Source organism: Dermacentor variabilis, chromosome 2, assembly GCF_050947875.1.
Source record: "Dermacentor variabilis isolate Ectoservices chromosome 2, ASM5094787v1, whole genome shotgun sequence".
NCBI lineage: Eukaryota > Metazoa > Arthropoda > Arachnida > Ixodida > Ixodidae > Dermacentor > Dermacentor variabilis.
Genome location: NC_134569.1, coordinates 137538812 through 137610900, shown reverse-complemented (window position 1 = coordinate 137610900; position 72089 = coordinate 137538812). Strand labels below are relative to the sequence as shown.

At 48.7% G+C, this 72089-nt stretch overlaps 2 protein-coding genes across 2 annotated transcripts in view; both read right to left on the bottom strand.

Annotated features, from left to right (window-relative positions):
- Nucleotides 1-4101, bottom strand: part of LOC142570991 (NPC intracellular cholesterol transporter 2 homolog a-like) — an 11400-nt gene extending 7299 nt beyond the window's left edge. The window contains exon 1 of the mRNA XM_075679286.1: nt 3826-4101. Coding sequence (XP_075535401.1) covers nt 3826-3937 — 112 coding nt within the window. The 5' untranslated portion in view covers nt 3938-4101. The remainder of the gene's footprint in view (nt 1-3825) is intronic.
- Nucleotides 4102-18984: 14883 nt separating this feature from the next.
- On the bottom strand, nt 18985-56447 carry LOC142570459 (uncharacterized). Its single transcript, XM_075678843.1, has 6 exons — nt 56427-56447; nt 52510-52986; nt 46642-46869; nt 41959-42333; nt 28452-28744; nt 18985-19135 (listed from the first exon to the last, which is right to left on the bottom strand). The coding sequence occupies exons 1-6, from the start codon at nt 56445-56447 to the stop codon at nt 18985-18987; spliced, it is 1545 nt and encodes a 514-aa protein (XP_075534958.1).
- Between the last annotated feature and the right edge of the window lie 15642 nt (nt 56448-72089).

The window sequence follows — 72089 nt, the reverse complement described above, 5'->3', positions numbered from 1 at the left end:
GTGCCAGTGAGTCGCCGAAGTAAGTTTATTACATTTTTGGTCTGCTGCTTTTTCAATTGCGTGGATGTGTGATGCCCATGTCAACTGGCGGTCACGAATAGCGCCAAGAAGGTTATGTTCTCTCACGAACATCAAAGCTTGCCCTTCAAGCCCCAAGTTGGAAATTATTCAGCTGTCGTCTAGTGAAAGGAAGCACGGGTGTTTTTGCGTATGAGAGACTCATGCCTCTTTCTTTTAAAAAGTTTATTTAACGTGCACCAAATGCACGTCACATGCGCGTTCTTGCATTTCGGCCCCGTCGCATTGCGGCCGCCGCGACTGGTTGTTTGATCCCGCGACGCCATGTTTAGCAGCGCAACGCCATGGCCGCTAAACCACCGAGGGGAATGATAGGTTACTCGAGCCGACGACAACGTAAAAAAAAAAAAAATTACGCAGACCTCAGGCTCTGTGGGAACCAATGTCAGGCGAAGCATTTTGCTGGTAGCTGGCTATCCACCATCGTTTGGGGTTCCTCAAGAGGTACCAGATGGACCAAGGTGTAAAGCACGCAATTGTGCACGTATGTCGCTCGAGTATGTGTGTGACGACAGAGGCAAGACGAAGACGATATGTGACAACGACGGCGTTACTGTAATTATTGTTATTATTAAAACGACAGCCTCATATATCTCATTAGGCAGTCGACCTTGAGCGAAAACGAGTCGCGTCGACGACGCGAAAGGTACAAAATGGCTGCGAATCCTCGACCTTTGGTGGGAATCGAACCCACGACATTTCGTGTTAATGAATGCGAAGTTAATTAAGGTACAGTTAATTGAGATAGAGTTAATTAAGGCACTCGAACCCACGACCTTTGAAATCATGGGGGATGACTAAGCGGAGTACACTAAGCGAATTAAGAGGGATGACTAAGCGAAGTAGACTAAGCGAATTAAAGGGGGATATGTACATCCTGTGTCCGTCTTTGAAGGGACACTAAAGTGAAAAATGATTTCTTCTGCACCAGTAAATTACCGTTCTACAACACCAAAAACACCATTCTTACAACGATAAGACGTTTGGTAAGCCAGAAAAAGCGCAAGAAAGAAATACGGGTGGCGACGCCTACTTAAGTTCCCGCACCTGGGGGCTGTGACGTCTTGAATTTTGATGGCATCTTCTAGGGCCTACCAATTATATATAGCGGTACAGATTGACTACATTGTGTTTTGAAGAAACCAAATATCAAACATGGCAAGTTTCGGGAACCTTTTTTCAGACAACGCGGCCCAAATCCAAAAACATTCTTTGGAATCCCTGACGTCACGCTGACGTACCGGCTCTAGGGTTTCGGCGCGAAATTCAAACACTGATACTTGGACCTTCATTTTATGATGTAATAATTGAACTATTTTTTTGAAATGACTGCCTGTAGGGTTCTCAAACAATGCTTCATTAGTCTAAACTAATTGATTGTTTCGCTTTAGTGTCCCTTTAATGCATCGGCACTTGGGCTTTCGCCTTTAAGTCGTCTTAAGGATAACATAAGAGACTCTGTGAATTTTTCGTTGTCACCAAAGAAACCTTACAACTTGTTCCGTTACGACCTGGATCTACCCGTCTGAAAGAGCTAGTTGACGTTGGCACGAGAGAAACATGCGTGCAGTCGTAGCCTTATGGTTGAAGCGTTGGGCTGCTTATGATGTTAGAGCGAGAGGTTCGATCCCATCATCGCGGGCGCTTGAATATTCCTTTTATTGAAACGAAGCGAGGCAGGAAGCTACCTACCTAACTACTGCAAAGTGCGTGGAAGTAAGCTCACGAATCCATTGTTCGCATTGAAAAGCAGGAGATGTTACGTATAAGGAGTAGGTGACTCCCGCCTAAATAATATTGACTTCCTCGGTGAGGTATCGAAGAGACGAATCTAAATGAAATGTGAATAGTGGTCCAGTCTCAAGAAGCAATGAACCAGTGTTTAACGGGGTGGTTCCATTTAGCCTGAAATGCGGCTATTGTATGTCTTTTTTTCTTTTTTTTGCAATACTAATGATGCCTATCATCACTAGTCACAGATGCGGATAGCATGTGATAGAGGGCTTTTGAAACGTGGCAACAACCTCGTGCAGTTCCGACGCCACAGTCAATACGCGCAGTCAGCGACTCGCGAATGTGACGAGTACAACACAGAGACATGCAACAGTTTGACATGTTTAATTAATTTTAGTGATATAAACGTGACTGCGTCGGACAAGAGAAGAAGAGTATGCGAAATTCCATTGTTTCGCCCTACGCCCTCTGCGATTGCTTGAAAGATTTGAAAGATTTTGACAGGTTTGTTTTCCTCATGTCTGAGCTGGTTTTATCTTTCCCACCACATCCTCGCACTACGAGTCACCAGGAAAGGTGCAATGAAAAATCCATTATCGCCTCACTTTGCTGTCCACGTAAACGATCTTGCTCACGAAAACAGTGGGCGCCAAATATTTTGCTCGCGTGTGCGGCGCCGAGAGCGGTTGCCGATGTAAGTAGATGCGCATTGCCTTACACGGGACATTGATTGTTCTGCATGACTGGGAGTCAGCTGCTGGAATCACTGGGAACGAGCGCTGCTTTTGGAAGCAATCAATATGTGAATATTTTATTGGGTGTCTGCTCTCGGTGCGCCAACTAGCAGACGTCAAGGATCGGGCGGCCCGTTCCACAGAACCGTCGCACATATGTGGCGCGCAGACGACCTTAACTGCACTGGTTGCACAACATGGTCTGGCAGCGTAAGTGAGTTGTGACAACACAGCACGCATGTTTAGGGGTAGTTGGCAAGAGCTAAGTAAACGTATGCGCGCACTTGTTAGCACCAGATGCATAAAAGGGAGGCCGGCAGTAAGCAGTAGTAATAATGGCTAGGCATCGCGCCGGTGTAGGAGGCACATCTTACAGAAGGCTTACGCGAGCCCTCTTGGCAACGTCTTTAGACCGTTTAAGAAACGTCAGTTCGTTCAGTTGTACCAGTGATGCAACTTGGAAACAGGTGCGGCCTCTCTCTTCGCTGACCTTCTCCCGTATTTCTTCCTCGACCTGCGGAGTTTCCTATCATCAAATTGCACTCGTACTCTGAAACTGCCTCAGCCCTTGTTCGATGGAGAGGAGTGAGGAAATGGCGAAGTTAATAACTGCGGACATTGGTTACGGCCCCTTGATCACAGGGTGCGGCATCAGCGTGTGACGCCACGTCTATCGTTATTTCGGGGCGCATTGATTGATTTGAATGATCTATTTGGAGCCGAGAAAGAAGTAAGAAAGAAGCTAGGGAGGTTAGCCACGATATCTTCCGTGTTGCTACCGTACGCTGAGGGTACGAAGGTGAGTTTTCGCTTACTTAAGAAAACAGCGCGGTTAATTTTGTTACAAACAACAGTCACACGTAGCCTCAGCAAGACGGACGTTGCCGCACTCTGTGATGTTCCAGGGAGCTGGCGCAAGGATTTGAAAGTGGCATCGTCGCCACCGCTTACTCGCCATAGGACCATAGTTTGACATATATTTATTTTTTTGCAACAGGTATACCTATTTGCAATTCCGTAATTGCAACACACCAATATAGCGCGGTAGCTTCGGCCGTCCCCTTGTCTCGGCGACACCCCGCATCGGAATCACAAGTGCTCCTCTAAAAATGTAGCCCTTACTCAGGGTGTCCAGAGATATAGCGTTCAAGGGGAATGCTACATACTAGCTACGTATTAAAATATCGGATCCGAACGCGCACACACACATCACCGAGTAATCGTCGCTTACAAGCGGATACCCTGACCTCTATCAAATTCCTCGCGTTTGTGCACCCACCGCAGGATGTGAATTCCACGGTGCTGAAGCTGGCCCCCGCCAGCGATGCCGTGAGCAGGACGGATAACGCCGCCAAAATCGTCGGCGTCCACGTCGAGTTCCGATCGGCCATCGCAGCACGTCGAGACGCGCACGCACGATGGGACTCGAGAGCCCGGTTTAGGGGGAGCAGCGTGCTTGAAGGAGTTACGCGTGCCTCATGCTCGCGCTTTTTGAAGGCGGCGGCCGTAATCGGAACCCCGCCGCAGCGGAGTCACTGCGGGCAGCGCGTGAGTAACCCGAGGGCCGCGGCGGCTGTCGTCAGCGGCGGCGTTCCTCCTTGTCGACGCTCTTGCGCGGAGAGAGAGAGATGATGATGAAGTGAGAACGCAGAAGGTTACTTTATGCAGCGAGCACACGGCACGTGGACTCCGGATCGCAAACTTTGGGATCGGATAGATGAACCGGGCGGCGAGCCTTTCGCCTCGAGTGTCACGTGACAGTGGCTTACGCATTGGAATTTAGTTGTCACGCTTTTGGCGCGGAAGGAAGCAGGATATGCGTTGTTTACCTAGATTGGAAAGAAGACGTGATACGCAGTTTTCATTGCGAACCGAATTTTCTTTCCTCTTTATTCAGCGATGCGAACAGGAATTGAACTGAATTCTTGGGTTTTGCGTGTCGAAACCACGATTTGATCATGAGGCGCGCCGTAGTGGGGGTGTCTGCAGATAAATTTCGTACACCTGGGGTTGTTTAACGTGCCTCCAACTCGGCGGGACACGAGCGTTTTTGCATTTCGCCCCCATCGAAATGCGGCCGCCGCGGCCCAGATTTTATCACGCGACCTCGTGCTTAACAGCGCAGCAGCATTAGCCACGAAGCCACCGCTGCGGGTGATGCAAAACAGGAGCGGCGAACAGTCGGGTCAGGGAAACCTACTCGCAGTTCCGCGAATTGTAACATACCAACCCATTGTGACAGTTTTCATTGTCTCTTCGAGTGGCGCGCGAATGCGGCTTACGCATCTGATTTGATCAGGCTGTAGGTGCACGATCAAGCAACAGCTACGGTATACTTAGTTGGATCGGAAATGGACCGTCACGTGCGTTCTAATTCTGAATGGAATTGGTTGACTTTCATCGTCATTGCCAGACGCTGACTGAAAACACCGAAGTACACCTGCTTTCACGAACATTCATACACTGCGAGCGCTCCAATTTTCTCCTCTGAATGTAACCAAAGCTTTAATTTCCAGATGTAAATGCAACTGTTACTGCGCGATTTCGCAATTGAGGTTGCTTTGTCTGTCCCGACCTTTCCGCTATACTGTGTGTCCCAGCTAATGTTAGCCAAGCTGCTAAGCGGAAAAAAGAATAATAATAAAGAAAGAAACACTGCTAGATACAATTATAAGATAAGCGGTGTTCGATCATAAGAGGCCTAACGACCCAATACCGTTTGTCTTAAAATTGTGTCGTGCGCCGAGTCATATAAATCTTGTTTTCTTTTTCTCCTTTTTTTGTTATCAGCTTGGCTGCTCCACACCAATGGGGCTAGGGGTCCTTTGTTCGAATCCTGTGGTCAGACAAATTTCATTTACCTTTAGCTATTAAAGACAAAGTCTTTCTCAGCGACTTACCACCATTTTTCTGTGACGGGTATGCTTCAGACCCCTTTTGTGGGCCAATCCCGGAGATAGCGAAGCCTAAAACCTTCTTCGTGGTCCGATACCGCAGATTGTGAAGACTCCGATCCCGGAAATAGTGCAGGCTATTAACACGCACATATTATTATGTGAATATTTGGTATGAAAACACACGTACACAATGGACAGTTGGGAAAATAGCGAGGGATCAGGCTGGCAACAGCCACCGGGAATGACACAACACCTGCTTGCATTTAGGAAGAAAGATATAGAAGCGTAAATCCGTTGATCACCATGCTCGTGCAATAAAGTGTGATATGAACAGCCGTACTACACTTTCTAAATAGTTTCGCGGCAGTATATACTATAGCGAAGGCATAGGTGAACGCTTCTGTCTACACACTACCGGCCCTTTTATCTCACTTTTGAGCCTCATGTTATCATTGAAGTGTACATTTATGGAACTCCAGCCAATAAATTTGGCACGAATGTAAATTTAAATATGCTGGTCTATTGGCTTCCAGCAATACGATAATAGACGGCTACTATAAGCGTCTTTCATTAAACAGAAACTGGTGACCCAAAGGCTAACGCCCTTGCGTATACGTATTTTCATACGGAACATGCCATTTTTATTGCTTTGTTAGGCTTCATTATAACAGTGTCAGTTTTTCAGCCGACAATTTGGGCATTCTTGTTTCGAAATATAGGCTAATTTGGACTCCGTCTGCTTTTGTTTCAGCACAGTACATGTACAACGTAGGCAATGCAGTTTTTTTTTCGTCAAATTGGAATAGCATCTGCTTGTTCACGTGAATTCGGGGGCAACCCACTTAGTGCTCGAAAAAAACATATAAAAGGCTGCGAACATGATGGTTGACCCACTTAACGTGTGAAAATAGCATTCAAAAGGAAAATTCATTGAGCGAATACAATTTTCTGCGTTCTGTTTCCTTTTTCACATCCCTCACACCAATCGAGAAAACTTGTAGGATCCGCGTAGGCTTAAGGTATTCATCTAGGAACAATGGACACTTGAAAGTCTAAATTAGTTGGACTACGACAAGATATTCAACTCGCTTGAACAAATAACGAAGAAAAATAATGAAAACCAGGAGCGATTGCACTATGCCTTAACACACAAACAAAATTGTGAATTAACGTTCCAGTATTTATTTGCTACCACTTTTGTTAAGTTCTCTAAGACCATTGGGAAAATTTATTCGATTGTTGTTTTTTCCATTAATATTATCACGCGCAGGCAGCGTAAGCGACACATCAATGACCTCTGTCGAAAATTGACATATTTTTGTGCAGAGACGAAATATTGCAGACGACTCTCCCTCTAGGCACGTCTTCTGCTCTTCAAGAATGTAACCAGTTGTACCGAAACTCCTCTCATTGATTCGTCTCGTGATCGCTATTTGAAGACAGTCTAGTGAATATATTTGCAGCGAGTCTCGCACCAATCAAATAGTTTGCAATCTCTCTAAAGCGATTGTCACGCAAATATCTTTTCTAACTCTTCGGCATTTCAATTCGACTCTGTGATGCTTAGCAACCCTTGAAGTTTGCCTCGTAACTCGTACTGTCAAAACTTTGCCTTCGCATCGCACATAACGCGCCTTTTTACCTCTAAATGCCACATATAAATTTCTGTAGGACATCTTAACCGCATATTTCCGGAATTATACCCTGATGCCAAATGTAAATTATGTGATCATAAAGGAGCCACCTTAGGGCATATACTCTGGAATTGTGCAATAGTTCAGAGGAGAATTGCGGTATCCCCAGATGAACTAGAGGCGCGGTGGAGAGCCGCACTGACTAGCTCAGATCTTCAGGACCAGCTTTGGGCAATCCAGAAAGCCTGGGAAGCTACCGAGAAGACACAGGGTCTCTCTGTTAACCCCGGCGCGGCCTATACCCGGGCCATCAATTTTTAGGATATTTAATAAAGTTGTCACACACAGGCACAGGATAAACATTTTACGCAGTTTTTAAAAAAAACGTTTCTAACGCTCTTCAAGGCTTGCGTAAGCAAATTGCTTAAGAGGCTGCAATTAACCTGCACACTCAAATGTTTGACCGTACATGATTGTTAATATGTGCCACGTTCAAATGCAAATTGAATCTAGGCACCACTTGTAGTTCTTCTGAGACATCAGGCGAACAAATTACGCGGTTTATGCGTGACCCCTGAAGGAGAAGAATTTAGGAGCATTGACGTGGCATGGCTGGACGTGGCACAGCTGGTATACAGCAGCAAAGTCTTAACAGCGCGACCAAAAGAACAAGTAAGAACACAAGTGACGCAGCGATTCGTGCTTCGTATTCTTACTTGACCCGTCTTTCTCGCAGTTTAACGCTCTAGAAGAAATTAATTAGTTAGTAATTAATTGGCTTTTTTTTAAATAAACCTGCAAATGTAATAATTTTCTTTCACATCGCCTATAACACGCCTTCACTCGTCTCCAAATATGTAGATGCTGCGGCATTTGGTTCTCCCAAGATTCCGGAGGAGCTTTCTACGCGTTTCATATGCGCCTCTAAACGAGTATGGCACATGTGAAAAGCAGTTTTCATCTAGTCCCCAATTTACCCACACGCTTCAAGTCCCTAATTAACCCACGCACATTTGCTAACACATAAGAATGGCCTCCTTCCCTCCAGTCGCTTCGAATTTTAGCAAGGTGCCTCATATATTGTTCTCCCAGGACATCAGGAAAAGGCGCATATGAAGGTCTTAATTAAGCGATTTTAGTTGCAATAGCATCCTTCACTGTAAAACAAAAAAAATACCCAACCCTCAACTTTCCTTTCACACATCGCAAAATGATCCCGCTCACCCTTGCTGTATTTAGTGCGTTGTTAGTACGTCTTTACAGATTGTTTTGTAGAGCGAAGCCAGAGGCAAGGCCTCATATACCTCACAGTAATGTGTTTTACTATACATGTTTATGGCACCGCTGCGAACTCATACTGTGAACTTCGCGGACAGTATCAATGCGCCGCTCGGAAATGGTCTCTACGTCATGACGGCACTGCAAGGACATCTGAAGATAACACGGTACGTCCGATGCACAGTTCTGCCCCGCCTAATGTGTGCTCTGCATTCGTCGCCGCCAATTAGTAGACAGGGAAAACTCAATAAAGAGTCCCCACTGATTACATCAGTTGCGTGCAGTTCAACGCTGCGACATGTATGTTGCCATAGGCGTCGACGGCAGAGTTAGTCGCAGCAGTGGTCGAACAGTCATTTACATAGGAGCGGCAGGGGGTGCACACCATCCGCACGAAACCGCCGAAGCGGTCATATCCGCTTGCATTTATTACGATAGCGTCGGGGGGGGGGGGGGGGGTTCACCTAGAGTTGGGGGAGGTCACCGGCAATGGCAACCAAGAGGAAAGCCACTCATTAGGCGTTTGGAGACGAGAAGAGAAAAAATGAATGCAGCGGGAGTGTAAACCAGAAGCTGGTTTGGCTTAGTGTTTAACTGCTAACCATTCAAAACTAGGGTATACTAAGAACAAAGCCAGTGATAAAATCTCTCGGGTTTATGCGCAGAATTAGAGATCCGTGCACCTCTAAAATGTAAGACCTCCGGGATGGTCAATAAAGCTTTCGCTGCCACGGCTGAACTCGAAGATCACGCTTGGTTTCGCAATGCCATCCACAAGGCCTCGTCGTTGCCCAGCCGTTCGTGTGACGAAAGCAAATGTCCTTCCTACGCGGAAGGCCGACTGTTTAGTCGTTTTCGTTCAGTTAACCACGCAACTAGCAACAGGGTACGAAGTTGAGACAGCTCGCACACGACCGCACAAAAAAAATAGTAATAATGATAAACATTGGGAAAGCACAAAAAGCATAGACGTAAAGACAGATATTGAATATAATATATATGTCCCACGATTTTCTTCTCATTCCTTTGAGTGTGTGTGCGTTCGTTGGTGATCCCGCGTCAATCTTTACGTCGTCCAGCAATGATTTCCTAAGTCATACTCCTAATTAAAAAAAATCTAACATGAATATACATATATTGATTTTCCGGGGCCTGACAACGAACAAGAGCTCTTCCACGTCACAGGCAGGATATAGAATGCAGTATTAGCACTGTATTATATATAGGCAGACTTCACTACACAACACGGCGCTACGGCCTCACGCAGTAGCTGTTGCGATTTCTCTCAATACACGGTCCTTCAATGGCAGACACGGCGTTGTTTGCATTTATGAAAGAGCATCGCTGCCTTAAGAGTCAAAAGTGCACACACACACACAGCTTGAACTGTAGCGCGGGAGAGCAAAGAGCAATTCCTCTTCTCCAAACTTCTAGCAGCGCACTCAGACATCCCCTTTGCGTTGTTCTCTCGTATCTCCGTCCCAGGTCATACCCCAATACCCTACTCTTATTATACACATTGTTAAACTATTAGGAAGCCACGGAGTTATATAAACAATCGATTGTGAATTATATATACAGCATCGAACTGCGCTACCCCTGTGTTTTTTGTTCGTTTTGGTTTTTCGCTTGGAGTCCGCTATCTTATCTACGCATGGTGTTCCAACAAAACCCGGCAGACTGTGTACCTGCCCTGCAGTTGCTACGAGAATCGCCCGAAAGCTGTTGACATGATGGTTGAACTGACGCCACGTAGCTGCTCGGAAGGCACAGGAACTCGAGCTCATCTTTGAATTCGCTGACACACAATGCGACCGAAGCTAAGGAATTGTTTACGGGACGCGTCACTGAGATGAAACCTCGTTCGGAGTTTTTATAGGTGTTACACGACGCGGTTCCTCGAATGCACCGCTTGAGTCACATGCCGCTGATTTGCCTTCCGCAAGGAAACCTCGCCCCGTAGCTGGCTTGCTATTGAATAAGAATTACCTTTCTCTCTCAAAAACGAACAAGGCGACCAAGAACGTGGCACCGGTGTTTTGTAATTCTTTAAAGGCCTCATGCGTTGCGTCGAGAATGCGTTCGTTGCCACAAAATGGTATGTTGTTGTTGTTGTTGTTGTTGTTGTTGTTGTTGTTGTTGTTGTTGTTGTTGTTGTTGTTGTTGTTGTTGTTGTTGTTGTTGTTGTTGTAGCCAGTTAAACTTGTGGCTCCTACCTACGATGGGGGATTGGCGAAGAAACTGGTGGATTATTCCAAATTAATGTGGACCATAAATTTCCTAATATCTATGGGAATGGCATTGAATAGTGTAGAATTACCTGTTCAGATAAAATCAGGAAGGTCATATTGAATGAGTAATAATTAATTTAAACGTAAAAACAAAAAATAAAGAATTTAGCAGGGCATTCGTTTAGATTCTATAAGAAATGTTTGGACAGCGAAGCGTGCATCCCTGTGGCTGAATCCCAAAGTGGACGTCCCGAACGAAAGAATTGCAGGTTCTTTCAAGTCCAGGCCAATTCTTCGAAATCTTATCTCCAACAATCTTTTTCTTAACGCAGTAAAGCGGCGACAAGATAGAAGAAAATGCTATATCGTCTCCTCCTCATTACACAAAGAACAGAGGAGGGAAGGAACCAAACCCGACCTGTGTAAATAGAAATTTAGGGAGGGAATGCAGCAGCGTAACAGGATTCGCTATGCCAGGGAAATGCCAGGTGCTTATACTCTGGAGAAGCAGTCAAACGTGGGCTTGATAAGGCTAATCTAATCGATCGCATCCGAAATCTTGCCGCCGTGATCTGTGCTGTTGCTGCTGTCGTCGTCGTCTTCGTCGTCGTTGTCGTCTTATCTTTCAAGGCCTTCTCGAAGCCACATAGAACGGTGATCTTTGTCCCTGTAAGCCATGACTGTGTAAAACTATATATTCGTAACAGCCATGAATATTAACGCTACTTAGAATTAGGGACTTAAATCATGAGCCATTCCACTCTGTGAAGGCGAATGACCATCGAAGCTGTGTAGCACACGATAAAGAGGCGACGCAGAATTTCGAACAAAGATGCGAGCACATTCATTGTCTTGATCGGTGGTCATCGTGACGAAAGGTACGCACACACATTTATATTTATGTATTCGTGTTCATTCGTGTTATTATTCGTTATACACATTCGTTGCGCACATTCGTGTTTTCATTTCGCGATATACTGAGGCAAGAATTTGGGACCCAAGTCACCTAACCCACTGGCAGTGGGCCAGTGCCGTCAACGCCTTCGCAGAGGGAGGGGCAGTATGGCAACGCTGGCATGATGAGCGGCAACGGAGCCAGCTGTGGGAGGAGACGACGAATGCGCGAGCAGTGGCCCGATCCATTGCTGATGATGATAGTTTTCACTCGCACGCATGCCAGTTTCACGAAACCCTAGCCATAAACAGCTTCGCTGTAAATAATGTGTTTCTTTAACTGCCGGAGGCACGAATGTTCTTTCGTAGGCATTGCATTTATCTGTGATGTTTCGGCGACCCGTAAACCTTATTTGGAAGTTGGCGTGCAGTACGCGAGCTGCTGCGCACTGTGAATCGGTCGTCGCAATTAAGTGCTTGCTTAATTAATAATGAGCGTTGCGCACATATTAAACGAGAAAGGCAATCCGCTGAAACGTCCGCTCTCCGAGGCCCTTTAAGGTTACGAGCGGTTTTTATGTAACGCTTTAAGAACGGGACTTTGGTGTTTTGTGGCTGCAGCGTTAGTCTCAGCCCTTGGTCTTTAAAGATTTAGCATCTGATATCACTTTCTTTTCTTTTACTTTCACTAGATATATATATATATATATATATATATATATATATATATATATATATATATATCAGCAGCAGTCACGCGCAGCAGCGCTTATAGTCGGCTATAGTCGGAGTCACAGAAAAAGAAAGAAACGAGCGAGAGTGCAGTTTCGCCGGAAACGCGAAGCAGTATTAGTGGTAGTGAAGTATACGACAATTGCACGAAGGAAGGTTACACCACCGAGAGACGCCAGATTCTTGGTGTTGAGCGAGGACCCAGGCTGTGAAATTTAACTGTCTCCTGCTATGAGGTCTTGTAAATTCTCATATACGGCCGTCACTTCAGTGAACAATTCTTCGAGATCACACGGTTTCTTAAAGTGAAAGTTCATATATATATATATATATATATATATATATATATATATATATATATAGCCGCGACACCTTAATAAATATCTTTGTTTTATTAACATCGTTACATTTCTGGTGGAAGTGCGGGGTATGAGTCGAAGCCCCATGAACGGAAGTCAGCGTAGCCCCGACCACAAGCGAGTCCATCCCATGGAACTGACACCTGTACACCAGCGGACCAGCCGCCGTCTTCGAAGTGACTCGCCAGAATTCGGCCCTCTTCTCTTCATGCCAAGGGAAACTCAGACACCGGACCCCGCCACAATGACTAGCCAGGTAACACCGGCACAGCTGGTCATAAGCCAACCTCGCAAGCCGCCAACATTTTATGGCGACACGTTCGAAGACGTGGAAGACTGGTTGGAACTGTTCGAGAGAGTGGCGAGCTTTAATGAATAGAATGAGAGAAAGAAGCTCCGTAACGTATATTTCCCTTTGGAGGACTTCGCAAAAACGTGGTATGAAAACCACGAACCCTCTTTGTCATCTTGGGAGGAATTTCGACGACAACTGCTAGCAACATACGCCAGCACGGATCGTAAAGAAAAGGCGGAAATTGCATTTCAAGCTAGGAACCAGCTCACAAACGAGAACGTGGCGATGTACATCGAACATATGTCCCGCCTGTTCAAGCATGCTGATCCAAACATGAGTGGAGATAAGAAGCTGCGCCATCTCATGCGTGGAGTAAAGCAACTCTTCGCAGTTCTCGTCCGCAACCCACCGCGCACGGTCGCCGAGTTCAGGTACGAAGCAACGACCATCGAAAAGACGCTGGAACAGCGGGCTCGGCAATGCAACCGTGAGGCAAGCTGTGCACCTGCCCATGTCTTCTCTGAAGGCGTGCCAAACGACCTTGAAGCCCTGAGGGAACTCGTCCGGTCAGTGATCAGGGAATAGCTCAGCAAGTTGCAGACACCTCAGGCTCCAACTGCACTATCTATCGCCGACGTTGTCCGGGACGAACTGAGGCAGGTTATACGGTATCCAGAGCGTCAGCCACAGCCGATGCGGCGCACTCCAACGTACGCCGACGTACTCAGGCAATCCGCGGTACACCGTAGTGGAGCAGTTGCGACGACCATTCCCTACCCGTAGACAGTACGCAGTGCAGCTCGTCTGCTGGAACCACCGGCTGCCTATCCGCCTTCAGCAGGTATAGTGCACCTCGTTTGTGGAACAAAAGCCCCGGAAAAGTGACGTCTGACGTGACCCCTGTGCTCGCAGGATTGAAATGACAGTCGTGCTTAGTGTATTTGGTTGATGTGATCGTATTTTCCACCACATTTGACCAACATTTAGTGCGCCTGCGACTAGTATTAGAAGGTATTCGCCTAGCAGACTTGACAAATAGGCCGGAAAAATGTCAATTTGGCTTCCATGAACTTCGGTTTCTCGGACACGTCATCAGTGCTGAAGGCGTTCGGCCAGATCCCGAAAAGACAGCAGCAGTTTCGAGGTTCCCGACACCCACAGACAAAAAGTCCGTGTGACGTTTTTTTTTTTGGTTTATGCGCATACTACAGAAGATTTGTGGAAAACTTTTCGAAGATTGCTTAGCCCCTTACAATACTAACAAGAGAAGATGAACCTTTCATGTGGAAGAGCGAACAACAAGACGCCTTTGACGAGTTAAGGAAACGCCTGCAAGCTTCTCCAATCCTTGTCCATTTTGATGAGACAACCGACACTGAAGTTCATACCGATGCGAGTAACGTCGGCCTTGGTGCCATACTAGTGCAGTAGAAGAACGGCCAGGAGAAAGTAATAGCTTATGCCAGCCGTAAGCTCTCGATAACAGAGGCAAACTACTCAGCAACCGAGAAAGAGTGTCTTGCAGTCATTTGGGCAATATGTAAATTTCAGCCCTACCTCTGTGGTAGACCATTCGGAGCAGTCAGTGATCACCATTCGCTTTGCTGGCTTGCGAATCTCAAGGATCCATCCGGACGACTAGCAAGATGGAGCCTTAGGCTTCAAGAATATTATATTACTGTCGTATACCGATCCGGGAGGAAACAAAGCGATGCCGACTGCTTGTCACGCGCACCAGTCCAGACAACTGTGTCAGAAGAAGAGGATTTCCCGCTTTTTGGCATTGTTGACGAGTCACAAATCGCTCAACAACAACGAGATGACCTGGAATTGCTTCCACTTATACAGCGCCTGGAGGGACTCGACGTTCAACTCCCGCGTGTTTTCTCAAGAGGACTATCCTCGTTCTGTTTGCGAGGAAGTGTCCTCTACAAGAGAAACTTCGAGAACAGCGAGACAAAGTTTTTACTTGTCGTACCCACAGCTATGCGAGAAATATTTTGCGTGCATGTCACGATGAACCGACATCCGGACACATGGGCGTGAGCCGTACATTCGCCAGGATTCGTCTGAAATCCTACTGGCCTAAGTTATTAGCATCAGTGCAGCACTATATCAAGACTTGTCGCGATAGTCAAAGGCGCAAGACTGCATCCGTAAAACCGGCAGACCTCCTCCAGCCAATAGAGCCACCAAAAGCCCCATTCCAACAAGTCGGTATGGACCTCCTTGGACCGTTCCTAACATCATCTTTAGGTAAAAAATGGATAGTTGTGGCAACGGATTATCTGACCCGTTACGCGGAAACTGATTCCTTGTACAGTGGAACGGCTGTCGAAGTTGCAAAATTCTTTGTCAACAATATCGTGCTCAGGCATGGCGCTCCCACAGTTGTTATTACCGATCGTGGAACAGGCTTTACTGCGGACCTAATGAAATGCTTGTTGCAAATGACACACACTGATCATAGGAGAACTACGGCGCACTACCCTCAGACAAACGGTTTAACTGAACGCCTCAACAGAACACTGACTGACATGCTTTCGATGTATGTCGACGTTGAACATAGGCTGTGGGACGAAATCTTGCCGTACATCACCTTCGCATATAATACGACCGTTCAAGAAACAGCACGAGTCGCCCCGTTTGAACTTGTATTCGGCCGAGCAGTAACCACAACTTTGGATGCTATGTTGCCGTTAGATGAAGAAAACAAAACTCATCTGACCTAGATGGTTTCTTGCAAAGAGCCGAGGAGGCACGACAGATGGCAAGGTACCGAATACGCCGCCAACAACGCATCGACTCGAGCCGGTACAACCAGCGCCGTAGTGAAGCTCATTATCAGCCCGGTGACAAGGTGTGGGTATGGACCCCAGTGCGACGCCGTGGACTGCCTGGAAAGCTTCTGTGCCGATACTTCGGCCCTTACGAAATATTTCGTCGTATAGGGGACGTCATTTACGCAGTGACATCCGCTGGACACGAGAGCCCAAGACGGCGCAACTCCTTGGAAGTTGTGCATGTTGTCCGCATGAAACCTTACCAGAAGAGGTCATGAACAAAAAAAAAAAAAGAAAGAGAGAGAGAGAGAGAGAGAGAGAGAGAGAGAGAGAGAGAGCCCGCAGGAACCCCTCCTTCCTCTCACGCATCGGGCCGTTGCGGTAAGGAGGGGGATAATGCCGTGACAACTTGTGTCACATTTAAGTACCGCGTCCTTCGTATTGGACACTGTTCACGCAGTGTCGTGGTCTTCATGGCACGGGTAGCCGGTTCGACCGGCTCGCATGCGCCACGCGCACGAGGTGTCACACGAGAAGAAAGAGGAAGACGGTTGGAGGTCAGTTTGAGAACGCAACTGCCGGGGATTTCTTCACGACCGCAGTGACTTTTAGTTGTGGGCACAAGTTCGCCCTTAATAAATATGGTTTTTTCATTAACATCGTCACTGTGTGTGTATATATATATATATATATATATATATATATATATATATATATATATATATATATATATATATATATAGAGAGAGAGAGAGAGAGAGAGAGAGAGAGAGAGAGAGCTTGTTTTTTTGTGTAGATAGGGGCTTGTCGAGGGAGTGTTCCATGACCACGCAGTTACGATTCGGCTTGGGCATGCGCATAGTTCGAAGATGCAGCATTGTGCGATTTCAATAAACCAGTTGTTAGTCTGCGTTCGTCCTTTCTTCATCTACCTCGGTTTCTCGTCCCTAGCGCAGTTTAAGTTCACCAAAAATGTCTTACCAACTAGCCTCCCGACACTGAGTGAAGAAACTTTAATGCAGGTCCGGCGAGGACGCGAACTCGTCGCGCACCCTGCTAGTCACTCTCGACTGTCAAAGAATATCTTATAAAATTCTGCAGCCCTGTATTGTTAAAAAAAGTGTACGAATGTTTCCGAAAACGTCTTGTCCGTCCCCCAACGGCTGTAACTGTCACGCACATCCGGTTCCGGCTAGATTCACTCCGAGTGAACAACACACGTACGCGCACGCACCAAAGTCAGATCTATAATCTCGTGTATAGTGCGTTCACGAAAACTGAAAATTTACCGTACTGCAAGCATCGAAACTACCGTGTTCGCGTTAGAGCGCGCAGCTTAGCATGCTTTCCAGACAATTCACTGGTGCTAAAATATAGATAAATGTCGCCGATATCTTGCATCAATCTCCATCAGTTTAGAGAGTCAACCAATGTGAAAGCCGGCTCGCGCTGCTACCCTGTAACAATGCCCCGAGACATGCCGCGATGAATGATTTTCAGACTAGCACCACTAAAAGTCAAAGGGTTCCCTGGGAAATGGAGAATTGGGAAGGTCAACAGTAGAAAGATAAGGCTGGTACCAACGTTTCGACAGTATGAATTTGTCGTAATTTCCCCTTGGTAAACTATGGTGCCTGAGCCACTACCATGGCGGCAATTGCCATGCAGCGGGTCAAAGCACGTATTGATAAGTGAAAGCTGTGAATTAGTAGCGAATTTTCGAGAACCTCTAGAACAAGCTTCTATACGAAAGCTCAGACTCGCTAGCCTAGAGCATGGCCATTTGCTTCTCCGATATTTGTTGGGTCGTGCGCTGAAGCTCGTGCTTGACAAAACAGATAAATTTGGTTGTTATAAGCACAACACGTACGTCATCACGCTATGTGGATTAAACTCGTGCTTGAGGGTAATGATGCAAGTCTTACTGCGTGTAAATTTACATGCCAATGTAAACTTTTTTTGGGGGTGCCAGGCTCTCGGGGAACACTTTTGTAGAAGGCCAACTGGAAACAGTTACAACAATGCATCCGTTCACGGGGTTCTCAAACAATCTTTTTCGCCGTCATCTTCAGTCGTCCAATCGACACTCTAGATTTTTCTTTTGTTTCTGTACATTTTGCTGCGCGCAAGACAGAAGCGCAGGCTGAAGGTCCATTTTGAGACAATTTAGAATTATAAAGAGCTTGATAAGGAGAAACAACGTTACGGACAGTACGCTGTTAAGCACAGGGCACTCACTTCGCAAGGGAGCGCGATCTCCAAATCAGGCAGCAGCCCAAATCGGGCGTGCACTACGTGCATGTGCGTGGGTGGCAACAAAGCCCATCACACAACTTTTTCGTGGCACATTTAGCAAGTTGAGCCGCTTTCGACTGCCTGCAACATTTATCGAAGTGACAGGCAGATGGCTTACCCAAAAAGCCAAAAGCGACACAAATACATGCCACATCATGTACACATATGGCCCGGGGATGTCGCTGTGCCGTTAAGCCTCAACACACATGCGCACGCACGCGAGGGCGCACACAGGCCACGCAATAGTGGCAAAATAACATTTAAAGGCGTGGAGCAGAGACGTGTATAACGTCAAATTTATTTAGCAAAAGGCGAAATGCGCATCCGTGATGCACCGAACGTTCATGCCGGGGCACAACCGAGTCGATGCCTCCCGCGCTTCTTCACGTGCGCTCAGTCCAGCAACAAAGCCAAGAATGCGCGGATTTTGCAAAATGTAGCAACCACGTAAGTGTTCAAAGCATTGCAGCGACTCGTGCTGCCTGAACAATGCGTCTAGAATACAAAAGCTGTCGCTGATCGGATGCGTCTGCACAGCACAATCAGCAACCGATTTAGGCATCGCCGTTGCAATTCAGTCACCGTACAAGTCATTATCACGCTAAGCTCACAAAGACCACTGGCGGAGCCAGCCTCTCTTGGTCGAGCCCAGCGCAAGCATCCCCGTACGTGTTAAGAACAGCACATATCGTCGCGAATGTGCAACACGGGAGCCATTGTACAGAACAAGAGTGAAAAGCGCGAGGTATACATGTGGCGTAGCGCTATACAGTTGCCACGTCTGTTCGTCTACGCCATGTTACGACAGACTACATACGACAGTCACGTGAATACAAAACAAAAAGTATGTGAGCAATGCCGAAGTGACCGCATACCTTTCTGCCGTTAGAGTAGGGTTCGGCGAAAGAACGTCCCTGAAGGTGATACTTGTCGATGCTCATTAAACGCATTTGAAAAATAGAAAAGCGTGACAATATTGGAATCGAAAAAAGAAGAGAGAACGAAAATCGAGGAGCGCGTCTAGAGTCTGGTTTCCGAAATCAAAAGAAGTCTGAGACTTGACATTCGTCGTGCGGAGCCATGGGCGAGCCAAGCTTGCACTTGAAGGCGTGACGGAAGTCTGGGATGGTGCGGACCGCCGCGTTACAGTTCAAGCCAAGCGAGAGGTCCGCGGGTTGATGCCGCGAGCACCTGCACCGCAATAAAAGAAACGCAGAAGACGGCTAAGTAAGAAATTTCGTATATAGCCGAACACTGCTAGAACGACACTTAATTTGGTACAATACCATCAATATTGTCGCAGCACTGCGCGGCTGCGGCTGAGGCAGAGAAAGACGAAGTAGAGTGTGCGCGCGTGACCTCGCGGTACTCTGCGCCGGCTGGGGGCTGGCCTGTAGCTTCCCTCTCGGACCTCGTTTCACCGTTTCACCCTGTAAATAAACATCATTCGTAACAATATATATAGAACGGACAACAAGCGAACTTTTCACACCACAGAAACTCCCCCCACAGCCTGTATGTCGGCCTGGCAGTCGCAGGCAACGTATCCGGTGTACGCTTGACAAAGCGTGTACCTGTAGCAACTGTGGCCGAGCGCCATACGTAAGTGTCGATTTACAACGAATGTATCATATTGTTGTTCTCCGGACAAAAAGCGTGTTTGAACTGTAATTTCGCGATCGCGTTCACTGCTTTTCTTCTTAGACAGTGCATAAGCGTGTTAAACTAGCAGCAAAATAACTAGCAGTTATTTTGTGTGCTGCACGACTTGACAAATTAACCGGCTCCTCAATAGGCTTTAGCATTACAGAGCAGACAAGCGCGGCGCGTGGTTCATTCGATGATGTGTTGACAGACTGATGCATGCACCAGTGTATGCATCACGAAAGAGCTGGGAATTTGAATTAAAACCCAGGCGCCCTTGGATATTAAATCGCTGGCTTTCTTCGGCTTGCCCCCCCCCCCCCTTCCTTCGCGGTTTGGCAGTTTCTGGCCGTTTATGGCCAAATTGGGACACTAGATGTCACTATGTCACAAGAAACAAATTAAGTAAATTAACAAATTCGACAGAACTCATCTCACTATGACTTAACGGTAATGCGTTTAGGAATCCACATAGCGACGCAACAGCGGCCTCCTCTTTTGCCCTTCCTAAAAACAGTGGTGGCATCTAGTACCGCCGCCGCGAAGCCTGAGCGTGGAATCCTAAATGCATGGCGCGACAGTGCGTGCGAGCGCTGAGAAACGCGTCATGCGGCAACCGGGCTCCTCTCTCCCGCTCCTTTCTGGAGAGGCCGCGCCATCTCGTGGCGCTGCCGCGAAGCCCGCGCGTAGCCTCCGAGACGAGAAGCGTGGCGCACAGGTGCCTGCAAACGCAGAGAACTATTCCCTCGTTTGCCGCAGACCCAGTGGCACATAGTCAGTGACCCAAGTTGGCGAGAGGTTCATTGAATGGCGGCAAATACCTAGTGCACTCATGGCGCATCTCGCTAAAGCGTTGGGCGTGAAAGGCGTTCATTGAGAAGCGGCACCCACCCAGTACATCTGTTATGCAGCCTGCGAAAGCGTCGTGTTGCTGTCCTTGAGGAACTCTTGTGGCGTGGATTCGATTCCTTCAGCATTGGAGAATTTTACGGGATTGTTTCGTTAATGTAGAGGGGCACATTCCCAGTGGTACATACCTACTTATAAAGTTAGCGTCAAAAACGCGCACTGAAAAGCGGCACACACCTCCTGGAACATACGCGGCAACCAAAGTTGACATCAAAGCCGTTCACTGAAGACCAGCAGAGAACAAGTGCCACATACCCAGTGCTCAGAGACGGCGTCAAAAATTTTCTTCGAACAGCGGTACCTATACCCAGTCACGCCGGCACCTACCCGCATCTACTGTAACCCACGTCGCCTTGAAAGTGGTTCGCTAAAGAGCGGCACATATGTATATCTAGACTGCCACATACACAGTAACCCAAATTGTTCTCACGGTTTGTTTCGAATCCTGTTCCCTCAGCACAGCAGCCCGCTACGCTATATCCATCCGACCACGAACTATACCCAGTGAATCACACGTATAGCCGAAAAAAACGCTTAGATACAAAAATACACAGATAATTTGTCCCCAGAAAGTGCGTGAAGTACTCCAAGAAATCTAGCGCACTAAAATGTTCCACGTTCGGCTTCGAAACCTGGCTCCCCAGCACAAGAGCTCGATGTTCTAACCATTAGACGTAGGACCTTTTTCTTCTTTACTGCCTATTCAGCCATAACCAACAATAAAAAACATCAGAACAAGCACGGTGGATCACGCTTTAAAAGTGTTTCAAATTGACAAGATTGTCCAGGCAAGACATCCACTTAGGTGGCTCTTCTTGTACCCTATGAAACTCCCATGTACGCGACGCTTTTAATAAACTGTCCCTTCACTTTGCCCCAATTTCTGCGTGTCGCACAGCCATTCTAGTATTCCAGGGACTGAAATTGACTAAAATTAAGGTCTATACGTAAGGGACGCCGTCGATATGTTCCACGAGGAGGTGGAAAATGTCCAAGCGGAAATCGGCATCCCAGCGACCAATGAACGCATGTTCTACGTTTTCTTTTTATTTTTACGTAATTAACAGTTGGTTATCCACAGAAGAGATATGCCTCTGTCGTGTAACCATGGCTTTACTGGCAGTGCATCGTTATAAAGCTTGTAAGAGAAAGATTTGATACGTAGTCTAACAGACGTTCTCTTAACTCTCTTAAAGACGTCGTGTCCAGGAAGGCCAGTATACATTGTGTTCTGTATAGCGGGGCTGGAAAGCACACATCTATCAAATCGCTATACATCTTTTTCCGCGCCAAAGCAGTGAAAAAAAATCTAGAGAGAAACATATCGTGCACGTAATATGCACTAACAACTTCACGTACAGAGATGCCACCAGTCGATAAAGGAACAAAATTACGAAGATAATTTTCTAACGTAATCTGAATGACAGTACTGAGAAAGTCATTTCTCTGCCCTCAAAGAAAACGAAATCTTGACACTTCTTGTCGAAGAAAAAGAATAGCGAGCATGAATGTCATACATCTTAGACCACAGATGCATGCCTGAAAACGTGTAATAAACTCGTGCAAGCTGGTGCTTGAGACGCATATGGCGCGCCAGGCGCACCCCCCCCCCCCCCCATAGCAACAATCTACTAAAAAAATCGCAGTTCCGCCCGAAAGGCGAAGCACCAATTGTAATAGCAAGTTAGTAGATAGCAGTACGAAGTAAAGATAGTTGTTTTATCGGCCGTGTTAACTTGTAAACATTCGCTTACTAACTTAATTAACAATGATACAATATGTAAGCGTGACTTAACGAGGACGTAGAAAGAAGCAGACACAGGGAGACAGCGCTGTCTTTATGTGCGTGCTTCTTTCTACGTCCTCGTTCAGTCGCGCTTACACATTCTATCATGGATTCAAAGCAACTAGCCCGTCAACGTGTTTTAACTTCATTATAACCAGCACGGTGTCATGCGCGCGCAGGTAAGCATGAACACACGTCGCTCGATGACAACGGAAACTGTCTGTGAAAACGCTGGAGTTAGGAATCGCGGCAGCAGCCTCGAGCCAATTGACCTCCGTGCATGTGTCCCTTCAACGCTTACGAAACGTCGAAAGCACAGCGTATACGAAGCTACCGGCACTATACGCGCACTCTGCAAACATCGCAGATCGCTTTGAAGATGAGGCCCGCGCGGGCGCGCACTTTAGCCACGTCGCAGACCACTTTCAAGACACACGAGCGCCGGCAACGCGTCCCTATACGGCGCCCTCCATAGGCGTCTGCTACGGCGACCGCGATTCGCGTGGCCAATGCTGCAGTAGACGCCGCGGTTGTGTCCACTCTGTACGGAACAGCAGCCGAGGAAGACATCAAGGTACCGTAGCAGCGTTGCTTCAGGCCAGTTTTATTAGAAACTTTGACAGGTTACAGTTATTTACCATCGACAGGTCATGCGATATACCATTAAAATAATTATACCATTAAGATAACTGAAATATAAGTTAGAAGTACATACGCCAGTTATTATTTCGCTAAGTGCTTTCTAATTTATTTATTTATTTATTTATTTATTTATTTATTTATTTATTTATTTACAGATACTGCTGTCTCAATACATCAGACATAGCAGGAGTGGATACACCAGAGATTAGATCAAAACAACATACAATGAATTTGAAACGTAATTACAAAATGTGGTTAGACAATTCTTTCAAAAACTCTTCATTAGGTTTTTCCCGCAAGGAACCAGCTAGGTTGTTCCAAATTTCAACAGTGCTTGGAAAAAACGAATACTTAAAACAATTTACAAAAGACTGGAAAGGAACAATATTAAGTGGGTGTGAACGGCGCGTGGTACGCCCAGTGGGATGACTGAAGGAAATCGGGGCATCAATGCAACTTTGGCTGTGTACAATCTTGTGTAGCAAAGTGATACGTTCAAGTGTGCGTCGATGAGCCAAGGGTTCTATTGATAATGCGCATGCGTGAGATGAGGGAGAAAAGTTGCGGTCATATCGGCTAAAAATGAACCATATTGCGTTCTTTTGTACAGCTTCAAGCTTACTAATGTCAAGTGCAGTGTATGGTGCCCAAACCACTGAGGCGTACTCTAGTAATGGTCTGACGAGGCATTTATAAGCTGTTAATTTGCAGTCCTTAGTTGAGCATTTGAGGGTTCGCTTTAAATATCCCAGTTTCCTAAGTGCCCTAGCGCAAATTGTTTCAATATTGCCACGACCTCGACACAGCTGACAGCCACTCGGTGCAAGTCGGTGCCACATACTAGGCACGTTGGGTGGCTCCGAGAAGAAGAGAACGACGAAGGTGCCAGGACAGCGATAGATATAAAAGATCTCTAGCGTCGACCGAAGTCTTTTGTGGCTTTGTCTGTGACAAACTGATGGAGGTGCGGGGTACGCGTCTATGTACTCTGACCCCCAGGAACAGGGAGCGGACAACCTACGCAAAAGCCGACGGCTTCAAAGACTGCCTCCGGAATACGGCCTGCAAGATCTGCCGAGGATGTCCACCACAACCGCAAGCCAGACACAGGAGACGTACGGTACGGGACAGCCTCCTGCGTCGCTGGTTCTCCACACCCCACGCTGGCCGCGGCCGTTCCATGGTGAGCCTTTTGAGGACGTGGAAGACTGGCTCGACGACTTCGATCGTGTGGCTGACGTCAATTATTGGGACGAGCAGAAAAAGTTAAGGAACGTGTACTTCGCCCTAGAGGACTCTGCCCGAACATGGTTCGCTAACCACGAGCCATCCATCACCACCTGGCAAGAATTTCAACGTTACGAAGAAGGACGTTTATCCCCTTCCCCGCATCGACGACTCTTTGGACCGCCTTCGAAATGCTCGATACTTCTCATCGATGGACCTTCGCAGCGGCTACTGGCAAATAGAGGTTGATGAGCGTGACCGTGAGAAAACCGCATTTATTACGCCTGACGGACTTTACGAATTCAAGGTCCTTCCTTTCGGATTGTGCTCTGCGCCTGCTACTTTTCAGCGCATGATGGACACGGTTCTATCAGGTCTCAAGTGGCAGTCATGCCTTGTCTATTTAGATGATATCGTTGTCTTTTCAGAAACATTTGAGCAGCACCTCCAGCGCTTACACGCAGTTCTAGACGCAATTCGTACTGCTGGCCTGTCTTTAAAGCCTGAAAAATGCCATTTTGGGTATGACGAACTCAAATTTTTAGGCCATGTCGTCAGCTACGAGGGCATTCGACCAGATCCCGACAAAACCATTGCTGTTGCTTCGTTTCCAACACCTTCGAACAAACCCGAACTCCGCCGTTTTCTAGGGCTTTGCGCATATTATCGACGCTTCGTGGCCAACTTTTCACGAATAGCCGAACCGTTGCAACGGTTGACTAAGGATAATGTTCCGTTTGTCTGGGAGCAGGACCAACAAGAGGCCTTCTGTGAACTCCAGAAACGTCTGCACACACCTCCTGTTCTAGGACACTTTGACGAAGACAGTGACACCGAGTTGCACACGGATGCCAGCAACGTTGGCCTTGGTGCCGTCCTCGTACAGTGGCAAGATGGAGCCGAGCGCGTCATTGCGTACGCAAGCCGCACTTTGTCTCCAGCTGAAAGGAACTATTCCACTACGGAGAAGGAATGCTTGGCCGTTGTGTGGGCAATTTCTAAGTTCCGACCATATTTGTACGGCCGATCATTTCGAGTTGTGACAGATCACCATTCATTGTGCTGGCTCGCCAATCTCAAGGATCCATCCGGCCGTCTTGCACGCTGGAGTCTTCGCTTGCAAGAATACGATATGACGATAGCGTTCAAGTCCGGGCGTAAACACACCGACGCCGACTGCCTGTCACGTGCTCCACTTCAACCGTCGCCATACGACTTTGATGAAGAGGACGCATTTCTGTCCATTATCACAGTATCAGACATCAGCAAGCAACAGCGCGATGATTCAGAACTCCGGCCTCTCATCGACTACCTTGAGAACCGTCTACCAGAGCCGCCTCGTATGTTCATCCGCAAATTATCCTCGTTTTTTCTCCGAGATGGCGTTCTCTACAAACTGGGTTTTCCCTCGACTGCAACCGCCTGCCTTCTTGTAGTGCCGTCTTCATTGCGTGACGATATCCTGCGGGCCACTCACGACGAGCCATCTTCGGGCCACTTGGGATTCGCACGGACGTTTTCACGCATACGCCAAAAGTACTTCTGGCCTAACCTTCGCCGTGACGTAAAGCAATACGTGAAGACCTGCCGCGACTGCCAGAGACGCAAGACACCACCCGCGCGTCCGGCTGGCCTTCTCCATCCCGTGGATCCTCCGCGGATCCCTTTTCAGCAGGTTGGCATAGATTTGCTTGGGCCATTCCCCACGTCGAGGGCTGGTAACCGTTGGATTGCTGTTGCCACAGACTACCTTACACGTTACATTGAAACCCGGGCACTCCCACGAGGCACTGCTAATGATATTGCTACCTTCTTTGTACATGGTATCGTACTCCGCCACGGTGCTCCAACCGTGGTTATAACCGACCGGGGCACAGCATTTACAGCGCAGCTCACAGAAGATATCATGCTTCTCAGTGGTACAGTTCACCGCAAAGCCACTGCTTACCATCCCCAGACGAATGGGCTCACAGAAAGGCTCAACAAAACGATCGCTGATATGATTTCCATGTATGTTGACGTCGACCACAAAAACTGGGACGACGTTCTCCCATACGTTACGTTTGCATATAATACTGCCGTTCAAGAAACTACCGGCTTCACCCCTTTTCGCTTAGTACACGGCCGGGAAGCTGTTACAACGTTGGACGCCATGCTTCTACCCACCTACTGTTCTAATGTTGTCACTGATGCTGCGGAATTCGCTCGATGTGCCGAAGAGGCACGCCAGCTCGCACGAATGCGTATCCGCCATCAACAACACAACGACGCCGACCGGTACACTCTTCGTCACCGCGACGTCACTTATCAACCCGGTGACAAAGTATGGGTGTGGACACCGATCCGCCAGCGTGGTCGGTCGGAGAAACTTTTGCGCCGCTACTTTGGACCTTATAGGATCGTTCAACGACTCGGCGACGTCACATACGAAGTGATTCCTGAAGGAGAAGGCACCACTCGCCGTCCCCGACGCCCAGGCCTGTCCGATGTCGTTCACGTCTCTAGATTGAAGTTATACCACTCCCGCTGAACGCAAAGCTCCGCACCTCTCTCACCATCTACGTCTGTCTTAACAGTATCACCGTCGCTATCTCCTGTGCGTCAATGTTCCGCATCGAGACGATGCTTCTAGGGAGGGGGGTAATGCCACGACCTCGACACAGCTGACAGCCACTCGGTGCAAGTCGGTGCCACATACTAGGCACGTTGGGTGGCTCCGAGAAGAAGAGAACGACGAAGGTGCCAGGACAGCGATAGATATAAAAGATCTCTAGCGTCGACCGAAGTCTTTTGTGGCTTTGTCTGTGACAATATGAAGATGCCATTTTAAGTTTTGAGTGAAGGTAACTCCAAGATATTTGAAGGTATTCACAGAATTTAGGTAGTGCCCATTACAGCTATAACTGAAATTGAACGGCTGCTTTTTATTAGTGAAAGTCATTTGTACAGTTTTTGGTAATTAATACTCATTTGCCACGCATTGCTCCAACCACAAAAGGACGAAAATACGTTGTTGAGAACCTGTTGATCTCGTCTGTTAGTTACTGTGGTATAGAGCACGCAGTCGTCGGCGTACAATCGCAGTTTCATTGGTGTGTCCCTAATGACCTGTGTGACATCATTAATATAAATAATGAACAGCAGGGGCCCAAGGACTGAGCCCTGTGGTACCCCGGAAGTGACTGTGGCCGACGATGACTGCGCGTGATTAAAACACGCGCAGTCATCGTCTCAGTAACAGTAACAGTCGCAGTCTCAGTAACATACTGAGATCTTAAATGTAGCCAATCAGCTATCCAGCCAAGTATTTTATCATCGCTAATAATTTTACTGAGCCTAAGAAGAAGTTGTCTGTGGCACCCCATATCAAACGCTTTGCTATAATCTATGAATATGGCATCAACCTGACCTCGATTATTTAGAGCCGAAGCGATGTCATGAGTGAATTCAATGAGTTGAGTAGTTGTAGAAAAACCAGAGCGGAAACCGTGTTGATTCTGTGACAATATATTATTAGTAGTTAAATACTGAAGGACATGTTTGTGAATTATGTGCTCTAAAAGTTTGCAACAAGTGCTTGTTAACGAGATAGGCCTGTAGTTGGAAATTAGTTGCTTATTACCCGATTTGAACACAGGAATTACGTTGGCGATTTTCCAAATGGCCAGTACAGTACATGTCTCTAATGACTTACAAAAAATTATGGTTAGGTAATGAGCATTCCATTCTGCATAGCGCTTCAAAAACATGTTTGGTATACCATCCGGTCCGGCACCCTTAGTAATGTTGGTGTTCAAGATAAGGTTATAAATACCGGTATAGCTCATTTCAATTATTGGAAACGGAGGCATTTCCTGGATAATACCAATGTCGGGGGTGGTACCATTGTCATCTCCAAACACAGATTTGAAATAGCCATTAAACGCCTCCGAGATTGTCGAAGGGTCCGAACAGGACACATCAGTTATTACGAAGGATGACGGGCAGGAGTTAGTAGCTAATGCGAGAAAGAACACATATTAAGAGCAACGAAGCACAGCAAGTGATTGAACTTCTCGCCTCTCGCTTCCCATGTGTTGTGAATTCCCCTCTGTGCTAAAATGACTCATGACTTTTTTTTTCTTTGTGTAGAAGGGTTACAGTCATCATCGTCTTTTTCTCTTGGCGTCGCTAGTATAGAAACATTCAAAACTATGCCGCAACTCCATACGAAGGCAAACGTGAGTAGTTGCGACCACAGGCTACGAACCGAAAGCGGCTGTTCGCCGAAATCTAAGGCTATCCGTGCTGCGAGCGCACCTGGTCCGACAGTACGTGAGGAAGAACAGCTGGTCCGCGTTGTACAGGTGCTCCTCGCCACGCTCGTCCCTGATGGCCAGGGGAGGGACCAGGGCGGCACGGCGACGTCGGCGGTCGTTGTGGCTGGAGAGCCCGGCCGAGGCATTCACCGCGTGCCAGGCGAGACCCAAGGCAAGGATCTCGCGCACGTTGGGCAGAAATTCCGCGCTGCAGTTGAGCTCGTCCGCAAGGCGCGCGACGTCGCCGAGTTGCGCCCACGAGGGCGCGTCGACGTCGCTCTTGAAGTCGTCCGCCTGCGTCCGCGAGCGGAAGTGCTCCAGAACTACGGCAGTGACTCGTCACGAGGCCGCGGACCTTGTGCCACGGAAAGAGCAATGATCACCGTAATAAGTTCGGTGCAAGTCCGCTATGAGGAGTTGAATTTATTGATAGGTGAACGTTAATATATACACACAAATGTGTAGCATACTGCTACAAATGAAGTTCAATTCCTCTCGGTCCTAGAATATAGGACACGGGAAGATCGCCTGAGCACGCAGTCGTTCGTTTCATTGACCGAGTTAATCGAGTTAACCAAGGAGCCATTGGAGGCTGTTTGTAGCACGTTACCTTTAATGCAAGCAGCGTTCTTGACATTGTAAGACCAGTTGTTTTTTTTTTCTTGCGTCTAATCATTTTCACGAAGCATCCAGAACTGACAAAAGCGCCGACGTTCAGTAACACTACGCGCTCACATTTTTCAGTCCTGCAAAATGTTTATTCATTTATAAAACGGGTCCCTTATTTAGAATAAAGACGCACATTGTGAGGACTGGGGGCGCAATCGCACCGTTCGTAACGAGTTGTCATGATTGGAGTCGGGCATGAATTAGAAGGTAGCTGGCCCATGCCGTCGTCCAACTTATCCACGCTGAGGACGTCGTTGAAGGGAAGGACTGCTTCTCATCCAGAACGAGGAATATGGGTTTATTTACAGTATTTACATAAGGACGTTGCAGTTCATCAGTTTAGCATCACTGCGAGAGAAAGTACACTGAGCAGCCGCACAACAGCGGTTTATAAACACTCGGTCCTCACTCGATCCCAAGGTGAGGGAAACGTTCGACCAGTCATCGTAAACGAGTCGCCTCTCTGCGCGAGGGACACACACACACTTCCGCACAGGTCCACGATCCTCAACCGACGTCAGACGGACTTCGTATAACTCGGGGCTTACGTCACGAAAGGCGCCTTTTATTCCCCGAGGTGACCCCCGCAGCGCGGCCGCCGGTTGCCCATTGTCTTGCGTCTTGAATGGCGCGTGGGAAGGGGCCTCGAACTACGTTCCCTCGGGGACTCCCTTGTTCACAGCAGACCAGGTCGGCGGCGGCGGGTTCAGGCACAAATCCTGCTTCGTTGAACTCATCTTGGCTCCAGCGACGGAGAGTCGAGGGCGCGCGTATTGTTCTCCACACACAGTCGACTTAGTGACGCCGTGGTTGGAGGTTTGCGATGGCGTTCCAGGAAAAGTTTACGCCGCTGTCGCAACTGGCTGGCAAAACTTGCACCTCAGCGGGCTGTTCTTAACAACATCGAAGCGCGTGTCGACCGACGAGCTCCGTCTGACATATTCACTTTCACCTCGAAATAATGCTGTTTGCATTATCTTGACTGCCATCGTTTTAGCACAATCTTAATACGAACCGTTCTTCAGTGATTCAGCCACTTTTCGCGAATGTATCTTGTTTCACCATTTTCGTGGGCTGATCCCGAAAATAATGCACTGTAAAATAATGTAGCGTCGCTGTTACATCTGCAACTGATGCTATACTCCTACTCCTGTTGCTATTGTCACTGTGATCGGTCGCCAAATACCAGCGCGTAAAAATCAGGAGATGGACTTGTAGGGGACATACACAGCACAACGGTACTTGACGATCATGAATAACCATCTATCCCCAATTTCATCGCCACTACTACTGCTACAATACTAAAGTCAATCCCATGCACATCTCGTAAGGCACCGCAGAAATATCCAAAGTCGACTGCTAAATTCGACCCGTAATCCTCGGCGTGGTGCGTTGCTTCACCCCATGGAATCGAGGCACATTAATACACTGTAACGGCGACATGCGGGGAACATGGCGCCACTCGTAAATGCAGGCAATAATGGGCGCGTTAACTTAAGGAGCTCGCGTGCACTCCAAGTAAACTTAACGACCGAAAGCGGCTTCCGGTGCGCGATAAGGGGTGCGCCACAGAGGAAAGACAAAAAGTTAGAGGCAAGTCTCCTTACGCACATCGCGAAAGCAGTACGACTCTCCCGCGCGATACTTTTCACTTGGTCACGTGCTCGAATTGTGCAAGGTTAATTTTGAGGGTGTGCCAGCCAAATTTCGCGGGTATGCCAGGTCAATTTTGAGAGTGGGCCAGGTCGGTTTAGAACGTGGGTCAACTCAATTTTCCAATTGGGCAAAGTCAACTTTTCGGACGCGGACCACGGCGTGCGTCCGACACCGTGGCTTTTCAGTGCGAGCCGCAGCTGGTACAGCGCCGGGAACATGACGTCATCACTTCATTTCGAGGATTTTATTGCCATCCTATGTTAACGCCGGACGCTCGCCGGATTTTCCGCTTCATGGGGCACATAAGGCTTTCGGCTTAAAAATTGAGGAGAGGTCCTCACCCAGTCCGTGCGCTAGGTAGCCAAGGGTGGAAGGAGTCACGTGGTATTTTTTTCGCTGTAGAGACGATGTTGTTGGGGCACAATGGCAGTTTTGTTATATGATGGCGTATGCTCAATCTGTGTGCAGCACCGTAGGTCTCGTACTGCGGTAAACGTGCGTCGTGTGTGCGGGTTTGCGTTTTGTGCCGCCGTGTTAGCTAGACCGTACTGTCCCGGCTGCTGCTGTGACCAAGTGGGGCTCGAAGAAGTGAAAAGTGTGAAACGAGCGCTCATACAACGCTGTAGACCACGTATATACCGCCCCGCGGACGAGGGACAATCTGGGAGTATCGTTGCCCTCTTCGGCGCATTCATGCTAACGTGCAATCACAGACTGAAACCGCTGCTGTTACGTTTCGCCTACGACGCGCGGTTTAGCCGGCGCGGATGCAACGGACGCCGGGGCTTCGTTCAAAGCGGCAGACATTTTGGCCCGTTCGGCGCCGCCGCTACGCCTCCCCGCCAAGCGCGTCCAAGCATGTTCCGATGCCACGTGTCTTCATGTGCGTGTGTGAGTGTATGTGCATATTGGTGCCCACGCTTGTCGAAGCGCGGCCGCCGGGAAGAGGAGCTCCCAACAACTGAAGCGAGGGGGTCTCACAGGCGCCGACACGACGTGTGAGCCACCTTCTCCTCCCCATTGTGCCCGAACGGCGCCGGCACGACGGCTGCGCCACCTTATCCCATTGTGCCCGAGCGGCACCGTCACGTGCTCGTCTATAGAGGGGTTCCTTCTTGCCCTCAACTGAGAGAGTATAAAAGCAGCTGCCCCCGGACGCAAAAGGGAGGCTCCGATTTCTTCTGTTGAGTAACGTGCACTCCCGTCTCTCTACTTCGGTCAACCTGACCACCAACTCTTTGCGATGTTAGAATAAACAAGTTGTTTTGTTGTTACCAGTCGACTCATGCTTTGCCGGGACCTTCGGATGCTTCCAGTTGTACCCCAGGCCGCCAGGCCAACGCTACCCTTGGGGCTTGCGACCCAGGTGCAACAACGGGCGTCAGCGCCGAGTTCCCAACAACTCGCGCCAGCGGTGCGATTACAACAACTGTCTGCCAGCGGTGAGATCGCGACAACGGAGGCCAGCAGCGAAGATACGCAGTTGACTGTATGCTGAGCAGCACAACGATCCGGGAGCAGTGCAACGAGCCCTGTGTGATGACTGGTTGCCTGCAGCGGAACGACTGCGCTGAATTCTTGGCTGCGAGGTTTGGTGAGTGCGGGACTTTCTTCTTCTGAGTTTTGCCAGGCTTTTGTTAGTGTCAGAAACAGAGCTGGTAATTGTGGTTGTCGTTGCTGCCGGGTTAGTTTGCGGCAAGACAATAATAGGCAGTAGAGAAAGCAGCATTCAGAGCAGCCATGGATTTGAAGTCGTTGCGCAAACCGAAATTGCTGGAGCTTGCAAGAGAGTTGGGTCTGGATGTCTCGGACAAACTCAGAAAACCAGAACTGCTAAGGGCAATTCTTGAGTTAGAAGCTGAGGATGACGAGCTGTCGGAATGCCTTGAGACCATTGAGGAGAGGGAGACGGCAAAAAGACAGGAGCGCGAAATTAAAGAACAGAAAGAGAAAGATGAGCGTGAACGTAAAGAACAGAAAGAGCGAGAGCAACAAGAGCGCGACCGTCAACACGCTTGGGAAATGAAGCGTCTCGAGATAGAGATCGAACGCGCTCGTAATGGAAGTCAGGCACACGGTGCAGGAGAACGCGTATTGTTCAAAATGACTGACCTGATGCGGCCGTTTAAGCTTGGAGAGGACATTGGTTTGTTCCTGGTTAACTTTGAGCGAACGTGCGAGAAGCAGGGGTTCTCTCGGGAAACGTGGCCACAGCGCTTGCTCACTTTGTTACCCGGCGAGGCGGCCGACGTAGTCGCTCGCTTGGATAGAGAGGAGGCAGAGGATTTCGACAAAGTGAAATCGAGTCTGCTAAAAAAGTACAGGCTGTCAGCGGAGGCTTTCCGTCGGAAGTTTCGGGAAAATGAGAAAGGCAGAAGTGAGTCATACACAGAGTTTGCGTACAGGCTTATGTCAAACATGCAGGAGTGGCTCAAAGAAGAGAAAGCGTTTGGTGACCACGATAAAGTTCTGCAGTGCTTCGGGCTGGAACAGTTTTATAGTCGGTTACCTGAGAACGTGCGGTACTGGGTCTTGGATAGGCCAGACGTTTGTACGGTGGCTAAAGCCGCTGAGCTAGCCGAGGAGTTTGTGACGCGTCGGGCTCGCGGAGCTAAGGACGGTCAAAAGGGTGAATTTGGCTCGAAGTTTGAGAGGCCAAAGTTCACACCCATGAGAGCAAAGGGGAACACACGTAGTGCGGATGCGAGTGAAAGCAGTCCGACAGAACGTAAGGAGACGGCGGCAGCCGAAGCCGAACGCAGAAAGCGGTTCGAGATGAGGCAAGCGCGCGTGTGTTACACGTGCCAGAAGCCGGGTCACTTTTCGGCGCAGTGTCCGGACCGAAAGCGGTTCGAGATGAGGCAAGCGCGCGTTTGTTATACGTGCCAGAAGCCGGGTCACTTTTCGGCGCAGTGTCCGGAAACAAAACCAAAAGTTGTGTTTTTGTCAATATGCAGCACTGACGAGAACATGAAGCTTCTCGAGCCTTACATGCGAGACCTCCTCGTAAACGGGAAAGAGTGCCGAGTGCTTCGCGATTCCGCAGCTACGATGGATCTAGTTCACCCCTCCTACGTAGAAACCGATATGTTCACAGGCGAGTGCGCATGGATCAAGCAAGCCGTGGAAGCTCATAGTGTGTGTCTGCCGGTAGCAAAAGTGCTTATTGAAGGACCTTTCGGAGCGCTTGAGACGGAGGCGGCAGTGTCATCTATGCTGCCCCCCCCGTACCCGTACCTATTTTCGAACAGGTCCGATCTCCTCCTGCGCGAGAAGGGGCTTTTGTTTGGTGAGGCTAGCGTTCAGGCCTTAACCAGATCGAAGGTTCGGGAGCTCGCTGCAAAGGCGGTAGTTGCGGGGCCGACGTTATCGAACAATAAGAAAGGGTCAGAGGCGCAGCAAGCTGATATTCGGAGCACGCCCGAACTGAATAAACTTGAGTCTGTAACGTTAAAGGCACCAGATACTGGAGAGGAAATTCCCGATGCGGGAAAGTTAGAAGAGCTATCTGCAGATTTGCTCATCGCGCCTACGTCAGACGGACTTAATAGGTTGCTAAAAGTCAGCCGGTCGGCTTTGATAGCCGAGCAAAAGAAGGATGGCAGCCTAGAAAACATACGCTGCAATGTCAAGGAAGGTATCGCCAAGAAAAATGCTCGCTTTGTGGAAAGAGGTGGAGTCCTGTACCGGAAGTATCTAGACCGCAGAGGAGTGGAGTTCGATCAGCTGATCGTGCCTCAATGCTATCGTGAGGATCTGTTGCGCTTGTCGCACGGGGGTTCGTGGTCCGGACACCTTGGAGTTAAGAAAACTAAGGACCGTCTCTTGCAAGAGTACTATTGGCCAGGGTGTTTTCGGGACGCAGACCATTTCGTGAGGACATGTGACACCTGTCAGCGGGTGGGCAAACCAGGGGACAAATCGAGGGCGCCGTTGAGATTGGTACCTATCATTACGGAGCCTTTTAGACGGCTCGTTATTGATACAGTGGGACCTCTGCCGGTAACAGCCACGGGGTACAGACACATTTTGACTGTGATCTGCCCAGCGACAAAGTTCCCTGAAGCAGTGCCGCTTAAAGAACTCAGCTCAGTTGAGATAGTCAATGCACTACTGTCCATATTTGCGCGAGTTGGTTTTCCTGCGGAAATCCAATCAGATCAGGGCACAGTGTTTACTAGCGCTTTGACGACAACTTTTCTCGAAAGGTGTGGGGTAAAGCTGTTACACAGCTCAGTGTACCACCCACAGTCGAATTCCGTTGAGAAGCTCCACTCCGTCATGAAGCGCGTGTTGAGAGCATTGTGTTTTGAACATCAAACTGACTGGGAGCTGTGTCTGCCTGGGGTGATGTTTGCATTAAGGACCGCGCCGCATGCGGCTACGGGGTTTTCGCCAGCTGAGCTGGTGTACGGTCGCTCGCTGCGATCTCCGCTTCGCATGCTTCGAGAATCGTGGGAAGGCAGGGGCGACGACCCAGTCGTGGTGGAGTACGTGCTTAAGCTCCTCGAACGCTTAAGAAGGGCACAGGAGTTGTCAGGTGAAGCAATGGCAAAGGCCCAGCAGAGGGCCAAGGTTTATTATGATCGGACCGCCAGGGCCCGTCGTTTTGAGGTGGGCGATGAGGTCATGATATTGCGCACATCGCTAAACAACAAACTAGACGTGCAGTGGGAGGGCCCAGCACGGATTGTTCAAAAACTGTCGGACGTTAACTACGTGGCGAGTCTGCCAGGAAAGCGGAAAGCACAGCAAGTTTACCACTGTAATCTGCTCAAACCTTATAGACAAAGGGAAGCAGTGGTGTGCATGATGGTAAACGTTCCTGAAGAGCTTCCGGTCGAGCTTCCGGGACTAGGCTCAGTGACGAACAGGGAAGACACCGGTCAAGTCATTAGTGACCTTATCAGTAAAGCACCGCTGTCGCCTGAGCAGAAAACCGAACTACACCAGCTCTTACAAGAGTTTCAAGGTCTGTTCTCTGAGAGGCCTGGTAGGACTTCTGCTTACTCATGATATAGAACTTACCTCCCCATTGCCAGTACGATCCAAGGCGTATCGGGTGTCACCCCGCCAGAACGATATTATGGAGGCTGAGGTAAAGAAAATGCTACAGCTCGGTGTTATTGAGGCAGGTGAGAGTGATTATACCTCCCCTTTGATTTTAGTTGAGGTACCGGGCAAGGAACCTCGTCCTTGCGTCGACTACCGCAGGCTTAATTACATCACTAAGGATCAAATTTATCCGATCCCTAACATCGAGGAGCGCCTTGAGAAAGTTAGTAGCGCTCAGTTTATTTCCACCCTAGATCTTGTCAGGGATTATTGGCAGGTTCCACTTACAGAAGAGGTTAGTAGGTATGCGGCGTTCATTTCACCCATGGGAACATTCCGTCCTAAAGTGTTGAGTTTTGGTTTGAAGAACGCGCCATACTGTTTTTCCAGCCTCATGGATAAAGTGTTGCGGGGACAGCAAGAATTCGCTTTACCGTATTTAGACGACGTAGCGATATTCTCCGCATCCTGGTCTGAGCATATGGCACACTTGCGGGCAGTATTAACCCGCCTGCGCGAAGCGGGCTTGACAGTCAAGGCTCCCAAGTGCCAGTTAGCACAGGCCGAGGTTGTCTACCTCGGTCACGTGATTGGTCAGGGTCGTCGCCGCCCCTCTGAAATAAAGGTGGCCGCTGTGCGAGACTTCCCGCAACCGCGCACGAACACCGATATTCGGTCGTTCTTAGGTGTAGCCGGCTACTATCAGAGGTACATCCCCAGGTACTCTGATATCGCGGCTCCCCTGACGGATGCTCTAAGAAAAACAGAGCCCCAAACAGTCGTATGGGACGAGACAAAGGAAAGAGCTTTTAGCGCCCTAAAGAGTGCCCTAACAATCCAGCCTGTGCTACGATCGCCAGACTATACAAAAGGGTTCGTTGTTCAGTGCGATGCTAGTGAGCGAGGCATGGGCGTTGTACTGTGCCAACGGGAAAATGGAGAAGTAGAACACCCCGTCCTGTATGCTAGTCGTAAGCTGACCAGTCGTGAGCAGGCGTATAGCGCCACCGAGAAAGAGTGTGCGTGTCTCGTGTGGGCCGTTCAGAAATTGTCATGCTATCTAGCCGGCTCGAGGTTTATCATTGAGACGGATCACTGCCCTCTCCAATGGCTGCAGACCATCTCTCCCAAAAATGGCCGCCTCCTGCGCTGGAGCCTCGCTTTGCAACAATATTCCTTTGAGGTGCGTTACAAAAAGGGGAGTCTCAACGGTAACGCCGATGGCTTAAGTCGAAGCCCCTAACGTAGGAATCAGCCTCAAAATTGTTTGTTACTTTTTTTTTTTCCTGAGGCAGGATTTTTAACATATTGCTTTTGTTTAGTGTTTCAAAGTGATGACATGCTTTCTAGTGCAATTTTCCAATTTGTGGACGCGTTCTGAGTGCTGCTAGACTACTGTAAGGAACTAGGCAGTGGTATAAAAGGGGAAAGAGCCTGGCAGGGCTTAGTGAGGGTTGTGCCGTGCTTGCTGACTGAGCGGTTGAGTTTCAGCGTAGTTCTAACGCTTGCCGGGAACGAGAACAAAAATGTGAACTCTCCCGAAGTCACTTTGCAGTGTCCTGTGCGAACCTGAACGAGAGAACGAGGCCTTCTCTGTGCGCTGCGCTCAAGAAACGTCGAGGGACGCCCGACTTCGGTTATGAGCATCATCGAGCGACATCCCTCCGGACAGCGGATGCAGTCCCCTGACCATCGGGATCTCCTTCCCCCGGCGTGGCGGTCTGTTACGTTTCGCCTACGACGCGCGGTTTAGCCGGCGCGGATGCAACGGACGCCGGGGCTTCGTTCAAAGCGGCAGACATTTTGGCCCGTTCGGCGCCGCCGCTACGCCTCCCCGCCAAGCGCGTCCAAGCATGTTCCGATGCCACGTGTCTTCATGTGCGTGTGTGAGTGTATGTGCATATTGGTGCCCACGCTTGTCGAAGCGCGGCAGCCGGGAAGAGGAGCTCCCAACAACTGTGAAGCGAGGGGTCTGACAGGCGCCGACACGACGTGTGAGCCACCTTCTCCTCCCCATTGTGCCCGACAGGCGCCGACAAGACGTGTGAGCCACCTTCTCCTCCCCATTGTGCCCGACAGGCGCCGACACGACGTGTGAGCCACCTTCTCCTCCCCATTGTGCCCGAACGGCGCCGGCACGACGGCTGCGCCACCTTATCCCATTGTGCCCGAGCGGCACCGTCACGTGCTCGTCTATAGAGGGGTTCCTTCTTGCCCTCAACTGAGAGAGTATAAAAGCAGCTGCCCCCGGACGCAAAAGGGAGGCTCCGATTTCTTCTGTTGAGTAACGTGCACTCCCGTCTCTCTACTTCGGTCAACCTGACCACCAACTCTTTGCGATGTTAGAATAAACAAGTTGTTTTGTTGTTACCAGTCGACTCATGCTTTGCCGGGACCTTCGGATGCTTCCAGTTGTACCCCAGGCCGCCAGGCCAACGCTACCCTTGGGGCTTGCGACCCAGGTGCAACAACGGGCGTCAGCGCCGAGTTCCCAACAACTCGCGCCAGCGGTGCGATTACAACACTGCGCTACAGAATCTGTACGATAAACGCCTTGGAAGTCAGAAACATTTGCGCACTGTTCCTGCTTTTCACAGCGGACGATGCATTTGTGCCACGCAAAACAGCCATGCGGGAGGAAGCTGCTACTATGAGTAATAAAGGGACGAACCCTGCTTATCACAGACATCTTATTCGTGCGCCCGAGGGGCGCGGGGAAGTGAAGGTTGGTGGATGCGTTGCGTGAGTGAACAAGGCTCGACAGAAGAACGTACGCCTGCGCGCAATGGACGGACGGACGGACGGACGGACGGACGGACGGATGTCATGAGCGTCGCCTTTGGAACAGCGCGGTGGGTTGCGCCACCAAGCTATTGCTATTATACTGCCTAGTGTCCTACCTAGGTTAAATAAGAAAAGGTTGAATAAGAAAAAGAAACCCTATGAACTCCCACAACCAAATTTTCTGATCCCCTATTGCGAACTTTGCTTTTGTACGTCTCCGTATCTTGTCGTTTCCCTACTTGCACCAATTTTCCAATACCCTCTTACTAATCTCTGCATATATATAATAAAACATGCGCCATCGCATGTAAGCTAGGTGACAGTAAGCTATAGGGTGACCTAGCTTTACTGCAGCAAGCACATGCTTCTTCTTCCTTCTTATATATCAGTTTATAGGTGCGTGTTCTAAGGCATCCCGATCTCGCTTCGAAAAGTAATGAGCTTCCCTTTGAGTTATCATAAATTGTTTCTTTCCTGATTTTGGTTTTTTCTCATAAGTAGTTACTCATGGCAGGTTTCTTTTCCATTGCTGACACCCATGAGATTACTTCAGCATCAAACGGCGGATGGTCGCCCTCTAGCAGGCCCTGTGAACGCGCTATCCGAACGCATGCGTGCGTAGTATTCGGCACCCGCGCGGAGACTGCCGAAGAACTGTGTTTCCATGAAGCTTCACTCACCGTGAGAAGAATACACCTCAAGGCGCAGTCAAGTACCTAAATATGTTTGGTTCTGCTGACCTCCTCGTGCGCGCGCTCTGGCTCGTTACATACCTGCGCTTTGCGCCGAAACTTGTTCAATTTAAAGCAAAACGAGGCCTCAAGTCACGACCGGCATACGCGTTTGCTCTCGTAAACTGCATATAGGCTGGCCATAAGTAAATGCATCGAGATGTACGTAAAGTGTGATGCCGGTCACCACATTTTTTGCACTGTACACCTTGAGAATGCGCAGATTTATTTTTACGAAAGCCGGCAAAAGTAATGGGGGGACCGGCCTCGTGGTCTAACTTGCGGAGTCAACTACGAACTTCCTTCAACGCTAGAGCGCAATGCTCGGACGACATGACTTAGGCAACTGCATCACGATCGTACACGCGTATATATAGGTATGCGTCAATCGGATTGCGCAGGCGCGCGCCTGCGCGCAGCCCGGTAGGGTTGCACGTGGTTGCACGCCAGAGGCGAGAAATGTACATAAGACAGGATAATCTTCTCCGATGAGATGGCAGAGTAAAAGCCAGCCTCCGGCGTCAAGAAGGCTTCGCAACGACTGACGCCAGGGTGCCTCCTCAATTTTATTTTTCTTGTACCCATCACGGAGCGCGCTCTACGCGTTCGTGCCTGCGTGCTATGGTTTCCGTCCAAGTGACGTGTTTCCGACCTGCTCGCATTTCAAGGCACAGTTGGCGCTGCGCGCGCGCTCCGGGGTTTCGCCATTCACACCCCGCCCCCACCTTACTGCAATACTTATCCTGTTGGTGTTTGTGGAGGTGACAGGGATAGCGGCTTACAACTGAGCACACCTGCCTGTGCCGGTCCGTGCCGTACCTGCGGTCTACCCACGAGTGGACATACTTCCCTACAAACCTCTCCCCACCATCTTTAACCTCCACTCTCCCTTCTCCCACGACCCTGTGCCGTGCTCCCATTTGGGATGCAGAAATTAGCATCTTTTCTTACAACCACCATATCTTTCATGAGCAGGTTGACGGACAGCCGCTCCCATAATGACAGAGGAGGCAGGTACAAGGAAGTTTATGCAACATATACAGGCTTGCACAATAAGAAAAAAAAACTCCAAATATGGACTGATGATGATGAGGAAGAATTTTAGTGACATCTTTCTTTGCAACGCGGCGTAGACACTCGGCAAGCCTGCGTCGTGATTGAGACGCCCAATCCTGCGACGAGCATCGGCGTGCCTCGGCGTGGTACCTCGGCGTAACCGAGCGACTGAGCAAGTGAAAGATGAAAGGGAATGCGCAGCGGAACAGGTAATCAAAGACGCGAGAAGTGGAGAGGAGGGTGCGGCGGTACCTAAAGCCCCTTAAGCTTCGTAAAGTAGTGCCACGCTTTAAAGAATGCCGCCTCCTGCTCACGCGCTAGCTCTGGCCGAGGCCAACGCCGCGTCGCTATTGGCCTACTAGCATCACGTGGGCCCTCGCGCTGTGCATCAGCGCCATTTTTGCTCGAGAAGCGTCTATGGAGTGGCGAGGAGCACATGTTGGCGCCGTTGCTACGCTCGAGCACCGTAGGCGGAGCCATGATCGAGGAGGAAGCGTGAAAGAGAGGAGAAACGAGGAGGAGTGAAGGCGGAGGAGGAGAGTGTCACTACTTCACGAAGTTTAAGGGGTTTTAGCGGTACCATGAGGCTGAAAACGAAGGAGGGCATGGCGAAAGCGTAAGAAAAACGTAGTGCGGCGACAGTGCTACGAGTGCGCCACAGCAGTGCGCTTCGTCTGTGAGGTCCGTCGGCGGCGGCTGCTGTGGATCGAGGCCGCGCGTCACCCACGCGCTGCCTATCGCGACCTCCTGATCATAACGAGGCAGTCGCGTCGCGCTTAGCTCTTACCCGCCGTGGTTGCTCAGTGGCTATGGTGTTGGGCTGCTGAGCACGAGGTCGCGGGATTGAATCCCGGCCACGGCGGCCGCATTTCGATGGGGGCGAAAACACCCGTGTGCTTAGATTTAGGTGCACGTTAAAGAACCCCAGGTGGTCGAAATTTCCGGAGTCCTCCACTACGGCGTGCCTCATAATCAGAAAGTGGTTTTGGCACGTAAAACCCCACAATTTAATTTCAAATTTTTTTCGCGCTTAGCTCCATTTGCAACGTGCCGCACGAGACAGGTTGTCCTTGCCAGTCAATATATCGCGAAATGAAAACGCGTACAGAGCTGCGCTCAAATTTCGCATTAGGAAGTATCGTAATCGCCGTTGAATTTTTTACGCTATATGCCACAGTTAATCATTTAACCTATCTCTATTTCATAACGTAGTAGGCTAAGTCTGTGACGATGTCAACTCTATCTCTTCCTAGCTTTTTTGATTCGTCAATATTCTAAGCGTGTTCTTGCCGATCTCGACCACTGACCTGTTAACGCTTCCACCAGCTTTGAACACCAGCACTTCTGGAACACGGACGTTCCATATACAGCCCTGACTGGGTGGGCATCTTCGCATTCCAGTACAACGTGCCGAGTCGTCGCTGGATTTCTTTTTTTTTTTTTGCGCGACAGACAGAAGCCTCGCCATAACGTTATACAAGCTATATCTGCCTTACCAAGTTTCTGCCTGACCAAAGTAACAGCGTTTCGAGAGCGGTGATCTGCGCAAGCACTCACCGGAACCTCGAACACCTGAAGCACGTTGCGGAAAAAGGATGTTCCGAGGGCGCCGAAGTTGGCCTTGCGCAACTCCGGGCTGCTCGGTTGGTATATAGGACTACCCAGAGCCGCGTGAGAGACCCGCAGCTGGTTGTACCACGAATCGTAGTGCAGGAGCTCGAGCTGGTCCCACTGCCAGAGCAGCTGCATGTGCTCGATCTGCTTGGCGGACACCGTCCACAGGCGGGTGTTGGCGCGCAACCAGAACTCGACGAGACCCACATGCAGCGCGGCATCGGACTCGTTGCGGTGCCAGCAGGAGGCGCAGAAACTCTCGTACATGTGCCACAGCGTCTCGTTGGAGGTCTCCACGTCCGGTGGCCACACGATGACCTTCCACGTGGGAGAGTCGCAAAAATACTGAATGCAGGTATTGCTAAGCTGTAGATAAATTATGAGGTTCAATGCCCGGAAGCATATGCAATATGGGACATTGGAGACGCCGCAGTAAGAATTTGTCCAGTTCAGTTGAATTTCGAGGTTCTTTAACGTGCAAATATAAGCGGACAAGCGCTTTTGCATTCCGTTCCGTACAAATGTGTCCGCGGAAGCCGGGAACCGAACCGCGTACCTTGTGCCAGAACGCCACATCTACATGAACAGCGCGATAGTTTGCTAAGCTACAGTCTGACAACTCTCCTAAAAGACTGATGAGCTTAATACACTTCCTAAAAAATTCTTCACGTTTCGTAGTTGAAGGATGGCAATTCTCTCCTTCAATCGAAAGTCGAAATAACACGCGAACGAAGGTTACGCGGTATAAGATGCGACTTGCGTGGCGCATCAGAAAAACGGCAGCTCCAAGAAGTGGAACTCGCGGGAACCTGTCGGCGACGTAGTGGATGAAGCTGTGGATTCGATTAGTCAACACGTCGGATCCAACGCGAGATTAACCTGTGTCTCCTGGGACAGCGTTCTCAGGCGATCATATTAGGGGTTCATTTCACTTTCGTGCCTATATACCTCACCCCCAGCGCAGCGCGTATCACTCAAGCAGCGGCCCGGGCATCCTGCCGCAGTCACACAGCGAACGCTGAGAGTAATATGAAAAGAGAGTCGTCGTGAGATACGGGTAGGGTGGTATTTATTTGTCAGATTATTGCCGCCGCACTTTCAGGTCTTCATGACTATACCCAATCTAAGTCTACTCTGTTCCAGAGATTCCAGTTTCCCATACGCGTTCTCGTCCGTATGTGGAGAAAGTCGAAGTTCACTCTCGGTTATCGAAAACGTCTAACTTAGTGGGATTTTTGACACGCATTCACTCGTACTCTAAACGCACAATATTGCACACCATCTGAAACTACTCTTTTAGCGGTCTGAAATTTCGTTGCACTTGATTTAATGCAAGAAATCGCAGACTTCATTACATATCACAAAAATCAGAACTTTTTTATCTTGATTTCTACCAATCGAGAGCATATTTGTACAAAAAGAAAGCAATGAAATCTTTACGAACTAAAAAGAAAGGCTGTTTCTGTCGGGTTCTTCAGTATGGCCCTCTCGAAAACTCGTGTTTTCCCGCACGCAATACGAAAAGAAATGGCAGGGTGGCACTTGCACGTCGGCGTTGGTGTTCTTTAGGTAAATTTTGGCGAACGAACCGAACTCGGCGGCAACTGTTTTCCATTGATAAGCTGGTTAAATGTCATGCCACCTTGTGTGACACCATTACTGACGTCATTACTTCCGCTTTCTACCTCCGGGCTTCCAGGAATTTCGCCACAGTCGTGCTCACGTGGTGGGTATCTAAAGTCTCGATTTCGCATTTCGATGGGGGCGAAATGCGAAAACGCCCTTGCGCTTAGATTTAGGTGCACGTTAAGGAACCCCAGGTGGTCAAAATTTCCTCCACTACGGCGTGCCTCATTATCAGAAAGTGGTTTTGGCACGTAAAACCCCATAATTTAATTTTCTTTTAATTTACGATTATGTGATTTGGTGTATGGTAATTAGTGACTTCTAATTAATTGATTCATACACTTCAGGAACTCAACTTGTAACTAAACTTACGCTCTGATATCATATATATATAATGAAATCCATGAATTTTGTACAGCACTATTCTATTTTTTCTGATTTATTTTGGATTTCCTCCCCGGTCGTCTCAGGAGTGCTGCACAAGAAACAAGAGTGTCACTCGATGCTCGTGCCACTAATAGGGAATATTCAAACTCTATATAAAGTGCCATCTAGCTATCAAGCCCCAGGAAAGTGGCATCCGCCATCTTGCCGAAGGCGCGGAAAAACATAACTGCTCTCTCGACAGCATTGCTACACGCAAAGCTGCTGCTCTCCCCCTTGTTCTGTGGTGTTCTCTCACTGCTGTTCGCTGCTATATGTGAAGCAAGGGGTTTGTGGCATCGCCGGGAACAAGCTAGGCTTTTCTTCTTCTGCAATAGGCTTAACAAAATAAGCGAATAAAATAAAAACAAATTCACCGACGATTACGATACTCCCTAATGCGAAATTTGAATACGGCACTATACTTCTTTTCATTTCACGATGTATTGGTTCGCGCAGACAATCTCTCTCGTGCAGCACGTTGCAAACGGTGTGATGTGTGGCGCAGTTGGCTTGCTAATCGGGAGATCGCGAGAGGTAGCGCGTGAGTGACGCGTGGGCGCGATTCACAGCAGCCGCCGCAGACAGACCTCCACTCATGCAGCGCGCTTTGCTTTGATATGTGGAATCGGTGGTGTAATCGATGAACCGACGAGGCGCGCTACTCTGGGGCCATCTCGTAGCCATCGTCGCCGCAAAGTCCGTCTTGCGTGGCACTACGTTTTCTCTCACGCTTTCGCCGTATACCCTCCGCCCCCGCCTCATGGTTCCGTTGCACCCTCCCCCTCCGCTTTCCTCCTCGCGCTCTCTTCGCTATCACCGTCTTTCACCCGCGCTCCGCGTTCGTTCTTTCATCCTTCGCCGTGCTCGCTCGCTCGATCACGAGGACCCCAAGGGACGACGCCGACGCTCGCCGCAGGACCGGGAGCCTAAGAGCTGCGCTCTTTAAATTTGCATGCTAAACCGTGCCACACGCGGACGACGTTTTCCATCTACTTTCTTCGCGTGTCTACTGCGACGCCTATAAACATTTGACCTACCGTAAAAAAAAAATAAAGTACAAACCACGTCAGCTTGGTAGATGAGCTCTCAAGCTCGGCAACGCTTGCTTCCGCACGAAAAAAAGAAATGTTACGGAACGCGAACGCTTGTTTAGTCTATATGAGCGCAATAATTTCTGTTTGATCTTTATGTGAAAGTACTGTTGTTTTATATACAATGCACTAAGAGAAGTTTAAGCGCTTTAGACGTTAATGTATGACTAAGAAGTAATTTCGCCAAGGGAATGAAAAAAAGAAAGGTGCGCCCGAAGGGCGAAGCATTGCCAGTGATAGCCAAGTTTAGCGCTACCCTTCAACTCCCTAGACGCAGTTCGAACGATCGCGGGTGTGACATAGGCGAGTGCGCCAAAATATTTGGCACCTAATAAACTTCAACACGCTGTGTAGGGCCTGTATTGCCGTCGCACAGGTATCACTGCGCCGCCCATGAAGAGCCGTGCCTGTGAAATTACGTCACTTTTACGTTGTGAGAACTAATACTGCTTTGCACTTTTCTGCCTGTCCGAGAAAATGTGAGATAAAATGCGCACGCTGTGATTAAAATGCTTTGTTACCGTTATTTACGCGCTGCACTTGTAAAAAAATATTCCGAGGAATAATCCAGTCAACATAAGACCCGGTTTGAGCAACTATGGCGGTTGAATAGTATGGGGGGGGGGGGGTACCTACATAGCATTGCGGCATAAATATACTATATTCCGCAATACACAAATATGAAGGGTGTCCCAGCTAACTTTTTCCAGAGTTTAAAAACATACGAATGCTACGCATCTGGACAGGACTAAGGTAATGTTGTTTGCCGTCGCTTGGAGATACTCAAAATATTATTTTCACTCCGCCTAATCAAGTAACTAGTTTTAATTAATTAATCAAGTCCTCAGATATTATACTTAGAATGAAAGTGTCAATGGGAAAATTGCAAAGCGACACAAACAACTCCCGATACAGCTTCCAGTTTTTCCGAGCGTGCAAGAAGCCCTCAAATGCACGCAAAATTGCCGCGCGACTGGCCGCTCGAGGCACTTTGTGTGTATTCGCGGGCTTCTTTCACGCTCGGAAAAACACTTTTATGTAGCACGTATTGAGCAACGGAAAGCTGTATCGGGAGTTGTTCATGTCGCTTTACAATTTCCTATTTGACACTGAATCTTCTCATTGAACAGACGCCGCGGTGTGGCTTGGTTGATTCGTACGTGGGGCCACTGCGAAGTTAGCTCTCACGGTGAAGTTAACGGTTGCATTTTAGGACTACGGACTTTGCGCTTTTTGCCTCTGTATTGACTCGCAATCTAACGTCAGTATTTGTAACTAACTAACTAACTAACTAACCAACTAACTAACTAACTAACTAACTAAGTAAATAAATAAATAAATAAATCTGAATTTTGAGGAAGCAAACTCGGCGTACGAAAAATGATACGTTGGGCTTTGTGTTGTTAGGTTCCACTCTACGGTGAATTCAACTTCGCTTTTATCAAAGTGAACAGAAATACCGCTTCGCTCGCACCGTGCCTACCTCGAGGTCCCCCAGCGTCTTAGCGAACGTGGCCTTGTCCTTGTCGCTGAGCCAAGGAACCCGGCTGACGACGCCATGCATGAAGTCCACCAGGTCCAAGAAGAACTGATCCACCTCGAGCCACGAATCGTGCGTGAATAGCATCGTGGAGCTCTCGGAGGCGAGCAGCAGGGCGAACCTGCTGGCCATCATTCGGTAGCAGTCCACCTTCACCTCACTGCGAGCGACCTGCGGGTGAAGACGGATTTTGTTGCTCTTTTATTAATTGGCGTTTGTGCTTCCTGTGCGAGGGTGCGCATGAGCGTGCGTGTCGTCTGCCTGAAACGAGAGCAGCCTCAACGAAATGAAGAAGATACCAAAGAGCAAGATTATTTAATCATTATAGAATGGTAAATTGTTTTTAACAGCGAAGCCGTATAGCTCTGCTTCCCAATGGGTCTGTCGTCTTCGTAAGCGACAGACCCTCGGGAGGCGTGCGCCGCTGGGTTCCTTGCAGCACCAGCAGATGTCGCCTCCGCGGCGGCGCCGGCCGTGCGGGGCAAAGAAAACAAAAGAACCAGACAGCTCGCCTTAGCGCATAGCGTTCGCCACAAGCGTTTCCCGGTTAAGATTACGGTTGCATAAGCTGCAGTTGCCGGGAGGCGGAAACTGCAGACTGCGAAGTAGGGAGTGGCGTAACTACACTTTCTTGTCTAAATTAAGAACCTGCCTAGAAACTGATTTGTGTTGTGACAGTGCTACAGGAAGGCCACGTAGGGTGAGGACTCCTCAAAAGTAGCGTGCATACGAGGCGCGGCGCAAGTGTGGTTAAGTGCATTTCTCTTCTCTCTGGTGCACTCTTAGTAAGTGTACGATGCAGTGGCATAAGCCAAGTTGCATGCCATTGAAACATCTCAGGCTAATAATTAGCTAAAGTGCATAAGAATGTAGTGGCGTGAATAATTTCAAGCTACCCCGGAATGGGTAATCGTTCCAGTTGTCGTTTACAGCTTCGCTGTCCAACGACCCTCGCAGCTTGTTTTGGAGGCCAAATTTTCAACTCTATTTTCATTCGTCTGGCGGGAGCCGTTTTCATTATTACAGGAGAAAATTACAAATTGCGAATTTCATCCCCTTCATCCTTATTTCGTTTTAATTTCATTTGGTGCCGTAACCTCAGGCCCTGTGCGTCCGCGTAATGTGACGAATTTCACTGTAGCTTGTCATATGCGAGGAGCCTTGGTACTGGAAAGTTATCGAAGCTTTGCTACCTTGAACCTTTTCTTTCTTTGGAATGGAACGCAATCCTCGCTTACCAGTTGAGCAATTAGGCGAACCCGAGTAGGCGCTGCCAGTCCAGCTCACAGCGAGCTTGCGCGGGAAATTAACACCGTCGGCCGTTCGTCCTTGCGTCCCCTCCCCTCATTTCCCGGCTTCGTACCAATCCATATGGCACGATAAAGGTGGCTCAGCTTGCTGTCGCATAAACTTGGATTTATCGATAGAGCTTAATCTAATGTTTCTTCTTAGTGCGGGAGATAAGAAGGCACCGGTACGACTTAGAGAGCAGGCGCGAGTATTGATACGGTTCACATCTAGAGGGGAAAAAAATCCCAGACAACCCATCTCATGATGACTGTCGCGGTTAATGCGATTAGCATTGAAGCAATGTAGCTAAAAACACCGTGTTGCCACCGCGGAAATGCGTTGTATCGGGTGTGTGCTGCAGCCCGGCTCTTCTCTCGCACTTGCCTCTGGACACACGGCGCCATCTAGCGTCGCCGTCGCGAGGTCCCCGCGTGACGCTATGAGAGTATTGTTTGAATATATACAGGGTCCCACGTAGCTCACGCCAAAACTTAGAAATGTGCGAGTGCCACGTAGTTAGACAGATTCAAGACAATATCGTTTGTCATCGCTTGCAGCAAATGGGACTTTTTTGTATTTCGCATATTTATATAGTTAGTGATTAGGTAATCTGCTTCATTAAATACACTGAATGTTATATTGAGAGCAGAAATTCCAATGAGATAAATGTATGTGCCATCCTGAAATATTACCGGTCCAGCTTTCTGTTGCTCTATACACGCTAAATAAAACATTTTTTTCCAAGCCTCAAAAAAGCCTGCGAAAGGCGGCGTCGCGCGGAAGCTCTTCGTGTTTTGCGGACTTTCTTTAACTATACGGAATGCGCAAGAACTAACGTAATTATTACATCGAAGGCGTCCCATATCTGAACCTATTTAACACCGAACAAGCGGAGCGGCACACCATGACCATACAGCACTGTTGGCACTCGCTACGAAAGCGTAATACGTCGTACACTGCGAGCACGGATAGGCACAAATGTGCGACTTGATGCAACCTTATAACACACGTCAACAAGTTGCAGTTGCAAGATATGTAGTAGTTATCCCACATAACACGTCGCAGATCAAAAGGAGCTGCGCTGTGAAGAATGCGCAGTAAGACTTGTATGGCCGTACTGCTTGAGTAGTTTCTGCAGCGTGTGTTCCAATACTCGCAGCGGACGGCTAAAATAGGCACCTAAGACAACGGTCATTTTAGGTCTCGTTTAATTACTGATGAAGCCCGTCAAAAAACTTGACTTAGACAGGATCGAAGACAAAAAGGATGCACGCTATATATTTTGCCGTCCAAACAAGGAGCTGCGCGAATGGTTGGTACGTTCCCACACTCTTTCCCATTGGGTAAAACCCAATGGGAAAGAGTGTGGGAGCACAAAATCGGTGTTACGCTTTCTTATGCACCGCAGTTCATGCACGCTATAGGTTGTGTTTTGTTACGACAATTATATGCACGCTGAAGCCGGATTGCCGCCATCGTCGTCGTAGTCTCCGTGAGGTTCCGCATAAAAAACCAACTGTGTCCCCATCGCAAGTCGCCTTCAAGATAGGGCCTGCGCGGCCGCGCTATACGCAGCAACCGCAGCGGGAGTACGACGCCCCCCTACCTCCCTCCCCTCACCCTGGTGCCCTGCGCGCGACGGAAGACGGCGCGCTTTCTCCCTGCTTTTCTCCATTGCGCGCGCAGGATCGAGCAACCATCGTCGGCTCACCCTCGCGCGCTTTCACTCGCATATGCAGAATATGGCGCGCGGCGACGACGTTATCGCCCTTGGACTTTATGTGTAAGATCACGACGCCGACGACTCCACAGCATAAATGCGCCAGGTGTGTCCACATAATTGCCATTGCAATAAAATGTAGTCCCGCTTTCTTATGCACAGCAGTTAATGTATAATATACGTCGTGTTTTATTATGACATAATTGTATGGACACTGGAACCGAATTACCGCCATCGTCGTCGTAGTCTCCATAAAGTTCCGTGTAAAGACCAACTGTGAAAGATTCTAAGCGCCGCGTTCACCGAGTGCTGTACGTCCGGGTGAAAGCCTGCAAGGCTATAAGCCGACAAGAATGCTGGCTTGATGCGCGCCTTCTACGGTGTTGTGCATGCAAGGAGGGAGGGGGGTGAGCCAGGTGGCTCAAGGTGAGCACGCGGCAATGGGCTCAAGCGCGCGCTAAGAGGGGGAGGTGGTCACGTGAGTGCACGCACGCTTCTAGCCAGGCCGTTGCTGCGCATGGCCCGGCTGAGCGCCGCCGCGCGCGCCTTTTTTCGGCCTTTTTTTATTCATATTGTTACGAACGGCCTGCAAGGGTACCGGCCAACAAAATTTTCCCAGCCAGCCGCAGCTGCGGAGGTGGCAAACTTCCCAGAAGCGACCTTGGAACCCTTCTCCACCTGCTGCGGCGACTCGTTTTGTAGGGACGACAATAGAGAGTTTTAGAATAGGGGCCCCAAACCTTTTGGGGCCCCAAAGAAATAGCGTCGAAGCCACTGCGCATGCGCAAGACGCAAACTGCGTTTGGGTTTTGCGTTGGGAACGCTATTTCACCGATTTAGCGGGAGCCCAAATAGCGGCCCCAAAAGTTTTGCGTCGGCAAACATGGCGGCACCCATCGAAGCGACGGCTCACCCTAGCACAAAACTGGGTTCGATTCGCGGTAACGCGTGAAGTTCGCAAGCTAGGAGAAGTAACTGCGGTTATCGCTTTCTCTCAACTAGCGTGTGTTATGAAGATTAACTCATTAGACGCCGCTGATATTGAATTCGATTGTGGATTTTATGGCTCGTAGGCCTAACACGGCTAAGCTTGGCTGGTGAAGGCTAGTAAAGTTGGTTTGCTCAAAACTAAGCGCAACTAACTGTTTGCTGCTTACAGAATAACCTCTAAATTGTAATTAAACGCGAATACACGCAAGTCAAAATTATTATTCCTATCATACAATGGTATATTTTATTTAATTATTTCTAATAGCTTTTCTTTGACGCCGTAGTGGCGCTGTCAGCGCAAGACGCTATCCGCAAACGTAAAACCCAATTCTAAAACTCTTCACTCCTACGTGTCCCAACGCTAACACCCGCAAAGCTCTTTGGGGCCCCAAACTATTGGGGCCCCTATTCTAAAACTCCCTAATGTGCAGCATCAACACCCTCTCGGCGACGCTATGACTAAACGCGGTCGGCGGACCAAGTATTGCTAGTGGATTTGCCAGAAGTCGTCGGTCAATGAACAGACGCGGCGACCACTGACTACGGGGTCAGTTCTTGGAACAAGAAGCGCCTGCTCGGGTCAATACCCCCGTCTGCAAGAAACCCACTCACCTCGGTATGTTCAGTGAAACCTGTGCGAAAGTGAGTGTGTAAACCCCCCCCCCCCCTCTCAAAAGCGGGTCGACGATGATGACTTTGGACGCTCCAAGGTGAAACGGCCGTTTTCCCTCACCTAGGGATCTAGGGAGGACAGAGTTTATTTAAGGAGCCGTTGGCGGCTCCTCAGTGTGCATTCCTCTTTCAGTCATGCTAGACTGATGAACTGCAACGTTCTCACGTTAATACTGTAAATAAATTCCATATTCCTCGTTCTCGATGAGAACAAGTCTCTCCCTTCAACAACGTCCTCAGCGTGGATAAGTTGGACGACGGCATGGGCCAGCTACCATCTATTACAACATACGATGTTGACGCAGAATTTAAGGCGCCGGCTACTCCTTAGCTCTTGAATGGTTCTATCTTACAACATACAGGGCTCGAGATTACATATCAAACAACCTTTTCACACAAGCACCAGGACTTGTCATGCAACGTTTTCACAGTAACACAACAACGTAACAAGCACATGGTACATACAATATACAGGTTAAATGTCTCCACAGCCCTGTGTTGAATGTAATCTGACGCGGATGCAAACGTTAGGCGAGCCGAGATGGCTGGTGGCTTCATGTACGGGGTGTTCTTGCGCGCCTAGTGTTCGATATCCACGTAATCTCAAGTTTACGATACGCGTTAAAGTTAGAGGCAGCACAAAGCGGTCGCTCACCACAAGGGCAACTCTTTTCTGCCAGCGTTGTGACTACCGAGTGTTCGCTGTCATCGAGCGAGAGATGTTCAATTCTGCCTGTGCGGGAGTGAGATCATGTTTGTTAACTTATTACTAAGCGAATGTTTACTGCAATACACACGGCCGATAATACTGCGGCCCTTTTTTTGTGTAGCTGTCTAGTGATTTGCCATCGCAATGAATTATTCGCTATTAAGGCAAAACTGTGACGTTTCTCATAGGTTCGCATACGAAACAAAATAAAAAGAAAAGTCATAATATATGCTTTCATTAGCGTTTTCTTGTCGAAGCGAGGTGGCGTCAACTTGCAGACACGTCATCCAGATGCAGTCCATTAGTCGAGTAGTTCGAAGGAGTTTTCTTAGCTCTCAACGTAAACGCGTCTCCAACAATGGCCACAATTGGAACACACTATTCCTAAGTATGAAAGGGAGCATCATCCTTGGAAACAGAGACGGCTCACCTCCTGGCTACCGGCGATGACGACGTAGCCCTCGGGCCAGCCGATCACGGTGAGGATCTGCACCAGCCACCAGGACAAGTGCTGCATCAGGTCGTCCAGGGTGAAAGCGGTGAGGAGCCGTTCGACGGCGCGCAGGATGTGCACGTCTCGCACGACCACAAGCGTCGTCTCGTCCGCGCCAAAGCCTCCGGGCGTACTTTCGACTGGGTCTTGCCAGTTGTCCAAATCCGTGTTTGGGATACCGGCAGCTATCTTGGCCAGGCTAGCTACCACGAGTCGCAGGCGGGCTCTGGGAAAACTAGCCTCATCCAGGATGGAGAGGATGTCCTTCACGAGGGCCAGGCGTTTCGCGACGCTTTCGTGTTCGGGTAACGAGGCATTGTAGCGCGCGAGGAACAGCTCGTGGTACTTCTCTCGGCCGCCCACTGCTTCGACAGTCCGCACCAAGTCGAGCCAAAACGAAGCTGATGCATCGGCCTGTGAGGAGTTGTCAGGAGGATGGAGTAATGACATAGCCGAGATTTCAATGACACATCATTATGAGCAGACTTCGTATCAACGGCTAGCCCAATACCGCGGTCTGTTCACGAAGGCAGTGCAAACTAAAGGAAAATGTGCGCCGATCCCGAAGGCCGTGCAATCTAATGCCGCGACTCGAAGCACTAGCTTTCAGAGGGAACGTACAATGCGAGAAACTGGCACGGGACGCGCCCGCCAGACGTTTCGGAGAGCGACTTCTAGACGGCGGAAGGATACGTGCGATTACGGCCTAATGGTTAGAGCATTGGGTCGCTGTGCTGGACGGCAGATGTTCAATCGCACCATCGGTCAGAAATTTTTATAGCATTATAGGCGGTGTGCTAAGCGTATGCAAGCGCGTCACAGTGTACACAAAATAACAAGCTTGTATGATATAGGAGGAAGAGACACGTTACTTTGATAAATCAGAGTGCGCATACTTAAGTGCCGAGTTCTGGCTTTTTTCTTTCACAAGGTTGTCATAAAGCCTATAAATAAATTTCATATGTAGCCTGTGGAACTTATTATCCATAAGTTACTTCTCATAGCCTGGGTGTTCTGTTCATCGCGACCATCGCTCAGCTGTTGCAAGCTAACAGGGTTAGAAACCAACCATCGGACCAACTTGGGTCACTTAGTTATGTGGCAATGTGTACATATGTGGCGCTCTTCAACGAAGCTCTTTCACGCCGACATGGGTCGCTGTAAACGGGGGACTGGGTAGATACTGCTGTTCGAAGAAACTGGTTGATGTCCACTTGAAGTAATGGTTATGTCCTACTGGGTGTGTGCTACTCAGTTTGTGCTGGCCTTCGCGAACCTCTTTGAGACCAACTGGGGTCACTCTGTGTGTGTTACTAGTTGCGTGCCACTCTGCAATGAATGTCTTTGACGCCAACTTGGATAACAAGGTATGGCCCACTGGGAATCAGCCGCTCTACAATGGCGAAAAAGATCCGTTAAATTTCTCCGATGCTTAATGGAATCCAACCCACGTCACAAAGTCTCCTCAACGACATGCACAGGGGATGTGCCGATTTTCAATGAACGCCTTTCACGCCAACGCTTTAGCGAGCTGCGCACCTTGGATGCGCTTGGTATGTGTAGCCATTCAATGTACATCTAGCTAACTTTGGTCGTTGAGTATGTGCCACTGAGTGTACGGCAAGCGAGGGAACAGTTCTCCGCGTTCACAGGCACCGGCGCGCCACACCTCTAATATCAGAGGCTGCACGTAGACTGTTTGGCAGTGCCACTAGATGGCGCATAGTGTCCAGCAAGAAAGTACGACATAGCAGCCTGGTGGCGGCCTCACGGCGCGTTCCTCAGCGTTCGCACGCTCCAGAACGCAACGCGTTTCGGTGGCCTCGCTCAGGCTTCGCGGCGGCGGCGCCAGATGGCGCCGAGTGGTCTTAGCGAAGCGTGAAAGAGCAGTCCCGCTGCAGCACGAGCCTCGCACATAACCCGTTTCGACGGTGGCCATACCTTGTGTCGCTATATTGATTCATCGTTAACTCATCACCGTCGACAGTCATCGTGAGGTGATCTCTGCTGCATTCTTTCTTTCTTTCTTTCTTTCTTTCTTTCTTTCTTTCTTTCTTTCTTTCTTTCTTTCTTTCTTTCTTTCTTTTTTTTTCTTTCTTTCTTTCTTTGCAGGCTTTCTTCAGAGCCCAGAGAGAAGAACTACGTAAAAGATGGCATCATGGAAACCACTTCATCGAATGTTTTTAAAAACTCCCTACAACTTTTACAATCAAGCGTATGCCTTAAAACGACTATTCAACATGTTGCGTAACAAAACTTGCTAATCGGGTAACTAATCGCAGTTCGAAAACTAGTCTGAGTAATTCAATACGACTGCGGACAATATGCTTCTGGTCTGATTATATTTTTTAATACGGTTCATGTTACGTTCCCATGTTCCCCCGTACGTTTTTTTTAGCACACGTGTGTATACATATGAATTCGCCCTAGGGCAATAAAAAGCAGTAGTTGGAAGAACTGCAGTATATTTCTAACTATCGGATACCCCGTACCGCGATAAATCACGCTAGTCTGGGCGTTGCTATCTTCAAGACATTAACTACAAACCCCTACCCCACTCACCTCACATGTTACGTACGTCTACAACAAGACTAAATTCAGCCCCCACGTATAATAAGCACGTACGCGCACATGCAACGCGACATGACGCACGCGCCAGTTATCTCAAAGAACTACTTGGCAATGGCACGGGAGAAGTACGCGGGCGATTGTGGCCTAACACAATTAACGAAAAACAAAAAAAGGCTGCAAAGCACTGACTGCGATAGCAAGGTTTAGCCTTCCGCTTGACTTTCTCGGACGGTGTTCCAACTATACACGGGTCCGATTAACGCGGACGCGACATACGCGGTTGCGCCAAAATTTCTGGCCCCCTTAACAGCTTTAACAGGCCCTGTAGGGCCTGTAATGACATCGCATGGGCGTCGCTATACGCTGCCCATATAAATTGCCGTGCCAGTAAATTAATTGCATCACTTTCAAGTTTGAGCACTCATATTGTTTTGCACTTTTAATATTGAATAGTTTATTCGAGAACATTTAGGATAAAAGGCATGCGCTGTGAACGTTATGCTCATGAAATCTGTTTCTGGACTGCCACTCCCAAAATTATGAGCAATAATTAGGTCATGAACCTTAAACTTTGTATATATGAGCACCTTTAGTGATTCAATAGCGCAGGAGTATAACCCGCATATGCGGCATGGATAAACAGAGCATATATGCACATAAATATGTATGCGGAGCTCCACGACGACGACGACGGCAGAAATTCACTGCGAGTGTCCATATAATTGCTATCGCAATAAACATCTGGCATAATGGTCAAATCATTGAGCTGCTGTGTTGGGAGAGCGATGGTGGATCCCACCGTTTAGCATACATTTTCCTGCTTGTGGCGCGAGCACGTAAGATGTAAGTTGACATATCAAATTTTGTCCGCTTTGGATGCTTTAATGGATGGGGTTAGAGCATCCAAAGTAGGGTGGTCATTTTCTTTTCACTGGTGCCCGAACGCCCTCTGCAAAACAAACGGGCCTACTATACGAAACGGAGGTGAGCATGCCCACTAGACTGTAACATAAGTTGGGCGATCAAGCCTGCGTGTGCGGTTACGTCCGTGTTTGTACCCCTGCGTCCATACACTGTCTGCAGCATGCACAAGACTATTCACGCACACCACTGCGACTGCGTCCTTTATAGAACCTGCCCGATTTCTTTTTTCTGCGTATGAGCCATTTGCCAAGACAGCAGCAGCAGCAGCAGCACCCAGCAGCGTCAACAGCCACAGTCACCTAGGTTCGGGAGGGCTCGCCAAGAAATGGTCGCTTCAATAGAGGAATCCCAACACTCACTTTGGTCTTCCCATACGCCATTTTGAGGCTCATAACTCGCCCCGCACTCGCCTGAATGAACAACGTCGGCTTGACACTCGAGTTGGAAGCGTAGCCTCGCCGCCTGGCCGTGCGGACGTAGTCGCGGAACTAGGTGTTGATGCCATAGGTGAGAGTGAGCGTCAAGACGGACTGCAAGGGATGCTGCTCGTTGTCGTACGGGACACCGAAGGGCCACGGGACAGCCACGAAGCCGAAAAAGTGGATGAAGATGTCGACGGACGGCGGTGTCTCGAAGGCCCCCGCGCATTCCCGGAGAAAATCGGTTACAATGCTGCACAAAAGAGCGCCGGTGGAGGCCAGAGTGACCACAACTTTTTGACACCCAATACCGGCACTGAGCATGCAGCATGAGTGATCTCATTATCAAGCACGCCGTAGTAAAGGGACTCGGGAATAGGTTTGATCGACCGGGGTTCTTTAATGTGCACCTAAATCTAAGTATTGAAGAAATAGAACGAAGGACATCGACCAACAGAAGTGCTAAAAATGAATAAATCTAAAAGACGTTTCGGCTTCGCTGCGGAAGCCTTGTTCACAATGGTATGACGGAAGGCTCATGGAAGCTTATGTATACTTCAGAACGTGACGTAAGCAGCGCGTGTATGACGGGGGGAGGGTTCCCTCATTTCGATTGAGCGTGTGACGTGTTTTTGTATCTCCAGGGGTTCCAGATACAGCCGCGATTTTAGGCTTCTTTCTTGGCCGATAATTCTCGAGCGATCCCAGTCGATCTTGTGGCCCGTTGCATCCGTGTTCTCGGCAAGGGCATTCGACACTGTACGTTTCTTTTCGACATCTTTCTGATGCTGCCTCAGTCTCTGTTTGAAGTTGCCCGATTCACCGATGTATGCGTAGTCGCAATCTGCGCAGGGTATCTTATAGACCACGCCGGGAAACGATTCTCTCGGAAGCCTGTCCTTACCGCCGACGAGCGCTTGCCTCAGCTTACACACGGGCACGTGCGCCACCTCAACGTCATAACTGCGTAGAACGCGACAAGGTTTCGCTTATCCCTGGAACGTAAGGTATGGCAGCAGGCTTTCTTGGTCGGAGATTGGCCGGACGAGCTGGAATGGACAGGCGGCGTTCCACAGCACTCAAAAAGGATGTGGGATAGCCGCTTGCCGAGAGATCACCTCGCACGTGGTCCAAGTCAGTGGAACGACTTTCTGCTGTGGTGCAAATGCAGTTCGTACGGTTGAGCAGTGAGGCAGCAACCGACCTTTTGTGAGCGTCTCGATGAACGGATTGAAAGTTCAGGTAGCGGCCAGTGAGTGTGTCCTTACGGTATACGTTGAACGAGAGCCGGCCATCGCGTCTGGTGACAAGTACATCTAAAAAAAACTTACCGACGATTACGTTACTTCCTAATGCGAAATTTGAGCGCAGCAAATAAGCTGTTTCACCTTTTCGATAGATTGAGGCAAAGAAATCGAGCAACACATGTATGCGCTACCACAGAATTTTTTTTTATTTTTCACACGTATTCCTTTAACAAAGACTCCACTAACAGTTCTTGACAGTCATGAAGGAAGCTTTGTGGTCGGAGAAATAGACTGATATATGTTCGACTTGGTACACCAATGCTTGATTCTCAAAGACGAGATCTATACAAGTGCCTCGCGAGGTTGTCACAGCCCTGGGACGCGTTACGAGCGAGAGGAACGGGATGTTCTCCCGCATAAGTGTTAGGAAATTGCTGTTTGTCTTTATGTCAAGCCGCCACCGATCTGGCTCTCTGATTGCCACCGCACAGGGAGAACGGCAGCGGTAATTTCGGCTCGGGCGGTGCACATATACAGATCCGCCGCCACCGATCTGGCTCTCTGATTGCCACCGCACAGGGGTTGCATTGGAGGAGGAGCGAAGAAAGGAATTAAGTTCGAGCCGGCGCTTTGACAACCGGAGACTCGCAGGAAGAGGGGGGAGGGGGGCGGCGTGTACACCCAGCGGCAAACGATGGGGGCAGAAGCGCGCGCAGCAAGCGGACAACACGATAAAAGGAGGAGGGAAGAGATAGCAGCGACTGACTGATGCCGCTGACGCCGATAGTGAGTCAACCCCAGCTGCGGAGTTGGTTTCAGGGACAACGCCGCCGATGCCGACACAAACAATATGATACCCTCGCTTCCGCAGCGCTAAGAACCAGGTCTAGCCGTGGGAAGGTGGTCACGTATTCGTCGACGTGCCGGGGCCTACGTGAAATAACCGGCGCGTCGGCAACTGAAGAGCACCCTATCCGCCACACAAGAACAGGGGGGGGGGGGACCCTTTCCTCCTCTTTCTGCATGGCGGCGACGGTGTTCTATGCAGTCACGTTATCTTGACTCTCTAGCGGCGTCAGCGGCATCCAGCGGTATCAGTCGGTCGCTGCTAGCGCTGGGGGGATGAAAGGGGGGCGGAGCTGGTTACGAGGCCGACGACAACGCCGACGACGACGCGAAACCCAGGAACGGACGCCAAAGAGCTGCGCTCTAAAAAGGGAGTCTGCTGTCGACCTCTGTCTCAACTGTGAATTGGATGGCCTTTTCCTGACTGTTTAGGTGCGCAGTGAACGAATACAAAGCGCTGCGCCGAATCAGACAGAAACAGTCGTCCACATAGCGCAGAAAAACTTTTGGCCTAGGACTGAAGAACGCGAGAGCACGCCTTTCCAAACATTCCAAACCTAAAATCGCGTCTGTATCTGGAATCACTGGCGATACAAAAAAACACGTCACACGCTCAGTCGAAATGAGGGAACCCTCGCCCCGTCATACACGCGCTGCTTACGTCACCTTCTGAAGTATACATAAGCTTCCATGAACCTTCCGTCATCCCATTGTGAACAAGGCTTCCGTAGCGAAGCCAAAACGTTTTTTAGATTTATTCATTTTTAGCACTTCTGTTGGTCGGTGTCCTTCGTTTTATTTCTTCAATGCTTCATCCCGACCAGACGGGCTTCCGTCGAACCCTCGATTTCACTAAATTTAAGTACACGAGCGTTTTTGGATTTCGCCTCCATAGAAATGCGGCGGCCGCGTACGGGATTGCACCGGGACAGCGACCTCAGCAGCGCAACGTCACAGCCTTTGCGCTAATGCGACGGGCCACAGTTAATTTCCGAGGCGTACCAACGTTAAGTTGAACTTGTTGCCGGGCGAGTCGGTTGAGGTCTAATGGATAGATTGTTGCGCTAACAGGGGAAAAAAACAGGCTGAGGAAGGGCCTATAGTTTCCTACTTTTCTTCCTAAGTCTTTATATTTCTGTTAAGCGCAACCATGTATTCATTAGACCTAACGTTATCTTTGTCATCCTTCGGTAACCCATCGGCCCGCGAACCATATACGAGGGCAGACTAAGAAAAAAAATTGCACTGGCTTCGTGGATTTTATCAATTACGTTGAACAAGCGAATACGATTCCGTCTACACCGCTTCTATATAAAGTATGCGCCAGTACTCGTTCCATAACCCAAAATGGTGACGTACGCGGACACCGTGAAGGTGGTCTGGCCCTCGACGAACATCTTCACCATCTTCAGCTCGTACTGCTTGATGACGTTCGCAACCATGCTCAGCGAACCGCGAGCAGCGCGGGAGTTGCGTCGGACCACCTTGGAGCAGACGAAAGCGTGCATGTCTTCGCAGGGGTCGACGCTGTAGTTGAGCACGTCCTCAAAAGCAGCCGCGAGTTGCCCACAGGCGGGCGTGGAGCAGAGGCCAGAAGCTCCAGACACGCCCATGCTACCGATGATCCACAGTAGCAGCGACACCACGATCGTGAACAGGACAGCGATGCTCACCATCGACACGACTAAGCACTGCAGGCCGTGCGCGGGCAGCGAACGGTGGGACTTTCCTGGCGCCTGCGTATCGGTCCTGAGCGTGGTCGCCTGCAACGCGCGGTCGCAGTCAGCGACACGTGACGGAGCTCGAACGGCTGAGGAGCACTCAACGATGCAAGCGTTTGTGGCATTTCTACGCCATCCTCCAGGAAGCTGAAGAGGTGCGAATGCCAGCAGGCTCAAGTTCACGCGACGAATCACATTTGGCGACGCGAGAGCCTGGAGAAGCGGCGGCAGCTTTGAAAACGGTGATTGTGAGTCGTGACATCAAGGGCTCTATGGCTTCGCAACATGGAAGTCGGCTGAACATCGGGGCTGACTACAGCCCCTATTGTGACTGCCATTTGCAGGCTCCATGACTTAGCGCAGTACTTGAACCTTTATTTATTTAGTCAATACTACCTGCGACCCTATGGCCGCCAAGGCAGGAGTGGTTAGAGTACGTTATAGGTTGCGTTTGTTACAAATCATCGCCATGTTATGACGACAAAGGAACCATGAAATACACCAACACCAACAAGAGTAATACAATGAACAATCAACGCTTTCTCAGTAAAAAAGCACGCCCAGCAATCGGGAGGGAACAATGGCCGCTTAAAAAAGATTCAGTCGTTGATAGGTTTCTCATTCGGCTGCCCGTTCCACTCAGCAATTTTCCTCGGGTAAAAAGGAACCCTTGCACGCATTTGTTCTACCTTGGGGTACTAAAATAGGCTTGTGTTTTGTCCGGGTAGGTCGTGTCGTGTTAAATTGTATGTATACCTGGAAATCTAGTTTTATCTGACTGTTAACGATGTTGAACCTCATATTGAGGCGGTGCAACTTCCGCCGTGATTCGAGTGTGCAAGTACCGAACAGCTTACAAGGACCTGTACTGACGCATGCCTACCATAATCACTGTAGACAAAACGAAGCGCATTCTATCTACGTTATATGCGGTTAGTTTGTTTTCGTGTACGAATCCTACATCTACGTACTCAAGTAACGGTCGTCAAGGGACGTGTATGCAACTAATTTTGTTTTGTTGTTAGTGTTTCAAGCGATGTCTGAGCAACTAGAGCCGTTTTCAAGCTGTAGAGACAATATCTGTAATATGTGAGTTCCAGCATAATGCAGTATCAATAATTATACCCAAGTATTTAACCTGCTCAACAGGGGTGATTAGGTTATTGTTAGCACTGTATGCGTGGGGAAAAATTAAATTATCGGGTTTTACGTGCCAAAACCACTTTCTGATTATGAGGCACGCCGTAGTGGAGGACTCCCGAAATTTCGACCATCAGGGGTTCTCTAACGTGCACCTAAATCTAAGTAAACGGGTGTTTTCGCATTTCACCCCCATCGAAATGCGGCCAGCATGGCCGGGATTCGATCCCGCGACCTCGTGCTCAGCAGCTCAACACCATAGCCACTGAGCAACCACGGCGGGTATGCATACGTAGTGAAGTTTTCTTGTTTTTTTTTTCTTTTATGTATCGTTGTCATCTGAGCGCGTTTCGGGAAATTACAAGTAATCTACCACGTATGACATAAGTTAGTAATAGCCATTAGGTAGTTGCTTAGCGCAGCTTGTTCATCGATTGCCTCAATGCTGTGGTAAACAATGCAGTCGTCTGGCAAAAAAAAAGGGGGAACGACTGCGTACAGGAGAATCGATGACCAAGTCATTCGGATAAATAAGAAAAAGAAGGGGCCCAAGGACCGAGCTTTGAAGTACTCCGGAAATAACTGGTGTTGTTTGAGACTGAGTTTGCTATTTGGACGTATTGATGGCAGTTAGAAAGAGGCAAACCACATTACAAGTTGGTTATTGTTTAAGAGGCTCCTATGTTTTGTCATTAATTTCGAATGGGACACACGGTCGAAGGCTTTTTGTAAATCGAGAGAAATCACATCTAGTTGTCCACCTTTATCCAGCGTTCCGAAAAATTCGTTCGTACTATGAATCACTCGCGTAACCCTCGGTATGCAGAGTTCTCCCTTTTATCGAGAAGCAACAAGACCTTTAAGATCGAAAGGAAGTAGATTTGCGCTATAGTCAAATATTGTGGCGCCTTGTGATGTTCTTTTCTTTGTTGTGAACATGCTGGTCACAATAGGTTTTCAGGATCGGCCAGGCAGGCATATTCAAGGACTCGAAAAAGAGCTTAATAGAGTTCTCAAGAACCGCAGCAAAATATTGGAGTATGTGACCTTGGCCTTCACGCCACTAATTTTAATTTGACTGCTTGTCTTCACCGTTAAGAGACAGTAGCCAAACTGCTAGTTCAGTAAAATCTATAGCGCAATACATTACTGCGTATGTTTACCGACACATATTCTGTACAGTGACTGCCTTACTGAAGAACCGGCTTCGAATCAAAAGTGTCAAATTGAGAAAACTCGCATGTGGCTCCTGAGCTTTAGTGTGGCACCCCTTGGCTTCACTCATGGATCCATAACAGCTCGTCCAATTGCCAACCATTTACCGAATGCGGAGCACGAGATCCAGTAAAGCAAAAAATTCGAAGTCCGCTAACACGACATTGCCAGACCAATAGACCGATAGCAGGACGAGATAGTGTAGCAGCGCCTTTGCTGTACAATTGAGTGACCTCTCTATTACTAGCAGCATGGTCGACTTCCTTTTTTTTTCCTATTCACACCAAAGCAAGGCCGAACTGGAAATAACCATTTAGTGTAATCATATTTGCCAAGTCCTTAAGCGTTGAGAGCGAGTGCAAAGAACGTTGGTCGATCGACTTTCGCATGCGATTGCGACCAGTGATTGACGTTGTTTTGGTGTTATTCATGGCAATAGATGCCACCGCTGCACCACTTTCATGCGCCGTCGGCCTGACACTTCCCGCTTGTAGAGGTGGTGAGATGACGTTCGCTCGGCTAGGTTCCTTGCGTTCTACTCCGCCGACAGAGCCGCCTTCTGTTCCGCCTCCAGGAATCTGGACAGCATTCCGTCCTGCAATTTCCACGGCACCACTATTGGCGGTGGTACTGACGAACGTCTTGCCGTCTAACTCTCGGCTCTCGGAAACTCTGCCAATCCACTGTCCTGCATTTAGGCCCGCTTTAAAATTCGGGATGGCCCCACCAGGCGTCCTGCCGTCTACGTCGTGGCTCGCAGCGGTTCGAATTCGGCCGCGATCGTCCTTGCCCTTGCTGCCGTCGCCGCAGCGCGCGTTCTCTGATGTGGCCGCCGAGCCTGGAGAAGCAACGCGAGTTCTTTCGTCTGCGATCTCGCTTCTCCGCTGGCGCGAATTTGCTTCCGCGTGACTCAAGACATCGGTAAGCTTAGTCTCTTCCGTTTCGAGGGTGACTTCCTCTGGTCGTGCCTTCGGCTGTCCTTCGTTGTCGACGGCCGGAGAAGACAGCACCTCGTGGCTGAGCGCCCGCTCGTCGTCGCTGTGACATCCAGCCACGCCCGCTACTTTAGGTTTGTGCCGTTTCCCGCAATGCTTCCCCTGGTTTGCTGCCTCGTCGACCTGGTGGTGCGGACCTCGGCTTGGCGAATTTTGCGAGGGGTGTCGCCGGTGTCGCTGAGCCGGACCTTGGCTTGCTGCCGCTGCAGTAAGGGCGACAGTGTCGGCGAGATCATTTGGTTGCACTCTGGGCCCTGTCGGTGACTTGTGCTCAGCTGCTGCATCTTGTGACCTTCCAGACGACCGAATTGCGGTGTCTCGTTTAGCCGAAGGTCGAGGCGGGTTGCTGTTCGGGGCCACTGATGACATCGCATTCTTTGCGGACGGTGAAAGCGGAAGAGGCACCGCTGACACCGAGCGGACTGGCGCCGCACTTCCACTCTTTCCGGCTTCGCCAGACGTTCTGCCTTGCAGTGATCCTTGGCTGGAAGTTACAGGAAGGCCGGATGGGTTGGACTTCGTGTCCATACTCGACGGAATGCGCTTGCTGCTCAAGACTCCAGCTCTCGCAAGGCCTTGGCTTTTTGGCACGTGTCGCTGGTTGCCAGAGCTTTAGACCTAGAAAAAAAGAGACGCAAAATGTTTCCGATAAAGAACTCCTGAAGTTCTCTTCTTCGACATACATGTTGCAGTTCGAACACAATATGGAGATGAACTGATAGTATCACCTCTGTATGTTCTGTATTATCAGCAAGCAGCTCGTACTCGTACGTGTGTCTTTAAAGTTCCGGTTCCTTTCGGCACACTCACGCAACGTATGCGCCCATTATCACCTTCAATTACGGATTATGGTGCGCTGTAGATAAATCTGTCAAAATTACATTTCTTTTATCGAGATGCAGCAGACTATAATAGAAGAGAGCCCAGATGGATTAGCTGATGGATTTGCGCATATTACACATATTACAGTGTCTTTATATTACAGAGTGATTAAACATTCACTTACAGTGCAGTTATTAGACACACAAAAATTTCGCAAGAGGGATTTTAAAGAAAATTCTTATCCTTTGCCAGAATCACCATTTGTTTATGAGGCACGCCTCCAGTTCATTTCTGACCGGCTGGGCTTCCTTGTGCACCTACTGCACAGCACACGGGCGTTGTTGCATTTCGACTCCACAGAAATGCGGCCGCCGCGGCCGCAATTTGCTCCCACGCCTTCTAGCAGCGCAACGTTCACCAAATGCGCTACGCAACCACGGACGGCGCTCAAAAGAATTAAACCACAAGGTTAAAGCACATGTACTAGTTAACTAATGGCGACAGTCATTACAAGAAAGAAGAAAAAATGGGGCAGAAACTAACGTATGGGGAAATGGCACATAGTGCGTAGCATTTTATGAAATCATTGCTTATGAGGAATTATACAAAGACCCTGCTTATACTCTACCTTTCAAGCCAAGACTGCCGTATTTTAAGCGATAAGCAACTCCAAAGAATGCCACTATGACGATCTGCCTGATAAACTCGTTTTTGCGACCAGTCAGGCGTTTGCTAAATGAAAGAAAAAAAAAAGGCGTATCCCATGCACTATAGGAATCGATGTAAGCGAAGCTTTGTACGCTGTTTGCTTTGATCGACGATAATTAGCGGTGACGTTGGCGGCGAATGTGTAACTTCTTCGGCGTTTAGTCCAATACGAGAGTGATCAGTTGATGTTGCACGTTACCTTGCGTGCACCCTTGCTGTTTGTCTGCATAGTCTCGAGAACACGCAGGGAGACATGTTTGCTTGAGGCATTGTTGTGCGTCATTGTACATGATGTCTGAGAGGGTTGAGCATTATCTTTGCCTTACACGGCACATCGCATCGTGGTAGGAGCGCTAAGCTTTAATTGAATTATGGGGCTGTAGGTAATGCAATTAATTATTGTAACTATATTGTATACATGCATTGGCGGTCCGCAAAACGTTCCGCTGCGTAGCGAAGACGCTCCTGTTCCGCGCGACGTTTCTTTCGGGCCTAGGTGTACTCGACGCTGAGCGCACGCTTCGCAGCCATTTTCCGTGTGTTTACGTGCTCCTCCTACATCGCGTGGCCAGCCCGCTGTAGAGACGCCAGCTCCAAGTGCTCTCTTCAGGCTATGGGTGATTATAATATTTGCACTATCACAACCCCGCACGCTACCTCCACAGCTCAGCAGCTGGATTTTTGTCGCATAACAAAGCAAGCAGATCACGTGTCATATGCACATACTGTGAAACGCTGCCGTGGCGGTGCCGGATGGATGCATGGATGGATGTTATGAGCGTCCCCTTTGGAATGGGGCGGTGGGTTGAGCCACCAAGCACTTGTTATTTTATTGCCTAATGTCCTACCTATGTTAAAGAAGAAGAAAAGCCGGGGGAGGGGGGGGGGGGTAACCCACGATGAATTCCCATAACCAAAGTTTCTGAACCCCTATTGTGAACTTTGTTTTTGAACGCCTCGTTGTTTGTTGTTTCCCTCCTTTTCTTCCATCAATCTCGCAATTTCCTCTTACTGCATCTATTGGATGTGCGGGATGCGCGGAGGCGAACGCCATCTGGTAGTGTTGCAAGAAACGCAGCAGCGCTCGCGAGCATGGATGGATGGACCGATACTATGAGCGACCCCTTTGGAACGGTTGCGCCACCAAGCTCTTGTTATCATGTTGCCCAACGTCCTAGCTATTTTGTTAAAAAAAGAAAAAAAAAACACCAAGACTTCCTATCACCAAACTTTCCGAATCCCTATTCGGAACTTTGTTTTTGTATGCCTACTTTGTTTGTCGTTTCCCTACTTTTCTTCCCCCAATCTCCCAATTACATCTTACTGCTAGCTATTGCGTACATGTTTACTTTCCCCCTGCTATTGATGAACCCAAGGGCTTCAAGGAGGCTAGAGGTGCCTAAATGGGCCGCTGGGCAGATATCTTCACATTCTAATAAAACGGGCTCCATCGTTTCCCTAGCTTTACAGCAGCAAGCACATGCTTCTTTCTTGTCGTATCTAGCGTTATAAGTGAGTGTTCTAAGGCATCCCGATCTCTCTCCGAAAAGTAATGTGCTTCCCTTTGAATTATCAATTTTTTTCTTTCCTGGTTTCGTTTTTTTTTCTCTTGAGTAGTTACTGATAGCAGATTTCTTTTCCATTGCCGCCACCCATGAGATTATTTCAGCCTTCCTGACTTTCCGCTTCACGTTCCTTGTTGCCATGTTGCACACCATATCGGTCGTATACCTGCGGGTAAGCTTCCTAGTTCTTTTATTCCACTGTGAATCAATGTTTTTCCTGTTAAAGTATCTGAATACTCTCCCATGCCATTTGCTTTCTTCCATATTCCTCAGTCGTACTTCATAATTAATTCTACTCTGAGCTCCCCTCACTTCTAAACTTGTCCAGCCCATATTACCCAGCACAGCTTCATTTGTCATCTTCCCTGAGCGCCCAATGCGAGGCGTCCCACTGACCTTTGGTTGCCATCGAGTCCTTATTGTACCTCTGACCTCAAGCAAACGACTGCATTTCCAAATGTAAGGCCTGGAACCATTACACCTTTCCACATACCCCGGAGCAACCTCATACCTGTGACATCCCCATAGCGCTGTGTTTCATTATGGTCGCATTTCTCTTCCTCTTTGCTGTTATAGTTTTTCCTTTGCTTCCATATATCTATTGTCTTCGTTTATCCATATATCAAGGTATTTATATTTATTTACCCGAGATATTTACTGGCCCTGTATTGGCACTGTCTGGTCACTGTTTTCATTGAGTACCATAACACCTGATTTTTAACGCTAAATTTCAGACCTAAATTCTCACCTTCCTCTCCACAGATATTAGCCAGACATTGCGTATCATTTTGCTTGCTAGCTATCAGCACAATGTCGTCCTTATAAAACAAACTTGGAAGCTGCTGCTCTACTACTGTACCCGCCTGTTTGTGTGAGAGATTAAACTTGATATGACTTTACTCTAGCGCCCTTTCCATCCTTACCGTGTACATCATAAACAGCAGTAAGTGGGGATAAAGGGCACCCCTGCCTCAGTCTCTTGTTATCAACTTTCTTCTCACTCCTCATACCTTTTCATTAAACGCAAACGGTATTTTCCAGGTAAATCTATCTCAAAGGCTGTATACAGTCTTTGTCTAAGCCTTCCCCTTCCATAATATCCCCCAGAATGTAGCGGTCTACGTTGTCATACGCTCTTGTAATGTGTAAAAAAGCCACATACAACGGTCTCCTTTCTACACTGGATATTTCAATACACTGAGCAAGGACAAAAACGTTTATCATCCAGATGACTACCGATTCTGAAGCGATTCTGAAGTTATCCCAATATGCCAATATTCTTTTTCCATGCTTGCAGCTTTAATCGCCTGCATTGCTAGCCTGCATATTACCGAGGTAATGGTCAACGTTCTATACGAGCGATTTGTATCTTTCTCCCTGTTACCTTTATAAATTAAATTCATTCTACTTTGTCGCCAACTGTCTGGTATTCTTCTATCTTTTAAAGTTCTTTCCACTGCTTTCACCAGAGCTTCCGTACTTTTTGGTCCTAGTTCATTAACCAGCCTAACGGGAACCTCGTCTAGCCCTGTGGCTGTGCGCTTAGATATTTTCTCTTCCGCTTTCTTCCAGTTGAAATTTGTCCGCACTAGCTCCTTTTCTATCTGGTTCTCTTTCATGCTATTTTTTTCTTCAAATACAACCTCGTCATTGCCTTGGAAATATTCGGCTGTTGCTTTTCGGATGTAATTTATTGCCGCTTCTCCTTCCAGTCTGTTTCCATCTTCGTCTAGGATATGTATATTCCAGGTGCGGCCTTCGCTTTCGCACGTATTTCTGACAACCAAGGTTCATCTTTACATTTTATCTTTGCTTGAGCCAGTATTTGAACCAAAGATTTTTTTTTCCCAAGTATATCTCCCATTTTCTGTCTACTTCATTATGCGGCAACTGCCCTTTTTTCGCTGCCCGTGCTTTCGCGATGATTTCTGTCATTCGGCGATCGCTTCTCGTATCTCCCTGTTCCACCAGCTTTTGGGTTTCTTTTATTTTTTCCTTTCCAATGAGCATGTCGAGTCTCTTGCTGTATTTCTGTCATAATTACCATTAGAAGCTAACTATATTCCCGCTCATTGCTTGGCCATTTGCGAAGTTCTTCCTCGACTATTTTTACTATATTTGTAATTTGTTCAGCGGTTAAATTTGGACTAGCCATTCTTCCGTCCTTGCTGACGTTCCCAACTACATATCCCATTTTCAATATGACGCGTTTATAGTCACTTCGTATGCTGCTATACCCTTCTTCGTCAATTACCATTTCTCTCAACTTATAAATGTCTTCTGTCATCAGACAGTAATTAATAGTCGATTGCCAGTTTTCCACTTCCCACGTGGTCTGCCCATCACATTTAGGCAATGTATTGACAATAACAAGGTTCTGTTGCTCACAAAGATATAGCATTGACTTCCCTTGGTTGTCAATATAGCCATCTAAATCCTATATGTGAGCATTCATGTCACTTGATGGATTTTGACAGCATTCCCGAAAGTGCCTAATATCAGCACTTAGGCAATCCGCTAACTCTTGATTGTTCTCTCTGCAATTATTTCCCGTCCACAAATACATTTTACCCAACCTACTTTTCATTCATTCTGCACAATAACCAAAGGTGCTCTTGACATTTTGAATTTACGCTTTTTCATTTGGCTCCCTGATGGATGTGCATTCTGACTCCCCCTCCTTTCCGATTTAGTTCCGTTGTCCCCTTCCCAAACAATTCTCACTCACTGGTGGCTCTTCCTTGTCTTTAAGGTGCGTTTCTGCAGCCGCATACACCATATTTGTTCTCTTTTTAATTGCTCGTCAACCTCGATCTACCCACTTTTTCTTTCTTCTGCCGCCCTGCGTGTTTATGTAGCCTATTCAATGCGAGCTCTCTTTCTTGTTTTCCTCCTTTTTCTGTTATTGAAGGCGACGCTATTCTGAGGTCCCCCTAGGAGAACTTCTTCATTACCTACCCTGGCCTCCTGAGCAACCGCAGGCCCCCCAAAAAAGCAACTGCGCGACCAGCAAGTCGCCAGCCCACTTGTCGTTCAAGCCTGGGATTGAAGTGGATCCCGTATCGTTAAAAACCACCATACCTTTTGGCTTCCCTGCTTACTTCTACAATCACGTAACCTTTTTCTCGGCTCATTGGCCATATAGCCTTATAAGCAGCCACAACAACTCTTTGTACGTCACCGTCACGTACACGCACCTCCCGGCACTGTGCGCACCACGATCTGCACATGAGGGGACATCTCGCGCAAGTCGTCTACCCGCTTCGCCAAACACTGGGCTAGTCCTGCCCCTTTTCTCTATAGCATGTCATTTATACCACCTGCTATTACGATAAGGTTGCGTCTGTGGGCATTTTCCGGTAGCATTTTTTTTTTTTTTGCTCACTCCATGACAAAACCCAAAGTCCTACCTGGAAGGTGTCCCTACCGCCACTTTTTTGTCACTTTTCACCTTCTCCAAAATTGCCTCTGAGCACCTAGCCAGGTTTGAGTCACTGGCGATAATCACCCTTTCACTCTCTCCTACTGACAAGGTCTTTCCTTGGCTCCTTTTGTATTCCTTTTCCGCGTTGTTGGGTCTTCACAAGGGGCATTGACCCCTGCGTTCCTGATTTTCCTTTGTGGCCGCTTCATGGTAAGTGAAGCTCTGTCCAGCTACCTCCATCCCACGTGCTTTGTTGATATTGTCTGTCCCCTCACGTCGGGGGATTGCGTTACATTGTCACGACCATTCTCGTTCATGATGGCGGCCCTGTTCAGCTTTTCCTAGGCTGCTTGAAGTCTTTTTTCACTTGCTGCCGTGCATCGCGCTCCATATTTGGCTCATTTTTGAGCTCTTTGACATTACAGACACTGGCCAATATGTGTGGCAACGCAACGACAAATGTAGGCCTTAAATTTAGGGCAGAGAAATCTGGAATTAAGATCTTTAACGGAGAGACGAGTAACAAGGTGCTGTCGGTTCCACAGCAAGTCATGCCCACAGTGAAGCAATATAAACACCTCGGCGTATACATAAACGAAGGAAACGCTTAAGCACCCACCAATATAAGATGAGAATAATATGGAAGCGGAATGCAGCAATCATGAAACACAGCGCACTTTGGGGCCACAACGAATATGAAGTGGTGCGAGAGATCTCGAAAGGAGTCATGGTGCCAGCGCTAACGTTCGCAAATAGCATTCTGTGCCTAAAATCGGATATATTGTTGGGTTTCGAAATTAACCAAAGCTAGATAGGCCGGTTGGCTCTGGGAGCCCACGGCAAAAACCACAGATGAAGCAATGCAAGGGGACAAGCAATGGGCCAAGTTCGAAGCCGGTGAAGCGCAGAGCAAAATTACTTCTCAAGGACTCAGGAACATGGATCAAAAGAAATGGGCGGCTAAAGTCCACAAGTATCTGTACCTAAAAAGTATGACACAAAATGCAGGAAGCGGTCAAGAAAGTTGGCAACCAAGTGCGGGATAATTGAAAGCGCAGATAGACAATCAGAAAGAATCAGAAAGAAAGTGAGAGAAACAGAGACAGCGTATTGGATGCAAAGAATGGAACTGAAAAAGACGATGGAGATTTACAAGAATGAGAAAAATGAAATTAGAAAGGAAAACTTCTACGATAACACGACGGGAAGTGCCTTGCTATTTGAGGTTCGAGCTGGTTGCCTAAGTACAATAACATACTGCAGCAAATATTCGCAATTACGGAGGCCATTGAGCACATCCTACTGGAACGCAAAGGGATTCATGCATCCAGCGAGACCAGTACGCAACGTACACCTTCCAGAAGCGCTTGGATTTAAAGTGGACGGAAGCATCAACCGGTCAGCAGTCGAGATAAGCAAGGGACGTTTAGAGTATTGGTGGGGAAAAAAAGCAGGGAAGACACTGATACGACCGGATCATGTATCGGCATAGATAGCGGTATAAGGTAGATAGAGAAGTTTTCAGGGAAAAAAAATAAGGAGCTGTATACAAAAATGCTAGAATGAAAAATATATATACCATAACTGATTAAATCAAGCAGGCTAGGTGACTATTTGTCACCGCCCAGTTTCAAAGGGGATGCCAATAAATAATCACCATCACGCGTTTCGACGCATCTCTATGGTTTGTCTCCGCTTTGTTTCGCCCAAGTAAAGGAAGTGCGGCCTCTATTCAGCGGCGACGCCGTTCCTACACCTTTGCGTGCTAGGGCGTGCGGAGAAAGACGTGCGATGTGATCTCGAACCGTTTCAAAGCAGACGACACAGAAGTGGCCCCTCCGTTCCTGACGTCACAAAAACTTGCCAAAATGGCAGTTGCCGTCGGTAGGAGGAGTTAAAAAATTAAATTATGGGGTTTTA

Excerpts from the sequence above, each read along its gene's own strand:
- LOC142570459 (XM_075678843.1), bottom strand. The coding sequence starts at position 56,447 with ATGGCGTATGGGAAGACCAAA. Across the intron at positions 46,870-52,509 it reads TCATCGCCGGTAGCCAGGAG|GTCGCTCGCAGTGAGGTGAA; the intron begins GTGAGCCGTCTC and ends CTTCACCCGCAG. Across the intron at positions 42,334-46,641 it reads AGACGCTGGGGGACCTCGAG|GTCATCGTGTGGCCACCGGA; the intron begins GTAGGCACGGTG and ends CCCACGTGGAAG.